General features: G+C 43.3%; 8 protein-coding genes across 28 annotated transcripts in view; 5 read left to right on the forward strand and 3 right to left on the reverse strand.

The window, feature by feature from the left end:
* Nucleotides 1–5,747, reverse strand: part of pax3a (paired box 3a) — an 18,459-nt gene extending 12,712 nt beyond the window's left edge. For both annotated transcript variants that reach the window (XM_031854571.1, XM_031854570.1), the window contains exons 1-4: nt 5,391–5,747; nt 4,530–4,765; nt 3,995–4,124; nt 3,642–3,785 (exon numbers count right to left, since the gene is read on the reverse strand). In XM_031854571.1, the coding sequence (XP_031710431.1) occupies nt 3,642–3,785; nt 3,995–4,124; nt 4,530–4,765; nt 5,391–5,475 (595 nt within the window). In that variant the 5' untranslated portion in view covers nt 5,476–5,747. The remainder of the gene's footprint in view (nt 1–3,641; nt 3,786–3,994; nt 4,125–4,529; nt 4,766–5,390) is intronic.
* A 5,664-nt stretch (nt 5,748–11,411) lies between these two features.
* LOC116387458 (RING finger protein 224-like) lies at nt 11,412–14,088 on the forward strand. 2 transcript variants are annotated; one of them, XM_031854573.1, is made up of 2 exons: nt 11,412–11,933; nt 13,167–14,088. In XM_031854573.1, the coding sequence occupies exons 1-2, from the start codon at nt 11,679–11,681 to the stop codon at nt 13,176–13,178; spliced, it is 267 nt and encodes an 88-aa protein (XP_031710433.1). In that variant the 5' UTR covers nt 11,412–11,678; the 3' UTR covers nt 13,179–14,088. The 2 variants fall into 2 exon arrangements, with proteins under 2 accessions (XP_031710433.1, XP_031710432.1); XM_031854572.1 differs by lacking the exon at nt 13,167–14,088 and having other exon boundaries at nt 11,412–13,152.
* Nucleotides 14,089–17,078: 2,990 nt separating this feature from the next.
* On the forward strand, nt 17,079–28,326 carry acsl3b (acyl-CoA synthetase long chain family member 3b). 3 transcript variants are annotated; one of them, XM_031854567.1, is made up of 15 exons: nt 17,079–17,322; nt 19,902–20,356; nt 20,997–21,174; nt 21,267–21,376; nt 21,560–21,698; nt 22,532–22,682; nt 22,884–23,007; nt 23,452–23,523; nt 23,700–23,839; nt 24,199–24,371; nt 24,509–24,583; nt 24,663–24,854; nt 24,943–25,057; nt 25,231–25,388; nt 25,578–28,326. In XM_031854567.1, the coding sequence occupies exons 2-15, from the start codon at nt 20,006–20,008 to the stop codon at nt 25,733–25,735; spliced, it is 2,136 nt and encodes a 711-aa protein (XP_031710427.1). In that variant the 5' UTR covers nt 17,079–17,322; nt 19,902–20,005; the 3' UTR covers nt 25,736–28,326. The 3 variants fall into 3 exon arrangements, with proteins under 3 accessions (XP_031710427.1, XP_031710429.1, XP_031710428.1); XM_031854569.1 differs by having other exon boundaries at nt 22,535–22,682; XM_031854568.1 differs by lacking the exon at nt 17,079–17,322 and adding an exon at nt 17,339–17,874.
* An 8,183-nt stretch (nt 28,327–36,509) lies between these two features.
* Nucleotides 36,510–39,856, forward strand: scg2b (secretogranin II b). Its single transcript, XM_031854766.1, has 2 exons — nt 36,510–36,612; nt 37,129–39,856. Exon 2 carries the CDS (start codon nt 37,146–37,148, stop codon nt 38,955–38,957), a length of 1,812 nt encoding a protein of 603 aa, XP_031710626.1. The 5' UTR covers nt 36,510–36,612; nt 37,129–37,145; the 3' UTR covers nt 38,958–39,856.
* ap1s3b (adaptor related protein complex 1 subunit sigma 3b) lies at nt 38,896–43,762 on the reverse strand. 2 transcript variants are annotated; one of them, XM_031854768.1, is made up of 6 exons: nt 43,408–43,762; nt 42,059–42,237; nt 41,822–41,930; nt 41,461–41,598; nt 40,782–40,843; nt 38,896–40,605 (listed from the first exon to the last, which is right to left on the reverse strand). In XM_031854768.1, exons 1-5 carry the CDS (start codon nt 43,408–43,410, stop codon nt 40,802–40,804), a joined length of 471 nt encoding a protein of 156 aa, XP_031710628.1. In that variant the 5' UTR covers nt 43,411–43,762; the 3' UTR covers nt 38,896–40,605; nt 40,782–40,801. The 2 variants fall into 2 exon arrangements, with proteins under 2 accessions (XP_031710628.1, XP_031710630.1); XM_031854770.1 differs by lacking the exon at nt 40,782–40,843 and having other exon boundaries at nt 43,408–43,732.
* Nucleotides 43,655–47,390, forward strand: dhrs12lb (dehydrogenase/reductase (SDR family) member 12-like b). Its single transcript, XM_031854767.1, has 10 exons — nt 43,655–43,965; nt 44,343–44,476; nt 44,553–44,635; nt 44,731–44,826; nt 44,923–45,004; nt 45,091–45,152; nt 45,278–45,382; nt 45,603–45,693; nt 46,934–47,071; nt 47,151–47,390. Exons 1-10 carry the CDS (start codon nt 43,910–43,912, stop codon nt 47,270–47,272), a joined length of 969 nt encoding a protein of 322 aa, XP_031710627.1. The 5' UTR covers nt 43,655–43,909; the 3' UTR covers nt 47,273–47,390.
* A 617-nt stretch (nt 47,391–48,007) lies between these two features.
* Nucleotides 48,008–57,007, reverse strand: LOC116387550 (cullin-3-like). 2 transcript variants are annotated; one of them, XM_031854765.1, is made up of 16 exons: nt 56,708–57,007; nt 53,840–54,037; nt 53,574–53,687; nt 51,965–52,125; nt 51,720–51,834; nt 51,406–51,634; nt 51,116–51,261; nt 50,825–51,001; nt 50,511–50,681; nt 50,259–50,366; nt 49,906–50,030; nt 49,714–49,810; nt 49,443–49,577; nt 49,135–49,321; nt 48,707–48,852; nt 48,008–48,564 (listed from the first exon to the last, which is right to left on the reverse strand). In XM_031854765.1, the coding sequence occupies exons 1-16, from the start codon at nt 56,765–56,767 to the stop codon at nt 48,433–48,435; spliced, it is 2,301 nt and encodes a 766-aa protein (XP_031710625.1). In that variant the 5' UTR covers nt 56,768–57,007; the 3' UTR covers nt 48,008–48,432. The 2 variants fall into 2 exon arrangements, with proteins under 2 accessions (XP_031710625.1, XP_031710624.1); XM_031854764.1 differs by having other exon boundaries at nt 49,443–49,580.
* An 8,913-nt stretch (nt 57,008–65,920) lies between these two features.
* mbnl1 (muscleblind-like splicing regulator 1) overlaps nt 65,921–69,089 on the forward strand; it is a 36,263-nt gene continuing 33,094 nt past the window's right edge. For 5 of the 15 annotated variants that reach the window (XM_031854479.1, XM_031854478.1, XM_031854494.1 and 2 more), the window contains exon 1: nt 67,331–69,089. This exon is cut by the window's right edge. The gene's annotated coding sequence lies outside the window, so the exon portion shown is untranslated. Of the gene's footprint in view, nt 66,052–67,329 lie in introns of those variants that run through there. The other 10 variants (XM_031854488.1, XM_031854491.1, XM_031854489.1 and 7 more) reach the window with 7 other exon arrangements.

A 69,089-nucleotide genomic window follows, 5' to 3' on the forward strand; every position in this document is an offset into this window, starting at 1 on the left:
ATTGTCCTTTGAATTAATATTGGAGGATCACAATGCGGGTGCCAACAGAGAAAGAGGCTTTAATGAAGCATAGAGTCTGCATTCAGTTGCAGATCAGCCAGTGTGGATTTTGTCTCTTGCCTTTTGAGTCATGCCAACACCGAACGTAAAAGTGTTGAGTATTTATATTTGAGAAGGGTGACAGAGAAGGGGCTGTGAGTTATCTATCTGTCTATCTGCCCATCTATCAAGGGAAGAAATATATACAGAGTGAATTTTGGTTTGTTTTTCACTTAACAGTCCACGAGGCTAAACCGGCATTATATGCACTATTAACACAGGAAAACACAGAGTGAGGCCCACATATAAAATTCTCTATTATCCGGCCCTGAGAGCAAAATGGAGACGTGGCTGTATAGCGGACATTCCTCTGGTTACATTGAGGTCTTCTGTCTCCTCTAAACCTCCAATCTTCAACTCAAGTCACCGTGGAAATGCAAGGACCCCTGACAAAGACACAAGTCGTAGAGATTTAACATCTATCTCTCTGTTTACAGTTGTGGGTTATTGCCGTGCCGCTCGGTCGGTTTTGCTCGCTGCGTGTGAGAGAAACCATATCTGTTTGTATTCTTAGATGTCTGATGGGAATATAAGTTGTGAAACTTTAAAATTGGATTAGATGGCTTGCATGTGGCAGCTGCTCATGGACGTTTGCTGCCGTCATCATTTTTCCCCCCTCGGGAATATATTAGCAACAAGTTTGAACTGCTTTAGCATATGGTAAACTCTCGAACACAAATATGTATCTTTCTGCTCTCCTGTTACTTCCCTCACTCTAGATCCATGCCAAAGTCACGGGGAGCCAGTAACCCAGTTTATTTACACAAACAAAGTCCTACTCAGCTCCTTTGACAAAAGCAGCTAAATCTTTCATGTTTTGTCAGCACTTGATTCCTCCTGTCCCTCTGGCTATTTGCCTGCCTGCGGACAATAGAGGCAGGAGAATGGCAGCAGATTGTTGGAATGCACCTCAATGAAACCAATTATTACATGTTGACTGCGTTCACCATGGCAGATTTGAAAGAACTAGGCTCATTCAATTTGGCACCACAGGATTCCCTTTAAAGAAAAGTTATCCCTTTGACTGTTTGTATTTCTGAGCTTTCTTTTTCTTCTTCTTCTTTCTCCCTTTCACCCCCACTGCCATAAATGGATCCTGCGAGAGTAGCTACTCCTCTTTCATGACTTTGGCTACTTTAATTCGTTAAATGAGGCTAAAGTGCTAGCAATAATAAATAGAGGAAAGGATGCTATCTATTAATTCAGTACCACTCGTGGCAAAAAAAAAAAAAAAAGAAGAAATCTTGGCATCATTCAATCTTCAGATTAAAATGATGTACCAGAGATACACTGTGCACTGCTTTGTTATGGCCAAATGTGGTAAATGCCACGAATAATTCTTCTCAAGCTTGCAGCTCAACCATGCATGCTGTTTAAATTCTCTACACAGGAGTAAATTCCACCTCCATAACTCAACAGTTCAAGGAGTAGTAAACAACTTAGCATCAGATTCATCCCAGCAAGCATCCTTTTCCCACAATGCTCCGGCCTGCTAATGCCATGCAGACCCAGGGCTGCCCATATACTTTATCCCACAAACCTTAGCGGTCCTTTTCCCAGACAAATAAATCTAAATGAGTCAGCTTTGATCTTAGCACTTAAGGAAAGACAACAATAGTGGTCGTGGAGAAAGGGGCAGAGAGCAACAGGCCTCTCTCCACCACGACAATAGCCTCTGCAAACACCTACTTAATCAATATTTGGCCAGAAGACACTCTCTCAGTCCCCAAACCACCCTTTTCTCATTCTAATGAAGAGCTATAAAAGAGAAAAACAACAACTACTTCCACAAAGAGACACAAGAATGAAATAGTGCTGCTCTGTATATCAATGGGGGAAAGTGCCTCAGAGCTGTTTACATGTAGGATGTCACCTATTTGATGTAAAATAGCTAATGTTATTTGTTTTCTTTCAAAAAATTCATACCAACCAGAAAGTATTAATTATTTATATTTTTAAAAAAAAGTTTTTTTCTCATGTTTTCTAAGGTTTGTGTCAAACACACTTAGGGTTTAGTTTGTCAAACAAACAAAAAATTGTTGAAAGAGGACGATAAACAAAGGGTCAAAGCAGATTCATCTAAGAAGCATGCATCCTAATTATCGATTGCAGTAATCTGATTATTAATAAAAGTTGTTTTGTTTGTTTCGCAGTAATGAGTTTGAAAAGTCAGAGAAGTCCACCGCCTGATCCTGGAGATGTGTCTCCCCGAAAGAAGGAGAGGGAAGTGCCCACAGATACCGCATGAATGTGCGCGCCCTGGGCGGAAAGGAAAGGGGCGGACTTTGTCTGAGATGAAAGTGGGGAGAAATAAAAGGTTTGGATTTAATCTAGTGGAGAGAAGGGTTTCCCTGCGCTCACTGGCTGAAGGCGTCACGCTCACTGAGCAAAGACTGTGAGACAAAAGCTCCGTGCGCAAAAGTAACGGCACCGTTCAATTTGATAACGCGAGGGACGTGAATTCAACACACTGAAGGCAAACGACCGTTTTGCTGCCAAGTGCGTTATAGCTTCATGCGTATTTTTCTGTTATCATATCTTACAAAATGGAATAGTAAAACCAAATCTAAACAAAGCTACAACAATTGGCACCATGAATGAATCTGCGCGTCATTCCACGCTATCGCCAAAAGACTACCATTGTTTCTGGATGTCTAGTCATCAATAATTAACTACAGATTGCAGTATGTCTCCAACAGCAACCTCTCATTTTGCGGCAACACTCCTCAGACCCCAACAGGTCGTAAATCAACAGGTGTTTGCTTTAAGTCGGCGCGGTTTTTTCCTGTATTTTTTTTCTCAATGAAAAACTGACAGCAGTGGGGAAAAGCTCCCAAAAATTGGCACTTTTTTTGAGCAGTCTATAAACCAGGTCGCACCGGGCCTATTGGTGTCCCTGAATAATTCATCGCTCATTGCGGGTTCATAATGTCTTCTCCCGGCCTTTTGTCAGCGCAGTTTTTTCTCCCTTTCTTTCCCGTTTTGAAAGGCCCTGGCGTCTTTTTTGTACAACACTGAGCCGCTCACTGGAGTTTGGCTTTTGTGCTCGTCAAACTGAGGTGTGAGTCTCAATGGACTCTCCCTGCTTTGTCCCATGAAGTTCATCCTCAAGTGTCCGATTGTGTGTAAAAAAAAAAAAAAAAAAAAAAAAAAAAAAAGTTTCTCAGGCTTGGAAGTTAGACAAATGTTTGATTATCCACTTAGAAAAAACGACCCTGCACATTTGTTCAACCTCAGACGCCTAAATGCATGCGTAAACACCTGGGACTTTAATGGATTTAACGTTTTTGAGCAGGTTAACTAAAAACAGTCGACTACGATAAATTCCATATCTATAAATACCATTTCAATTAGCACGTTGCCAATTATTTGTTAGTGTTATTATTATCATTATTATTGTTATTAAAAGTGTTCTGTCTAAGCTGACAATTAAATCGCAACCATCCACATACGTCCTCGTTCCTTCAGTTCGCCGCATTTCTTTGGGATCGTAAAGCTTACAGCAAGACGTCCCTCTTATAACGTTATAATGCTGCACTTACATCTGTCTCCCAGGATGCCATCGATACTGTGTTTGGTCCGTGGTTCGTTCTCCTCCATCTCCCTCTTCACCACATCATCATCCTCCTCTTCATCATCACCGGCTCCGCCGAATTTAGACCTCATGATGCGACTGATGGCGCTCACTTCGAAAAAGAAAAAAAAGATGAAAAGAAAATGAGGTTCCACAAGAAAACAAAGGATGTCCTGCATGCAAACAATATTAACACGTGCGTCGATGGCTATGTTCACATGTATTCTAATTGATATGGTATTAAAAATGTTTGTTTTTTTAAATGTAAGTTAAGAGGAAAAATATTTGTTATTTCTTGAGGCTCCAGAAACGATCGCCTACCTGAGGGAACGTTGTTCCTGTCGCAGACCCCATCTTTCAGTAATTTGTCTCTGATTTCCCAGCTGAACATGCCCGGGTTTTCTCTCTTGTACTCTTCGATCTTCTTGTCCACCTCTGGAGAAGAGGTTTGCTTTGATGGGAGGAAGGAAAGAAGAAAAGTTTGTCATTTTTAATTATTGTTTTAGGTCCAAGGTTTCCATTACAGCCAAGACAGAAATGTTTAATTATTTTTCACACATTTAAGAATTTGGATAGAGTTGTGACACATTCAGAGAGATTGTTTCACTTAGTAGAGGATCTTAAAGTCAAACTTGTTCAAGTTGCAATATATCGACAAAAAAAAAAATTTCAACAAAGGTCTCGTTAAACTCCATGACTTTCTTTAGATTTTTTTAATAGATTATTTATCCTCTGCGTTTCACATTGTACGCTTTTAAAATGTGATTTTCCTACCGAGTGAAAACCTGGAATTTAAACCACAAACATAACACAAACATTCTCCAAAACATCACCGGCCGGGCCGTATATCTCTCACCTTGGGCTTGCTGCCTCCGATGGCCCCCGGCCTGATGGAGCCTGTCTCCTGGTACCGGCACAGGATTTTGGAGACGCAGCCGTGGGACACGCGCAGCTGACGGGAGATGACACACGGACGGACACCGTGATGTGCCATCTCAACAATTTTATGTCGGATGTGGTTGGGGAGAGGTCTGCCGTTTATGAAGACACCACCGAGCTGGTTGACCCGACCCTGTCCTAACGGAGTGGAGACTGCACGGACGTGCATGGGCTTCAGTTAGTTGAGTGCTCATAACATGTACTACACACAATGTGTGTTGTCTTCAGAAACTGGTTCAGTTTTAGTGGTGAGAAACAACTCTCAACCTGATCACATACCTGTTGGATATCATCCACGAGAAGTAACACTTTTAAAGCGCAATCAAATCATCTTAGAGGCTATCTATACATTACATTTTCCTAAAATAAATATATTTTTATTGCAAGTGGCATGAGAAAACAAAATCATTTGCTTTCAAACAATTGTCAGTTATGTCTCTCCCAATTAATGTGATACCTTCAGACATGATACCACTTTAAAAACAACAAAAAATAATAGCATATAAATAAATACAATATGATTTTTTTTTAAAGGCACATCGTGTTGAAACTGGAAATATCGACTTATCCCGGGATCGTTTTTATTTGGTTTTCAAACAGATATTTATGCTAAAACTTTTTAAAACAATAATAATAAACAACACGTTAATAATAACATGTTTTTTACAGGGAAACGTTATTTTTTTTTTTCAGAACTCGAGTTTGTCAACTTTGCTGAAGTTTTCGAAAAGTTGGATTTTCTTCAGACAGCGAGCAGCAACTGGTGGTGGTCTCTTACCTTCCAGAGAGTATCCTCCCCGCGGATAGTTCTGGTGAGGAGTCGGTCTCATCATTCTCGGTAAACCTCCTGCAAGCGCTGTCATGATCCCTGACTCTCTGTCAGGTAACAGTTTAAACGAAGCTGCCTTTGTTTGTCCTTTTTAATCCCACAAAATCACCCTTTTTGTTTGTTGTAATACCTCGTCTTCTCTGCAGCCCGCCTTTTCCTTGAGTAACAAGTTGAATCGGGAAGAGCAACACCCCTCAGAAATGAGAAATGTTGTTGACTGGTATCCGGTGGCAGATGTGGGCTGAGGTGAGAGTTTTAAATCAAAGAGCAGGTCGCTAACGGTCCTGCGAGGATTGAGAGGATGGATGCAAGTCAAACATTTTATCTGTACTCGCAGTCCCCTCTGGCTCCTGCGCTGCGCCTCCCGATTGGTCAAAGACCCGGACGTTCGGAGGCTGGGAGAGCGTTGCGATTGGACAGCGGGAGCTCCCCTTCTGTCTGGGTTGACCTCACGAGGTCAGTTTGTGGTGTCACACGCTTCTGCTGCTGCGCACGATACTTTTCACGAAGTGAAACTTTGAATAAAACCAATGAAATAACTATTATGTTATTATATACGATGATGTGTCCCTGCCTGTGCTGAAATATGAATTATGCTCCTCATAGTCTATGGTAGTATCGGGACACTGTTGGGCGTATATGTGGAAGAAACTTTAAGCTGGACCAGTAAAGACAACAATGCATGTTGATTGTTATTTGTATAAAACAAATCAAAAAACTATACCACCATATGTTAGAAAATACGCAAAATACATTGTATACAAATGTTCTTATAGCCTTCTGCATTTATACTTGGACCAGACTTCCCAGATGCACACACACAATCTTTCATATTATTTCCCTGACTCAAACATATTAAGAACAAGTATTGTTACTAGCATTATCATGATAAATATTAGTAGTAGTAGCTTGTTGTTAATGTTGTAGTTTTTATTAGCCTATGCTTTTTAAAATTGTTATTATATTATTTCCGTTATAAATGACAAATTAAATGAAATAGGCTAATTGACAAATGTGGATTTCTTTTCTTGGCATGGAGTCAGACTTCATGGACAGGACGTTTACGTGAGGATATTTCATTAGAGAGAAGATATGCACATACTGAGCAGCACCTATTAGTGATACAGTTACTTGCTATGCGCACTCATTTCTTTGCGCAGAAACTGCAGCAGCATATAGGAAATTGTTCATCATCGACTTAAATATTTGATCACTCTGCAAAAGAGAATATTATAACCGTGGCACTTGACAATTATTTTAATGTGGACAAAAGTTATTTTCGTATGACATTTTTTTATTTTTTTTGTATAATCCTTATTATTATATAGCTATTACTAATCAACTTTAGCCCACACACTGATCATCACGTCTAGAGTCAGTTTGTATTGAGACATTAGTCTGTAGCCTACTGTAAAAATCTTTGTATTTGGTCACTTTAGTAAATGCCACCGCGAATGGCATGACATATGTGATGCTAACTAATTATTGGTTTGCATGAGTTGTTATGTATTTGTACTGAAACATACATTTGGCAGCAAACCCGTTAGAGAGAGGCGGTGTGTAATTTATTTTTCTTTAATCAACTATAGATGCAAAAGAGTTTCCGTCTCGCAGACAGCGCACACACACACACACAGTACACGTTAGGAGAGAGATATATGCATGGATGCGGCGGAGAGGAGGATCTATGTTTTCTTCGAGTTCCACCACACCCCACGCAAAAGCTCTGCACGGTCATCTAGCAGTTGTATGAATTTAACAATAGGTGCCGCGCGGACCCGTGGCTCAGCCACACGGCAGTGTAACACATCCGTGCAAATGGTCGATTATAGACACAGAGAACCACATGAGGGATCATTTGACTTTTCTGAAGCTTGTGGAGTTGTGATAATTATGATAATTAGGCGTGTTTAATAGACCGATACATTTTTTCTTCTTCTTTCCCCCCAGGAATAAGATCATATATATATATATAGGCGACTGGCTGATTCGGTTCAGAGGCCTCCTCAAGCTGCACACCATGAGTGACTGGTTGGTCACGACCTCTCTAAGACAAACTGATGCATCATCAGTGCTGACGTTCTAGCAGGCAATTCATTGATCACCATCAGATTAGTCACTACTTGCTGCCTTATTGTCTAAACCCAACAATGATGAATTAACGATGTTGTCACAACCTCATGTAGAGGATGAATTGAACCTCATACACATATAATATAATATAATTGAATAAGCAAAGCCAGCTGTTTGGTGCAACTGTTGTGACAGATTTTTGTTTGCTAAAAAGTGAATAAACACCAAATATTTATGGGACGCAAGGGTTGTAAGATGACATTTGTTTATCCATGTTTTACTAGAATTTGACCCAACATTATAGCAGCAGAGAGTCGTCTTCCTGTCCCTTTAATTGCACTATGTGGCCCAATATTTTTTTTTTATTCCTCCTGTAAGACTTCATGTAAAAAAAAAAAAAAATGGTCCAGTTGACACAGAAATGTGGAAACATTATACGTCCATAAAAGAAGGAATGGGGAGCAGGGAAGAAAGTTATCATACTAAAGTTTGACTATCATGAAAAGGATATTGGATCTACCATGTCAAATCAATTAGTGGAGTAAGCTGAGTCAGAAATGCACTGTGGTGGACAAAATGCATCAAAAATAAAGAACAAAATGGCCCCCGAAACGAAATACTCTGTTGAATTTGCTCCGCAGACGCATAGAATAAGCCAGGGGCTTTCGATGCTGTATTTCTGAAACCGCACTTTAAAAAAACCTGAATAATTAGCTCTGCGTCCAGTAAAGATAAAGTTAGTCTAACAGCCTAACAACCCATAGGCCGTATTGATCTTGGCTGTGGCCCTAAAGCGATAATGTCCTGCCCTGCATCAGACTACACGGCCTATTTAGAGCACTGGAAAAAAATCTCCATTCTCTCCAGAGCTATACTTACAATACTGCTCAGTATTCACGATAAACGCCACACCACCAGATCAAAAACAGATAGACGTTTGTAGTCAATCAGATCATCACAGTGATAATCTGACCATAAACTAGAGGGAGCAGACATCTGACTGAAGGAACTTCCATTCATTCTCAACATTAAAACAGTCAGTCATGCATTCCTAAGTGTAAAAGGCACACTGTCACTGTAGCAGGAACATTACAGCTCTAGCTCACTGTGACAAGCCGAATGACAGATACCTTAAGATGCTAACCCTAATTTGCATTATTCATTGGCTTTTTATAGAGGTTTTACAATGTTAGAATGAGAGTCAGTTGTAAAACAATGTGTGCTTAACCTGTGTTGGTCTTTAGAGAATCATGCCACATGCTGTGAGGGAATTTTGATTAATGTGCCATAATGTCTGTTTCCATACTGCAGTCGCCCACAGAGATCTAACTAGTTGAGGCTTTGACTCAAGAGCATTACTTCTGCCAATTCTCTCTTTGCTATAATAAACACAGGTGTGGAAATAGTGTATTATACTATTTCTTGGCCACATGTTACGCAGACATAAAGCTGCAGTCTCTCACTGTATACTCGTTGGAATACATTTCATGAAATAAGTTTTGCATTTGTAAATGTTTGTGTAAACGTAAAGGATCGTTTCTGCATTTCTTTACGTATTAAATCTTAATGCGACACACTGTGTTTTATGTTAACACTGGAAAGAGGGGAACAGAAAGTGTGGTTAGTATGCCCTTCAAAAAGAATTGGTGTGCATCTGATTTTAGTTTGACTGATTGTGATATACTAATTTATGTTTGGTGTTTTGTCTTTATCCCCCTGTAGCAGTTCAATGACTATTGAAAAGAGCTTTGCATCACAAAGACTACAGAGCAGACATTGTGTGAAATAGGAGAAACAGATTAGAAGAATGGCCAGGCCGACATTTAGATAAGCGTCTCAGAAAAAAACATTGCATCTTCAGAATAAGGAAGTCCACTCTGTGATTAGTAGCCTTGGGGTGTTACTGTTACCAGGTACTTCCAAAAGACGCACTGTTTTTCTCATGTGTTTGATCTTATCAAATACATATGACCCACAACACTCTATAGTGGAAACTCAAACTGAGGGCAGTTATCATAACAAAGAGCCATAAGGTGCACCCAGGTGAGAGAGAGAAAAGAAAAAGATAAGCGGAGCATTGGTTAACCAGGCAGCCTCTGGGCATGCAGGGTTACGTTAATAGTTCGGTGAAGTAAATAAATAGTGAGCTAATAGTTTACGGTCCCATGATGAACATGCAGCGGTACCTCCTGGAAGATTCTTATCTGTCCTTCAAATACACTAGGCCTTTACTCTAGTGTGCGTGTGTGTGAAGGAGAAGACATATCCAGCACAATATTATGTAAAGAGTGAGTTTGCAAGTGTGAAAGATACTGTATCTTTCCCACTGATGGGTTGAAAATGTGTGCAACTTGCCATTAGTCAAGTACATATTTTCAAGGATCACACATTTTATGTCCTTGTGTTTTGTTTATTAAATACACATCAGAAAATATAGCATTAAAAAAAACATAACAAAAGATGTCTATCTCCCGACAACTGTTTTCATAGCATTAAACATCTGCAACATAAACAGTTTGAAAAATATTTCTATTCAATCAAACATTCTCATTCTACACGGCATCCTGGATTTCCAATTACATCTGGTTGATTGTGAATTATTTAATTCATGAAATGTACAGGTTTAACATTGATTCCACGATTAACATATGATGAACATTACTATGTTGTCTTTCTCACCGACTCTCTTCCTAATGTAACAGCATCTTCAACATGATTATTGTTTTTGTTAATAACTGTAACTCATTACAGTTGCTACACTGTTAAAACGAGCTGCATGTAATTGTATGTGACTGTAATCCGGTTAGACACAATATGCTACTATACCCAGGCATAATCACTGTACAAACATGCATGCATCAATTCAGCCACAAGAGGGCACACGACAGCTCAATTGACTGGGACGCCATGAAACCCACCAACCTCGTTTTAAAAGGGATATTTATCTAATCTGACAAAGTGAAATTCTTTAAAAACGCAATACTTCACTTAGAAGATCGCTCATGTGTGATGAAATGATGCTATTACAGCTATTTTTTAATCAAATATAAATCCACAATTTCTCTGTACACAACCTATTATCAAGGTTTTAATTCTCAGTCAATCAAGAGCAGAGGAAAAGTTCCACACTTCTTGACCACGACTTGATCTCCCAAGAGGAATACATTTTAAGATTAGTTCGGCTCTCGCAAGAATATTTCAGAGTGCATTTTTATGGCCCACAAAGCCATATCCAGATGTGATAGTGATAGTGAAATGTGATAGTGGTTTATTTATGGTTTGGATGCTGCAGATGTTGTAAAAAACCTTTCTGGATATTAAGAGTTGTGTCCAACCGTGTCATAACAGGGGTGGCTTGCCTTGGAAAAATGGGGTAAACACTGTGCTGTGCGTATAGGGTTTCCAAACCCTTGAAAAATGCAGTTATGAATTTAACATAAATAAATCTGTGTGTGCTGGTCAGATAGTCTTTGTAGATGTAGAATCACGTTTTAACTTGAGTGTTGAGCTAAGGGACTTTGAAAGTGTGTGGAAGACGAGGCCTCATAGCATGAAAGGCTGAGACAAATGCCTTTCCTGCCGATCTTAAAGTTAAGCACGAATCACAGAAGGACAGCACATCCAACAGAGACTGACATCTAGCATGGTATTTAGATGCAGCTGAGGGTGTCGCCGCTGATCGCACTGCTCGGCGCTGTCCACTGCTTGTGGTGCTGAAAAGCAAAGGGACAAAAAAACTAAAACACGATGCTCTTTATTGTCGCTGCGGGCGCTAAATTGTAATTATACGGTTAAATAGGGCCAATAAATCCACTTTATACACGTGACCCACACTTGTGACAAATCGACCAGGTGACACAGACCAGATTAGATAATCAATTTGAACAAGTATATCGCCTGGATGGTTTAGTTATGGTATTCAGCCTATAGTCTGCCCCTGTCCACGGGTTGTGCCCCGGGCCGGTGACGCAACAAGTCTCGGTGATCGGACAACCGGAATAATCCACGACAGCTGACTGGACTGACTCAAACCGGGAAATCCAGGGAGTTTTTTTCACTTTACAACGTTATATTGCCATCCGGAAAATAGTCCACAGTATGCTCATTCGTGTAAAAACAACAGCGTAGTGAAATACAGTTTCTGTATACCCAATTAGACCCAACATGGCGGAGGCGGTCGCTACGGGAGGCGAGCGTGGCTCGGCTCCGCCTGACGGGACCGACTCGTCCCCCGGCGAGGACTACGAGTGCAAAATTTGCTTCAACTACTTCGACCTGGACCGCCACGTTCCCAAACTGCTGAGCTGCTCCCACACCTTCTGCCTCGAGTGCCTCGACGCTCTGCACTTCCGGGAGGGTCGAGGATGGAGAATCGGCTGCCCCGTGTGTCGCCGCAGAACTCCGGTGCCGGAATATCGGGTTCGTAACCTACCCGACGACAGCGCGTTGACCGAATCGCTCCCGCTCGAAACGCGTGAGGCTGTGGTCTCATCAAACACGGCTGTGCAGACAGGCTCGGCCGGCGTCTCTTCAGCCACTTCCGCAGAGAGCGACGGCGGCTGTCAGACGTGCAAACAAGTTGCGTTCATGACCGGCTGCGTGTGCGCCATCTTTTCTTTCCTGTCCATGGTGGTGCTCTTATTTCTGGGCCTCATCTTTGTGCATAACTTCGATAACACCGCGTGGCCCGTGGGCCCCATCTGTTTGTTTGTTGCCAGCGTCCTCGCCCTGGTCTCGCTCATTCTCACGTGGTTGGTGTGCACGTTGAGGTACCGGTCTGAAACTGACGCAAGCAACTTCGGTTCCTTCACTTCTAATGCAATGTGATTCTCCGGCTGCAGAGCTGGGATACACAAGCTTAGCCTTGTCAGGATAATTCAACTGAAATCTGTTCATTTATTTCAGTGTGCACAGGCATCCTCGTGCCTTCAGTGTTCGTGGACGAATGTCTTGAATTTGGAAAAGCACAGGTGTAAATAATAAAATCATTGATGACTGAATTCCGTTTAGCTGCTGCCAGACTTACTGGGACACTTGAATGGAACAGAGCCATCGTTGATGTTATTATCTGGCTTTTTATGACTTCAAATATCTGCTGTGAAAAAGGGCCTTTTGACCTAAATGGGTGGTCGTATAGGAGCATCATGGCTTGTGCAAAACTTGGCTACATTCTATGTCATCCATAAAACATTTAAACTATATCTGCACCATATAAGTGTACAACACAACACCTTTGGATACAGTGTGTGTGAATCTTCAACACCCTCCCATATTGTTTGCTCTTCTTACCGAATGCACCTCTTGTATGCAACTCTATATTCGTGATATTTACTCCCTTTAAATGGTATGCAACTGTAATGTGCACATGCAGGCATGTCATGACAAATGCTTACGCTGAGACGGCTTAGAATCATTGAAAGAGCTCATTGACTTGTCTTGCTAATGGAAACGTTAGCAGACACTGACTTGAATAATTGTTTCTTTACAGCAGTATCCCACCCTTCTCTCCTCCCACACTTGTTTCCATGCGCTGCAATTACACGACAGGCTTCATAAGGTGCTAAGAAACTGTGCACGCAGGTGTCTGTGTCAAGCTGGGTATGTGACTGATTCATTATATTCTTCTTCTGCCACCGACATTACTAATAACAGGACCCATTCTGACGAAGACAGGAACTGATTACACCATAACCACCTTTGTGTGATTACACCGACTCCCCGTGGTCGACCAGGTCAGCAGGGGATCCCGGGCCAATGACCCTGAGGGGACATGAGCCTTCACAAGGTGAGAGAAATAACTTTGGGGTAGAGGGCCAAAATAAGCAGTGTTGTAAAGTAGTGAGACAATGGAGGTGCGGAAGACCTCCTATGGGGTCTTTAAATCATATGATGGGCTTAATGTTTGCTTTCCCAGTCATACAAACTGCAAGAACATATAAACTCCACTAACGACTTGGTCCATGCCCAGATCACTCTAAAAAACAAAAAAAAGCCTCCTCCCGGTCATCATTTTCTATGTTTGAGAAAATTATGATGAGACTAACCCTGCTGTCAATTCTCTATAGCTTTGGGTTATTGGATCAGTTATGATACAAGAAGATGTCTCCATTATTTAGCTGAATCACAATAACACAGTGGGTATTTATCTCCACTTAGTGTTGTTTTAAGAGGCGACACTGGTCTGAGGAGATAAAATCCATCTCTTTCAGGTCTCTCAAAGGGGCTCCTTCACTTGGCCATCCAGTCGGTGAGTAATGCCACTTAAATGCCCCCCCCCCCCGTGACAAAAGCTTGAGAAAAAAAGAGGGGTGGCAGGCTTCCACTGGGAGCCACAGGCAACACTGTGTCTGGGGCAGGGGGCTTCATTTCACAGGCACTGCAGGGCTTAAAGTTAAAGATTACTTTGAAATCTGCATCCACTGCCATCAGACTCTCCCGCTCTACAGCCCACCCTCCTTCCTCCCTCCAGCAGTCACTCCCTCTCCCGGAAAAAAATGAAAAGCTGTCGCCACAGAGCAGGGGATGAGTTGTGAGCAGATCCTCTTTGATGACAGAGAAGGATCCTTTTGTTCACTAATCCCCAAACAATCCCCCCTCCCCTCCCCCTTTTCCCTATAAATCCAACTGGACGTCAAGGGGCTTCATAATCAGCCAAGGGCTCAAAAGTTATTAGTGTAGTTGTTTTACTTTCAAAGATTGGAATGTAGTGACGTGTTGTCGAGTCACCTCTGTCAAAAGATCTTCTAATTTTGGTCTTTTCAGAGTTTGGAAGAGTCTTTGAGAGCAGTAAGAATTCTTAAAAGAAGCATATCATCAAGTAAACACCCTAACAAGTCACATGACACTGGTCAGTGGTTGTCATAGGTGGATCCTAAGGGAACAGCCATTAGACCCTGTGCATGCTGTCAAGAAAGACGGGGTCCCCCCAGAGACAGACGGTTCCAGGATATTCCCTTTCTTCCCGTGTCTTGCCTTTAAGTGTGTGCAAAGTGTGTCCTTGTGTAATTATCAGATTGGACACAGGAATTTCACAGAGCAGATGAAAGTGTTCCTTTTGCTCATAACATCTGCCCTCTGACGGGTTTCTGTCCTATCAAGATGACCTCAGACATAGCCTGAGGAGAGCGATTATCACCGCTCTGTATAAGCGCTCATGGCTTCGGTCATGTGATCACATGATGGCGTGCGTTCATGAGGAGGAAAAGGCACGACCTTGTGTGTTTGCATGCATGTATTTGGCGCACTATGTATGCACAGACATATGGCCTAACAAGCATGAAAAACACTCAACAGACCAGTGAGAAGGGATCAATGTGCAGGGTCAAAGTGTCAAACATGGCTTACCTAGCCGTTTCACTTCTGCTGCGTAGCTCTTCAGATGTCAAAGAAGACTTTCCTGTCTGGAAGTGTGGGATCTTCTCTCTGTCAAGTTGAAACAAATAGCATTAAGATAGAGTGCAGTGCAAAAGCCCTCATGAAAGAATGACTCCAATGACTCCCTCTGGAGTATAAAAGAGGAATTGCATAAAATGAAAATACGAACCCTGTTTACATTTTTAAATGATGAATTCTATATAAAAATCTATTTTGTTTGCTTGTTGTTTTTAAACCACAGCCTCCTGCTGTCTCTCTATTCAGTACGATTAACTAGTTCAGTTATAAAGTAGAGGTATGGGCACAAAACAACAAAAACAAGGAATAAAGCAAATGTAATGTATTTTTAAATGTCCGTTTATCAGACGTGGCCAAAACACAACAAAGTGCATTCAACCAAGAGATATTTTGACGGCCAGTAACTGTTAGGGGACCAGACTATATTGACTTTTCTACCGTAACAGTATGACTGCAGATGGCTCTATCACCGATTGCAGGGAGAGAAACTGTTATTCCATCAATCTGTGTATTCGATTTGTTTTGTTGGATAAATTAAATCGTTATAGTTTTATGGGTTATTGAGTTGGTACGAGGATCGTCCTCCCCCAGCGTCTTCACTGGCAGCCCCTCTTCCTCCATCTCTCTCCACAGCCCTCTTCCTCATCTGGTGCGCTGTCTTCTCCCTCGTCATCCTATATTTCATCCATTGTCTATGCGCCAAGGCCAAAAATAATATTTGACAGACAGCTGGGAAGAAGGGAAACTTTCACCACATTGTAACTTCACCAGCAAATTGAGTGACAGCAGTGCAGATCTTACATCCCTGGAATCAGTTACTCTTGTTTTCATAATGTTTGATTATGGTAAATCACCACAAAGCATCTCTATGTCTCTTCAGTACAGTATATAAAAGTTATTGCAAGCACTAAAAGCTATATGGTGTGAGATACAGTTGGGTATTACTTAATAAAAATGAGGAAAACATACATTATCACCACCGAAGGTTATTTTGCATTGGCAACGTATGAGCCATACATATTACTGCAGTTTTGGACCTATAGGTGAGAAACTGAACTTCATGACAACACAGTGAAGTTTTTCAAATCTGGCACTCCTTTTTAAGACTATACATTGTTTTAAGTGGTCTTCAAAATAACTTTGAATACCATCTCAATGAGTAGTATTTAAGTACTATCTGACAAAAATTCAAATCTTGATAAAAATTGGGATTATATTGAATCATGTCTGGTGGTTGCAGTAAAAACTAACTGGAGCTGAATTGTTTTGTAAATAATATTTTCTTTTGTCAGTTGTAGGCCTACTAGTAATTTAGGTATTCAAATACAATAAACTTATATTTAGAAATGTTGGTATGACGATGTCTTTTCATTTCTGATAAAAGTTTTTTGTAACAAAAAGAACCACATTCATTAAAACAAAATAAGTAGGCAGTATTATATATGAACCTATCTGGCCTTTTCCTATTTCTTTCCCTTTATCTGACGTTTGTTTATTCTATTTTGAAAGCAAGCCAACTACTGGGCTGCACCTTTCCGCAGTTTCTCACGGTCGGTTATATTTATAAATAGTATGCCATTCATAAATATAATGTAATTCAAGGAGCATTGCATCGGTGAGGTACTTCAGGTCTACAGGCTGCGACTTTGGCCACTATGGCTATAGACTAGTTTATAAGCATCTAGTATATGAATAGAGAGAAGTCAGAGTGGAGGTGTTTTTGCTCTTAAAACACTATCACACCATGTTTCAACAAGGAGACCCGCTGGTGACTGTTCGCGGTCTGCAGTCCCACACAGACAGATGAATTAGACGTAGCCTTAACTATTTTACATATTTACCTCGGCTATAATTTTCAATTTTAGTTTGTCTCTCCCCTTGTCTCGTGAACACACGTGTGCGCTCTGTCTCGCTCGTCTGTTGAACAAATGTAGTTGATACTCAACAACTTGGAATAAACACGGAAGCGAATCCGAATAAACCGCGTTCAACCCTGGTCGCGCTGCCAGGTCGAATAACGGTTGACGCATATGGTGCTGAGGTGACACACTCAAACGAACCGTCAACCCGCGTGTCTCTCCCACACTGACTGCCCCGACAGTTGTGAACGCTAGTAACCTCACTGACGTCCCCGCGCACCCAAGCACGCGCCACCTCCAGCGCTCCAATCGCTGACCGAGAAGTGTCCTGACGTCACTCCAAAGCTTCCGGACTGTTTGCACTGGCCAGGTGATGGTCAAATTTCGAATTACACTTAATTTTTATATACGTTTAACAACAGACCAGCAGTTGTGGTTTATAACCAAGCACACCCTGATAACAGACTACCTCAACACAATGTCAAATCACCGGTTACAAGGATAAAGAGCCCCGATCCGATCCCGCAAAGACGCAGGCGTAGCGGCTGAGAGAAGAGGTAAGAATGTGTTGCTGCGTGAGCGCTCTGCAGATGTTCAGAGAGGGACTGGTTGTTATCGGTATGCTGACCACCGCGACACGTCGCCTTTAATGTTCCGTACGTTAGCTGCGAGTTCCACCTCTTGGTTCTGAACTGAATTTGGACAAAGTGGCTGATTTGTAGCTCACTAGCAGCGGGCCAGCAGCAGCTGCAGTGGTTAGCCGTAGCCCTGAATGCTGGCTACCCGGTATGCTAGCTGCTAGCGCGTCTTTGAGCTGTCCGCTAGATGCTAATGTTGATGCTGCTTCGCCGCTAGCCTCGTATAGCCTCAGAAACGTATACTGCGGAGTGAAACAAATTCTGGCTATTAGCTGGTGTCTTCTTGCCTGGTTTGGGTTTGATAGCATCACACACAATGTCGAAAATGATGTACAAGTCATCACAACAGTACTGTGTTATGATTGTCTCGACCGCAAATCAAAGATAACGATACACAAATCAAAACAGTGTCGGCACCACACACGTCTCCAGCGCTTCTCAAAGGACCGACACGGATAACATATTATAAAGGTAAATAACATTGCAAGTAAAAGTACAACATGAAGCCTGTTTTAATAAAAGGCGACGCTTTATCCGATACAACGATGTAAATGATGAGATGGAGAAAATGCGTGAAATCATCACAAGATTCACGTCCTGTTGTCCTGATTCTCATTCAGATACTGGCAATGTGGAATAAAATGTGTTTAGTATCAAATTACAGCTAGATAAAATCATTATGGACTGTTATTGAGCTGAAAGCTGTATTCATCTGTGGTGTTTATCTCCAAATGTATTAACAGAAAGCTCAGTTTTCTCCACTATTGAACACGGAGTACTTTAACAAATCTTCATGTGTGTGTGTGTTTAATACCACTTTTATCACAATATGCATGTGGGCTTAAAGTCAGCTTTGTGGCAAACATGTGACAGATGCGCATAGATGGGTTGTGATATTTCAGTGACTCTAAATCCGAATATGTGGTCGGTTTATTGTAACTATGTGTCACAGGAATGTTAGTTTCTTATCTAATCAGCTTTTTGTGGTTCTCATCATGTGGCACGTTGCTGTTGGGAGCAGGTGTGTCTACTTCATTCAAAGTAAAGTAGACCATCGCTGAACCTGTGTGACAAGTGTTCGTTCTTACCCTGCTAATGTGGCTGTTATTCTTTGTGTGTTTTCTCTGCGTTTTCAAGTACAATAGAATTGTGACAGTTGGTTGTGGTATTTGAGTTGCTGCAGACAGGTGAAACATGTTCAACCTGCGAGACTGGGACGGTTCATGCTACATGTATTGAAGCACTTAATAGTAAAGGCAGTTGCTGTCTGCATTCTTATAAAACACCTAACGAAATCAAATTGCTTCTCTTACCTATTAGCTCTATATACATACATACATACATACATACATACATACATACATACATACATACATTCATTTTGTTAATAGATATGGGCACACATACCTGTACTCTTTGATTGCATCAACATCCACGTGCACACACAAACGTGCTGCTTCGAACAGTGAGAGGCGATAATCGATTGCCTGCTGCGTCATATTGTCACGGCCATAGTGTCACACTCCTTACCGGAGCAGCACAAGAGCGTGGTGCAGTGCAGGTGATCAGTGCTGGGGTAGCCTAGTTTGACTCTCACTGAGGATTCACGCTCTAACTGAAGTCAAATATCTGCAAACACGTCTCTTTTTACTGTAGAAATGTAGCATGGTAAAAGGAAAAAAAAAAGATGAGTTTATCTCGATAAGAGCTACTCGATGACTAAGTAATGTTGTGTTTTGTAGCTTGTGTTTGCATAAGGCCAGGTGGGGCCCACCTCGTCGGTCAGTGTTAGATTCTTCTCAGTGCTGTTACATTAACCGAGCAGGTTACGCTAACATCCCACATGACCTCTGGCCCTCTCATTGGAAGCAGCAGACTGACAGTGACAGTCACTGTCGCTAATTCTGGCTCACTGCAAATCACACTGTGGCCATAAGTGCACTAAGAATAGCTGAGAGAGTCCATCCAAAGGTTTTGGTAGTATAGTCAAACAAATTAGGGCAGTAACTAGTTTAACATGTGCTGTAATACTTCATTTGCACACATTAGTACACCTCGGGGTGTGAGTTGCAAGCTACTGGCGAGGCATAGGGAGAAGGTGTATAATTCCTGAAAATTAGAGAGGCAAAGTTTTCTTGGTTGTGAAACAAAATGGAAAATAATAAGCAGCAAATCTTCACATATCGGAGGCAATTCATGTTTTGTCTATCAACTAATTAACTAATCATTCCAGCACTATTATTATATGTTGTTGATAAGTGTCGCAGCGTCATGCTTTCTCCTTGGTGATGGGATCAACTAGGCCAGCGGAGTTGGTGAAATCGATAGTGCTGACTGACAGCCGACCTAAGAATAGACAGAGGTGTTGTTCAGGCAAGCTGGGATTCATTTACCAGGAGCGCACATTTGATGCTTGCGCAATATTGCCAAATGTGCTGATGCATCTTTTTATTCCAGACTATCCTTCTAAAATTTCACGTTGTGCCTCTCTGTTGCAGGTCTGTTTGACTTGCTGCGCAAAAGAACCACCTTCAGCCAGTCGCAGCGCATCATTGCGTGTCCGGTTTGATTCATCTCCACCACTGACTTCATCCTCCCGAAGATGAAGCTGAAGGAGGATATGAACCCCCTGCTGCTGCAGGTCTTCCGCTCCGTCGTCTGGGTGTACTCGGTCATCACCTTCATACCCTGGTACTTCTTCTCCGGAGCCGGCAACAACTTGGAACGGGCTCGCCGGATCAAGGCGTGCTCGGTCAGCGGACACCCGGCGGGGCCTTACAGGGCCGTCAACAGCCAGGAGAAGCTGGCGGCATGGCTGCACCCCAGTGTGGACACGCTGGACAAGATGTTTGAGTACGCTGCGAGTCGGTTTCCGAAGAGAGACTGTCTGGGCACGAGGGAGGTGCTCAGTGAGGAGGATGAGCTCCAGCCCAACGGCAAGGTCTTCAAGAAGGTTAGAGACCTGTTCCTATTCCTTTGGCAAACATGCAACAGATTGTGTATCACCATCATCCTCTTTCTTTTTTTTAATTGTTTGGTCTGTTGTCAGGATATAGCCAAGTCAGTGGGTGGTTCCGCTCATCACATGTAGGTGCAGAACTGTATATGAAAAGCTTTAGGTGAATCCGAGGGACTACAGGATGTTGGCTTGTGACGGAGACGTCTGCCACTGTGCACAGTGTGAGAGGAGTGTGGGTGGAAGAGCAGCAGCAGCAGCAGCGTTACCGGTGCTTTTGTCTCATGGCTGAAGAGTCTCCTCATTAACGCCTGTTGTGGCTTCAAAAGCCCTGTAGATGGCGGTAACTGACTGCATATGAAGAGCGATGTGTCGGTAACAACACTGGACCTCTTTCACAGTGCATATTGCACATTACCTTTTATTATATTGTGACACAGGTAAACGGTGCTCATATTCATTTCCAACGACGTAAATACCACAGGTTCCTAAAATCATTTAAGCACTCTCTTCATATTTGTCATATTGACACATACCAGGCCTTTAGAATGCATGTACATGCATCAGTGTCCATGTTGTTTGGTGTAGTATTTGGAAATAATCCTGAACATTGCATATCACCTTTTGTGTGTTTTAGGTAATACTAGGAAACTATAACTGGCTGTCGTACGAGGAAACCTACGAGGCGGCAAAGAATTTCGGCAGTGGCCTGGCAGCGCTCGGCCAGATGCCTCAGTGTAACATCGCCATCTTCTGTGAGACCAGAGCAGAGTGGATGGTAGCAGCACTAGCCTGCTTCATGTACAATTTCCCACGTGAGTGGCAGGAAAGACAAACACGTGTGTATTCATGCGGTCTCCGACCTACAGTGAAGGACTTGAGACTTAACCGGCTTTACATTTGACAGTGGTGACCCTGTATTCCACTCTCGGACCCACGGCCATCGCGCACGGCCTGAACGAGACGGAGATCACGCACATCATCACGAGCAAAGACCTGCTCCAGAGCCGTCTCAAGGTACCTGCTTTGCTGTCGCCATCGGTCTTCGTGATGTGCTTAAAATTCTCTGAATTACGGGTTGTTCATTGTGTGTAGCGTTAGGGCTTGATCATGAAGCTCGGTTCTATTTGCATGATTACTTTTTCCCCTCTCGCTCGCCTTTGTCCCTCCCCACCTCCCTCCTACACCCAACTCCACCAGGCCATAGTGTGTGATATGCCGAGACTGCAGTACATCATTGTAGTCGACAGTAAACCCACAAGCTGGCCGAACATTCCCAGAGGCATCATGGTCTACAGCATGGATGCTGTGAAGGAGATGGGATCCAAGCCTGACAACAGTGAGTGTCTGAGCGCTGTGATTAAAAATGTTTTTCTAATTTTGTCGGGGAAATGGGAAGTGAAGGCTTAATACAAAGCCAACACCCTGATGTGTAATTGGAGTGATGCGCTGTGCATAACAGAGTCAGGAAGAGGTCAAATAAAACACTTTCCAAACACCCAACGTCACAATGACATCGGTCGACTTTTTAGGAAAATCAGTGGAAACTGAAATTCTGTTTACATGACGACTATCTCTTGAGCCACGTTGATGATTTTCCTCTTACCGTATTTAAAAAAGAAAACACTGGAATATTATAAAAGATTGGATACTGCAAATAAAACACGCAATATAGCGTCCATATGAAATATTTTCTAAATTCATTTTAGCCAAGTTTCCTTTCACAATCACGTAGAAAACAAGAATTACATGGAAGATATCAATAATTTGCGTTGTGATTAATTGAAAGAGGGGATCAGGCTTAAAAAGAATCCTAAATCATCTTATGCTTAACAGGTTATAGAATCTGTAGAAAATTAAGATTTTTTTAAATATGAGGATTTGCTTCTTTTAGTTTATTTCACTAAAAATAAAATATCCTTGGCTTCAGGACAGTTTGTTTGAGCAAAACGAGCATCTTGGTCTTCATTCCTCTCATAAATTGAGAAAATAATCAATACATATATTGACAATTATTCAGACCCTGTCACAGCATACAGCTGTTTGAAAAGCATCTTTTTTTACATCTCTGTACTTTAGTGAGCAGAGACTTCTTCACACGAACGTATTATTACGGTTAATAACGGTGTTATTACCGTGGGATCCATTCCCTCTGTTCTCCTGCCTCTGCAGTAGCTGTAGACCGCAGACAGTCGGAGTCCTCTGACATCGCGGTCATCATGTACACCAGCGGCTCCACGGGCATCCCCAAGGGTGTCATGATCTCCCATGGCAACATCATTGCTGGCATCACTGGCATGGCTGAGCGACTCCCTAACCTCAAGTATGCCAATACCAGATTCACTTCCTCTCCTTTCCCCTGTGTTCTGCAACTCTCCAAATATCTACAAAATATCTCCTCCTGCTTCTGAAATACATACAATATCACGTCTTTCCTCACACACGTAATTACCACCACCTACCTCGCTGTGTTCTCTTCTGCGTCTATTGCGGAAACTAACCTGTGATGTTTCTGTGCCGGCAGTGAGACGGACACGTATATTGGCTACCTGCCGTTAGCGCACGTTTTGGAGCTCAGCGCTGAACTCGTGTGCATCTCGCACGGCTGTTGCATCGGCTACTCCTCCCCTCAGACTCTAGCTGACCAGGTCAGTGTATAAAAGCACACGCACACATACATACACACACAAACACACACACCTACCTCATGGCCAGCATGTGTTGTATGCGGTGCCTGATTCGAACGTTGTTGCGCAGTTGCTCTGGGGAGGGGTGCGTACCCAGAGTCACCAGGAGGTGTCGGTGCGCAATAAGAAGTAAGGGTACTCGAGGACAAGTGCCGGTACCGAACCCATGTCGGGCACAGTGTGTCACATTTATTGCTGAGACTTCGGTGCTCTGTATATCCAGCTGAGATGAAAATGATCAATCATGTATTTTGGCTTTTTATAGTGCCCTCTAAAAAATGTCTAACTTGACTGATACCCTGTTTTTTTTATTTTTTTACAGATTCTATTGACGATGCTTATGGTCACTTTGTCAGTTGGTAACTGAGAGTTGACATATGTTTTTATTTATTTTTATTTTCGCAGTCTACCAAGATAAAGAAGGGCAGTAAAGGGGACACCAGTGTGCTGAAACCTACTCTCATGGCTGCTGTACCAGTAAGTCCTTTTTATTTCAAAAACCCATCAGTCCAAATGTATTAGTAACATGGCCTCCAACTAACATTTCTAACATTATTATTATTATTATTATTATTAAACTACAGTAAACTCTAAAGAGCCACAGAGTATGGACTTAAAGTGTCACTGAGAGTTTTCCCACCTGATGCGTTTAGGAGATCATGGATCGAATCTACAAGAATGTGATGACCAAAGTCGAGGAGATGAGCAAACTCCAGAAGACGCTCTTTGTGCTGGCGTACAACTACAAGATGGAGCAGATCTCCAAGGGCTACAGCACGCCTCTCTGTGACAGGTAAAACACCTGTTATATTCCTGATGACACCAGCGGAGACGTTGGCGAATATTAACCTCTGTTACTACTCGGCTAAACATAACCTAGTGTGAACTTCCTGTCAACGCTGAGTCTCGACAAAAGGGTGTAGGAAACTCTTCTCTATGTGAATCACTGTATAATATTGTGTTTGCACGGGGATTCTTCAAGTAGAAGTCAACATCTGGATGCTATGTAGATTTATCAACTTTATAAAAGTCTGAATGGCTTTTTTTTCTTTTCTCCAGTCTTGTTGTGTGTTGTTGTTGGAGTCTCCGCCACCCCTTACTCATCATCTCCTGGCTGTGTGTTTCTGTTTCCGTCCACCTCCTCCCCCACAGTCTGGTGTTTAAACGGGTGCGTGCGCTCCTGGGAGGGAACACGCGGGTTCTGCTTTCTGGCGGAGCTCCGCTCTCCGCTGCCACACAGCACTTCATGAACATCTGCCTGTGCTGCCCTGTGGGGCAGGGCTACGGCCTGACGGAGACCTGTGGAGCCGGCACCATCAGCGAGAGTAAGAGACTGCTGGATATCCAATGTCACCCTTTGGGGAAAATGAACAGACTAGCAAAATAAGTTGATTTGTAGTCATTACCTTAATTTATCAGGAGTCGCTGCTGTGTTTTGTTTTTTTTTGTTTGTTTTTTACAGTTTGGGACTACAGCACAGGGCGGGTTGGTGCTCCACTGGTTTGCTCAGAGATCACGCTGAAGGACTGGGAGGAGGGTGAGTCAACTGGCAACCACCCAACTTCAGAGAAGTCAACAAGTGCATTGATATCCTAATCGGGTCTGTGCTCCCCTAGGTGGTTACTACAGCACAGACAAGCCCAACCCCCGGGGGGAAATTTTGATCGGCGGTCCGAATGTAACGATGGGCTACTACAAAAACGAAACCAAGAACCGGGAGGATTTTTTTGTCGACGAGCGCGGCCAGAGATGGTTCTGCACGGGAGACATCGGAGAGTTCTACCCTGACGGATGCCTTAAGATCATCGGTACGAGATAATTCAAACGAGTGCAAGTGTGTGTGTTGCACAAGCCTGACATGTATCAGGATTGTGACGCGTGTTCTCCCCCCTACAGACCGTAAGAAGGACCTGGTGAAATTGCAGGCAGGCGAGTACGTCTCTCTAGGAAAAGTGGAGGCTGTTTTGAAGAACTGCTCACTCATAGACAACATCTGTGCCTATGCCAACAGGTAGAATCCTCTCTCAATCAATTTCTTCCAGACTTCCAGTTCCTATTTTTAAATGCAGGCTCACCAAGCACACCAACATTCCAGCCAGTGTTTTTCTTCAGATTTTCTGTTTTCTCTCTTGTTAATATTGAAAAAAACTAAACTTGTGGACTCTTTTTCTGCTCATTCTTCAGTGACCAGTCGTACGTGATAAGCTTCGTGGTGCCCAACCACAAGCAGCTAATGGTGCTGGCGGAGCAGCTGCAGGTGAGGGGCACATGGGAGGAGATGTGCAACAACTCCCAGATGGAGAAAGAGGTCCTACGCATCATTACCGAGGCCGCTCTCTCAGGTAGGGGGAAACAAAGCCCGTCCGTGCTCTTTGTCTGATTTAAAGGCTTCTCAATGAAACCAAAGCGGTTGTTTCCTCTCTGTCATAACTTGACAGTTCAGATCGGGTGCGACGGCGTCTGCCTTGCACCAGTGTTAACACTGTAAATGTCACTCTAACTTGTGATTCTGCTCTCTTTCCCGCAACCAGCACAAATGGAGCGATTTGAGATCCCCAAGAAGATCCGTCTGAGTGCTGAGCCCTGGACGCCGGAGACCGGGTTGGTCACCGACGCATTCAAACTGAAACGCAAGGAGCTGAAAACACACTACCAAGACGACATTGAGAGGATGTACGGTGGAAAATAACACACACAAACGCACTCCAAACAACGTGTGTGTGTGTATATATGTGTGGGTGTATATATATATACATATACACTTACTTGCACACATACACAAGGAGCTCAGAAGCCACTATACTTGGAATATTTGTAGAGGAGTTATACTTTAGATACAAGGTAACAATCACCCATCATTACAGTAAAGAGCGTCTCATGCAAAGCCTCCTCAGCTTCCATACGACCAGCTTCGATCAAAATCCAGCTTCATGCTCTCTGTCGAGACCAGAAGGCAGAAGGTCCCTCACAGACGACTGAACCAGCCGGACATGGACACACTCTCTGTCTCCGGTCCCCTTTGATGGATTTAGACCTTTTGAGTTGTTACGACAACCGTGAATGGCGCACAAAGTCGGACGTCCGCGTGACTCGAAGCGAAACAAATGTCAGGCTCGACGTATATCTGGATCAATGTCAGCGCGCCCTCTTTGTTGCTTCTCTTCTTCCCACCCCCCCATCGCCGCCCCCCCCCCCTCTGCTGTTTGGAGCCTTCCAGCAGCTCTGCATGGTCGTGGACTTGTGGTGCAGATACCTGGCAGCATGAGCCTGACGGAGGGATCCCTCCTGTGCTTTAAGTAAACGGTCAGGTTGGAATCAATGCAGGGATCTCTATTATATATATTTTTTAATGTTGTCACTATGTTTTCTTCATGTTTGGTTTGTCAGCTTTGAAACCCATTGACGAGTATTTTTGTGTGTTGAGGAACCGTTGTTGCAAAGCCACGAGAGATTGAGCATGAAGATGTTTTTTAATGTTATTTTATGTTTGTAACATTCTGAGGGTTTTTACTTTTTTCATCGTCCTGGTTTTTTTTTTATTGCCAATTTGTTTATGCTAATGTACTTTTATGAGCTTTGTTTACAAGCTTCCTTTTGTTGTTATCTTTTCCTCCCTTTTTTTCTGTCCGTGTCCCACAGTTTGCACGTTTTATTGTGTGTTTACTGACTGGACTCGTAGAAGCGAGTCTCCTCTGCTCTCGGCCTTTGCTGCAGTCGTAAAAGGCATCCATTGGGACTGTTTCCATCCCTGCTCTTCTTTATTTCTCCCACCTTCGCAGCCCCTGGATGCATCCTAACCGGTGTCTTATTGGTTATTTTGTTGGTTCATTGACATACCGTAGCCCTGCCACGTATTCCTCCAGTCATGACCAATGCACTGTATGGATGTCTCCAAGGAAACTTTGCTCAGCTTAGAAAAACAGTTACATCAGTTCACCCAGTTACATTTTGGCACAACTGTACAAGTTATCTTTTCTTGTTGCCATAGGGCTAGTTACTTTTGTCTTTTTTTTACTTATGAATATGAACTACAAAATTAATGTGCAATATTTATAAACAAATTTTAAACTCAACTATATAGGAAGGGGAAAAAAAAAACCCTGCTTACAGCCGCCCCTCCATAGTGTATGAATGTTTAGGCCTTTTGCTCGTATGGGACGACCTGTAGGAAAACAAGCATAGGAATAAAGAAGGTGGTAGAGAGACACTGTGCTTAACAATGTAAAGTCCTCGAATGATGTAATGCTTTTTAATAAGACTGTAAAGTGGGAGAAAAAAAAACATACTTGGCATTGTACAAATTGCATGCTGAAAAGTGTGCAAAAGCACCAAAACACTTGAATATGTATTAGAGAGAGAAATGAGTGGATCGCACTCCAGTCGAACTGAAGAAATTCCTTCATAAATACACTTCCTGTTGAATTGTAAGTACATAGCATAAAAGTCACCGGACCTCATAGAGAGCAGATTACATTTCTGTATCTTTAATTTGGTTTTGCTGTATGATGCTGTATGTGCAATGTATATAAAAGGGTCAACTGCCATTCGTTTGATCTCCTGTGTGACGCATACATTAGTTACTGTATGTTTTACTTGCTGAACTGTTAGGTTAATGGGCAGAAGATTATAAAGTGTTTTGTAAGGGGCGACGTCTCTCCCACAGCTCTTAGAATGCAAGTCTTGCGTTGCTTGTTCTGAAGGCATTTAGCGTTAATAATGATACAGTCAGGTACTCTTAACTACGTCTCCTATCAGATGTCTACTAGCTCAATGTACAAGGGTTCATTTAGCATTTAAGGAAAAAAAATGGACGGTACTATCATAATGCCTTTCTTTCTCCTGACATTTCAGTGGAAAGTCGGCAGCTGTACTGTGCTGTTTGCTGCTTCTCCTCTGCCTGGCTTGAGGTGGCTAGTTGCCTTCTAACACACGTGAGCCGTCTTCAGGGGTCTTAAGAATGTGAAGCACTCCCCATGTTTGGTTGATGGCACACAAGGCCGCGTCCTATAGCGGCAAGGCCAAGAGAGTGGGCGGTGCAAAGACCACTCCTGTTGTAAATAGGTTGAGAGGGGAGGGGATCGATGGTTCAAATTCATTCATACTACCAATAATTAGGTGCGAAGTCTCCTGTCGAGATATTTAATAATCTCTGTTACCGACCATGTTTTTTGTAGTTAAGTGGCCCTGCAAGCAGGACTATTGCAAGTGTCTCCTTCCTTATTTATTTGTGATTTGGCCTCGACGATAATGTAATGAAATAAAAATGAGTTTGTGTTGTAATTGCTGCTGGTATTTGTGTGTTCAACACCTGAATGCAGTCTGCGAGGCACAACGTGTGACTGATATGATCAGCAGCTTGATTAGAATCATCCTGGAACCAGAGTTTCTATGGCAACGACAGGCCTGTGTGTGTGTTTGAGTGACTGTGGTTTGTGAAAGACTTGTGCGGTTCGCGGATGCATACGGAACATACAGTCCTTGGAGTCAACCTTCAATCACAGCTAGTAAACAAAGGATTATTTTTTTTTATATCCTTTCAGAGTCACAGAGTATCGTTCACAACATGTTGACCGTCAGACGTGTGAAATCATTCAATTTATTAGAGGAAGAAGCCTTCCATGCACACCTGCTGCCGTACAGGATGAATCTGAGTGAGCCGGAGTCGAGCATCTTGGCAATGTGTGTGAATTTAACTAGGATGAATATGATCAATTAAACTTGGCTGTTGTGCCGTGCATCTTACATCAAGAGTATGCCTGCAACTAACTATTCTCATTATTTCCTCCATCAAATGTTTGGTCCATTAAATGTCAGAAAATAGGGGAAATTACCCAGAGCCCCTTTTGACATATTTACATTGCTTGTTTTTTTCTGTCCAAGGTCCGAAACAGAAAGATATTCAGTTTACTATCATAGAAGACTAAGTAAACCAGCAAATATCCACATTGGAGAAGCTTGAATGAGAGAATTCTTGGTATTTCTAACCTTCAAAAATTACAAAAGTGTAAGATAATTAATTGTTTATCAAAATTGAGCAGAACTATAGTTTTCTTTCAATCGACTAGTTGATTAATGGACGAGTTATCAGCAATTTGACTTCAGTTTGATGCTAGAAAGGGTTTGATTAAGCAGTGGACACAAATGAATATGAATACAGTATATATACAGTATATACAAGTTGTATAAGTTACATCGTGAATATATAAAGCTTACAATGCCGCATAAATTCTGCACTTGGGCTTGTAATACAGATTACCATGTATATATTAAGCTGCAATACATATTAAAAAGAAATCAAAACTGAACTGAACCTTTACAGTATTTGAGAAGGAAAACATTATCGAGAACAACCAACCTCTCACATAAAAGCAAAATGAAAAGACATGGTTGTTTAAAGTCCTGCATGACGGTTCCGTTTGATTTTAAATGAAATGCAAAAAGCGGTGCAAACAGTAAGACCACAGAGAGATGAGCGATTCTTCCAGCCCCTCCCTCTCCTCTCCGGTCCATCCATCCAACCCTATGGGACCGGAGAGTGCGTCAGAGGCATAATGCTCCCTTCATTAGCCCAATGATTCTGACGCAGACACATACACACTGAGTGCCTCTGCCACAAAGACAACAACAGCAGCAGCACCGAGCAGCCAGAAACTGTGAAGGACATCTTCAATATTTTTTGAATGTGGTTGTGTGTGTGTGTGTCTGTGTGTGTGTGTGTCTCTCTCTCTCTCTCTGTGATATCTTTTCTTTGCTCTCTGACACTTTATTCCAACTTTTTCTGTCTCCTACTCTTTCTCCCTCTCTCTCTCTCTCTCTCTCTCTCGCTCCCTCTCGCACCTCCCTTTTGCCTCTTCCTGTCTACTTATGACTCAGAAGTGCGCAAAAAAACTTTTATCTGTGCTTGTGCTTTATGCGCACACTCCGGTGTGAGCCAATAAACCATATTGGAGTTTACAAGGATGAGAGGAGCTGAAGCGGAGCCGCCTCATCACTCTGGAGAGGTGGGCGGTAGCTGGAGAAAACTGATAACAATTACATCTGAGGCTGAGAGATGGTGGCACAGTGATGACTGGGACTGAGATATCACACTGGACTGTTTGCACTATTTGTAAGACCCTCAAAAGGTACAGTAGGGATAGGCTTGATTGGAGATATGAAGCGGGGTCCATCCCTACAATCTCATATTCTGTGGTGAAGCACTGTTCAAACACGCAGAACCAAAAGGCATCCGAAGATCCCAAATATGTTGTGTCGAAATACAGAAAAGGGTAAAACATGAAACTTTTTTTACTCATTTCACATCTTAGTGTGACATAGATGCAATCAAGCACTGCCACAAGCAGATACAGAAAAATGTTCCATCTGACTCTGGAGCTACTTGGTGTTTAAGGATAGCCCCATCGCCTCATTGGAAAATGAATGAATGCAGCACTCTAATTTTTGGTTGACTGTCTTCCCCATATCGTGCCCCCCCCCCCCTCCTGCTGATTTTGTTTTTGACAAGCTGAACTTTGGCTGTGCTCAGTAACACTGGCTGGCACACGCCCCAGCTTAGCTGAGCTGGGTCATCATGGATATGAGGGCCAACGTGGAGGGGGGAAAGTGTGTGACGTCTGGCAATGAGCTTTGAGCAGAGAGGGAGGGGAGGGGGGTAAAGATGGAGAGGCAGAGGGAGAGGCAACCGATATGTCTGGGCGATGACTCACCGATGCCGGGTATTTATAGCATCAGGAGGGAGGGAGGGAGCGGAGGTGGAGGAACAAGGGGGCAAGCGGTTTGGGGAGGCAGCCAGGACAGCATCATCGCACCGCTGACAGGGAGTGGTGGAGGGAGAGACGGAAACCGCAGGGATGAAGCACCAGAGAAGAAAAGGAGGGAGACGAGAAAAAAGGGGGGAAGACAGGGATGGTGGGAGGTGACAAAGCAGAGAAGGAGGTTTGGAAAACAGGCAAAGTGGAGGAGAGGAAGGGAGGGGTGGAAGGGCGGATGTATGAGACTGAGCATAATAGAAAAGATGAAGAAGTTGAACTGTCAAGTAAAGGAGGGGAGACAAAAATAGAACGGCATCCACATGAGAAAGAGCATATATAAAAAAGACTCAGTTGAAAAAAACAATCTTGCTGGGCGTGCCACACTGCAGAGACACAATCAGAACATGTGGACAAGCATAAGAATTGAACAAATTGGGTTTTGAATAAAGCAACAAATATGCAATATCTCTACCTGAGCTATTATGAATATATACTTACACGTTTGCAAAAACACACACTTCCCTGCAGCCTCGCATCCAGACAATGGCTAGATGGAGTCATGCAGAGGAGGACAGGAGAGGTGGCGGTCTTCAGTGAACATAAAAATCACCACGGTTGCCTAGACACTGTACATTTTCAAGTAACACATAAGGCTGTTACACGCACAGCCAATTAGGGAGACAAAAAGACCACAATCCAATTAGAGAGGCACCGTTTGGAGCTTCACCACGCATGAATGTGATTATGATGAATTTGTATAAATTTCATGCTGCAAATATGTACATTATTACAAGCACATTCCGTTTCTCATTCCGCTCTCTTCATTGACAAGATTCCTTCATTAAAAAAATTTAAAAAACACATCCCGCCTCTGCCTCTGAAGTGCGTCACGCTGCATCCCTTACCATAGACACTAACATAATCTCTGCATGTGTGCTCGTATACACATGGGGGGGGGGAGCACACAAGCGCACAAGCACACTGTCGGTTTGTTAAAAAAGGGATGAGTCAGAGCACCAAGGTGAACACTCGCAGCCGTTAATATGTACAGGGGCGTGGAGGATAATAATAATGAGAGGAATGGAGGTTGACAGGTCGGTGGGAGGCAGAGGGGGGAAAGAAAAGAAGCTGAAACTGAAGATAAGTTCAGGAGAGAGAGAGAGAGAGAGAGAAACAATCTAGTTTGTGTGAGGCACAGATTGAAATAGCAACTGTATTACAGTGTAGCTGACATGCTATTTTTCAGAATTATTTGCTACTTTCATTTTTGAAAATGGAGAAAATGTTTAAATTTTTTAATTTAGATGAAAATCTTCAAGATTGCCACTTTAAGAATGGAAGTTCGGGGGGGGGGATTAGACCTCCAAACACCAACACAGGTATTTCCAGTTATTCTGGCTGATAAGCCCTCTGTTCAGGTTGAAGGTAGGCGGCGCTTTCATGGGTATTTATGAGGTCACAAATCTCCATCTACCAATAACAAGGATACAGGTGTAATTTGTATCGCCCTAACAGGTACAACATGCTAACTAACAGCAGACTCAGGAAGATGTCAATCAATCACAGTCGATACAGGCCCACACAGTCCTGGAGTGGTCTAATCACTAAGTCACTCCCAGTCTTTCCTGTCATTGACTGATCTAATAAATTGACGAAATATATATGCATAAAAAAATGAGAAGCATGTGTAAATAAGAGATTAAGGAGTTTCTCTTTCTTGCCAAGTTAAATGATAAGACGGATGCTGTGGTGTAAGACTGTTATCAATCTCACTCATTGAACTCTCAGCGAGAGAAGGCCGCACGTGTCCCAAATGTCAAACTCTTCCAGATGAAATCAAAAGATGCCCATTAGTGGAAGACATGGGCTCAGTCGGTGAGCTCAGTCTCAGTTATACAGAGATCTGAAACACACTCCCACAGGTTTTCGTGGACATGTGCCCTTTTCAAATAAGGCCATGCATGTTTCAAATCTGCACCTTCATTCCTTTCATATACGTACACTCCTTCAGTTTTCTTGTTGCTCAAGACAGCACACTTCTATATGTCTGCTCCACATTGCAACCCCTAATCAGCCCATCTCTGTTTCCTGGCTGAAACCTCCTGCAGACAAGGGCCAATGCTTTGACCACAGTAATTGGTGCAAAGGAGTGAGATGAGCTGGATGGGTACAACAGAGGGGAGACGTAATGAATGCGAGCCACTAACGAAAATGTCCATCAGTTTAAAAGAGAGGAAGCGACTAATGGAGGAGAGGTGGTGGATGCCAACCTGTGGGAAGACATGATGGAAGCAGAGGAGAGGCTGAGAGGCAGCGTCACCATGGAGACGGCGGTTGAGGAGAAGGTGAGCCATGACAACGGGCGTCCCGCCTCATGACTGGTTGATGGGCGGAGGTGAAGAGGTGAGGAGTAAGAGGAGGAGGAAAACAAACAAAGGAGCGGGAGAAGAACGACCACATGCGGCCTTGGCGCCTCTCTCTCTCTTTCATGGTGATCATCGTATCTTTTCTTTCTTTTGTTCGCAAGTTGATCATGTTTGAAATCAAGAATCTGAACACAACCCGAGGTTCAGCTTTTTAAGACTGTGCGTGTGTTTATATGTTAGCAGCTGTGAGTGCATGTGAACATATGGGCGTGTGCTTGTGTGCCATTGTGACGCACACAAGCCAAGCTGATATCATTCTCGCCCCGCAGCTTTGATTGACATGTGGATAAACAGCAGCTGGGTCCCCAATCGTCTGCTGTGGGTTTAGAGACCGGAGAGAAGGAGGGAGGTAGATAGTGATGATTTCTACAATGATCAAAGAGACAAAATTATACAAATGGTTTTTTTTTGGGGGGAGAGGGAGAAAGAGATTATAAAATGCTAATATGGATCTGGCTGAATGTGTTCAAACCGTTCACTGAAACAATTGCGCTCTGTGGCAGCGAGCTCGATATAAAATACCACTGTGTAACCAACAGAAGCAGAGAGGACAGCCCATGCCATCAATACTGCCAATTAATAATGCAATAAATATAGTCTGCTTTGATAGAGGAAGAGAGAGAGAGTTAAATAAAGTAATGTATACCAGGAAACCAATGAGAGAGTAAGAGTGGCACTAAGGACTCTTCATCTAATTACTCTGATTTTCCCTCCTCCCTGCTGCGATTCTCATCAATCAATAGAGAGAAAGAGAGAGAGAGAGAGAGAGAGAGAGAGAGAGAGAGAGAGAGAGAGAGAGAAGGGGATGTAGCAGTACCAATAACTAGAAATGTTTCTCCTGTTAGAGATATATATATATATATATATATATATATACATATATCTGAAATAACTGCGTGGGTCTGTATGGAACGATGCACAGAGACAGCACGTCACAAGCCCCGTAGAGGAATCAGCCAGTGAATCATCCACCGCCAAGAACCTGCTGGGATTTGAGTTTAAAAACTCATGATCCATTAATCCTCATAGTGCCCAGGGGGCTGATGTAACTTACACAATAATAGATTTAAAAAAATTAACAGACAGAACAGACATCTGGAAACTTAGATATGCTGAGACTCCACACAAAGATGGATCCATCAAATGCCTTCATGGCATTTTAATTCTACTTTATTCAGTGAAATGTGAACAATTTTTAGCAATGAAAAAAAAAAAAAATTCTGACTGAGACACAATAAAAAAAACAGTGTTCCTACACTCGAGTGTGCTCCTGACTGTAAATGGACACAACTCACAGATTAAAGGGCTCTTGAGCTGGACAAATATTATCTTAATCTTTCCAAGAAGTGTGATGTTTTCATCAGTTACCTGGATATAAAATGAGCTGAACAATTAAATGCATCTTTAAATGGCCCTTGTGCGCTTGTTCATTTTCAGTAAAGATTGATTGCAGACGATGAGCACATTCTATTATCCATCTGTTAATAATGGGCACGCAAGAGAACGTAACCTTTGCACGATTGATACTACAGTGTGCCGGCTGCCGTGACCTCTGGAGTTGATGCCGGGCCTCAGGGTGGCGGTTCTGTTCTGAATGGAGAGATGTGATGTCAGAGCGGTGATGCTGTGCGATTATACAACACATCTTACAAACAACACCACGCCTCTCTTTCTGACAGTCTCTCAATCTGTGATTCATATTTTTTCTTTTTTTACCTCCCTCTCTTTTGTGCACACACTGAAGAGCTTAAACAAGCCGGCACACACACACACACACACACACACACAAGCAGCCAGTCAGATGGATGTGTCTCTTAACGTCAGGAGGCTCTCTGCAGCTCTTCAGCCCTGGCAGATGACGGCGCTTTCAACTAAAAAGCACCTCCGACGTCGTCGTCTCTATTAGATGACACAGTGTGTGCTCGGCACCGAGGTTGAAGGGAAAAGATTAAGTGGCCAATTCTTTTTTCTTCTTTTCTTTCACTAGTTTAATGGACATGATATGGTTACAACATGGAATAAATAAGAAGCACACTGGATTCAATTAGATGTAGAATGAAAATGGGGGAAGGGGGGACTAAAGTGGAAGAGCACTTATGTGTAGGCTGCGGGTACAGGGTGTCATAGGGCATTGTGCCCCATTCAGACTCACTTTAGAGGGTGCAGAGGAGACTTGAGACGATGCTGCATTCCTAATGGAATTGATTGGCCATGTGTTTGGCTTGTAGGGAGATACCAACAGAGGCTTAAGCATGAAACAAGAGCACTGGAATGTGAATATCGAATTAAAGTTCTAATACATTTATTACCTTTTAAGTAATAATGGCAGTCTAAGTAGTCACCGCTTATTGCCATATAGGTGAAGAAGAGCCATACTGAATCTTTATTATATATATTTTAAAAGCTATTTGACTATTTTCCTCAAGTCCAAAGACACAAGTCGTTTTAGCATTTTCACCTTTGTGTCCCCCCCTCCCTACAGAGAATATCTAGTGATATGGTGACGAAATGTGTGAGTCATTGCCTTTATTTTGGTGGAATGTATTTTGTTTTCAACAACTTTTAATATTAATACTATAATTCTAAAAATGAAATATATACAGTATATAGAGCCTACCTGTGTTATCATCCGTGACCTTTTACCGGCAGGGCCCGTGCTGTGGCCCCTTCATCTCGTTGACCTGCGGAGCTTTGGCCCCACGCCGACAAGGAGGGTGTTTATCAACGTCTCTGTCAGAGGAGGGAGGGAGGGGGGGGGGGGGGGGGGGGGGGGGGAGGAAGCAACTGCGACAGCAACTCCGCGGTGGTTTTAGCCTGTGAGTCATCGCTAGAGGGGTTAACTCTTCATGTGCCAAAATGAGGGTAGCAGTGATGGTAAAACTGAATGTTTTTACACCAAAAGGACCAAAAAAAGCTTTTTCTGCGTCAGTGTGAAAGGTTATTTCTGGTACACGTGGAATGTATTTTTGAATTTTTATTTTTGAATGTTTATGTTTACACAGGAACATTTGCATGTTGTTCAACACATTTTATATCTATATTTAATAAAACGTGTTAATGCAACGAATGAGAATCCACATAAACATATCGGCAGCATTCCAGACTTTTAAAGATCTTTCCAGTCAATAGCTTCTAGAGTGGTGCTATGAAACAGCACAGAGAACTATTTTTAAATGCAGCGAGCTCTTTAGCATGCCATATCATAAACCTGAATCATTTATATGGATTTTTTAGGACCGGGTAATACGTGTGTTGTGCGATGACGCGGTGGTCAGGTGTTGCCTCATATAACGAGGGGAGCTGTCCAAGTGCTGAAAACAGAAGAGAACAGCACCGCTCCCGAGGAGATGCCATACACCTTCACTGCTGTCTGAGCTTTATTACCAAAGGTAAGATACATATATTTTTATGATTTCACTGTATTTTAGTTCAAATGAATATCCAAATGCCTTGGATTGGAAGACAATTGTCTGTCACGTTCGCTTTTTGCAGATGTCGACACTTTGTAGAATGGGTGTTATCCATGTGATAAAATGCGCATTGACAACAATCGATGAATAAAATGCGTGGTTGCTGTTGTGAAATATCGAGAAATGGAAGGTATTTTTTCAAATTGGTTTGCTGTTAATGGGGGAATCGGATGTTGAGGTTGCCCATAACAATGCGGGGAATGACTCATCCAGTGATGTGAATGCATCTCCTCACGCACAGCATCGTATCATTCAATTTGCCGAGCGTAACTCATAGGACTACAATTCTCGGATAAAAACACACTCTCGCACGTTTATGCGCGTTGCTTTTTGAGTAAGTTTGTTGGACCAACATAGAGACACAGAAATCCTCGTTTGGCTTATTTTGTTTTTCCCCCATCCTTCCATAACATTTGACGCTTTCTTGTTTTGCAGGTAATACATTGCCTATAATGCTGCATTTCCACCACAAGTTGCCCGCGGGGGGAGCCGTGGTCCTGCTCGCCTTCCTCCTCCAAGGATGCGCCGTGCGGGCTGCGTCTCTCCCCCGCCACTACAGGCTCCGAGGTGGGGAGGGCGAGGGGCAGCCGGCTGCCTATCCACCCAGCTCCGACATGGTCAAAGCACTGGAGTACATCGAGAACCTAAAGCAGCGGAACGGGGGCCGACCCGAACCCGCGGATTACGATGAGGTGGACAAGTTCAGGGTCCTGCTTCAGCTCGCCTCGCAGCAGCAGGACGAGAGTCCCGCGGACCGTCAGCCCGCCCCCGGCGTGCCAAGGCAGGACATTACCGCTGAGCAGCTGATGAAAGCCCTGCTCCAGTCTCTCCAGGATCGGGCCGGGATAGACGCGAAGCCCATCAGCCCCGTGTCGGCGCCCAGGAACGACCGCCGCACGCACAGGCACCGCACCAAAGACACCGAAGTCCCCGCGGGCGCACCGGTAGAATACGGTAATTTCCCCAGACCCCACAAGAAATACCCGCTGATGTTCGAGGACGAGGAGAACACGGACGCTTCCAAGCGGGCCACGGAGGACCTGGACGAGCAGTACACTCCCCAGAGCCTCGCCAATTTACGGTCCATCTTCGAAGAGCTCGGGAGGATGCCCACATTCGACGGCCAGAAAAGAGACGTGTTCGGGGACGACGACGACAATGAGGAAGAGGACGGGTTCAGCCTGAGGAGTCCGGCTTACGAGGACGTGGCCGGGGGAGAGCAGTGGGTCCCCATCGAGGAGAGGGAGGAGACGGAGGAGTTGGTCAACGGGAGCCACGAAGAAATGGACCGGGCGCTCGGCGAGCAGGAGGAAGCGGAGAGGGAGGAGATGCAGCGCCGGGCGAGCCCGAACCAAGAGGACGCCAACGACGACACGAAACTGGTAGATTACTACCTGTTGAAGGTCCTGGAGATGAGCGACCAGACGCAGGAGCGGGATAAGACCGGGGAGCAGAGAAAGAGACTGATCCGGCCCTCCATCCTCGACCCTCAGACCGTGAGGGACCTGCTGCAGCTCTCCCTGAAGCTCCACGTCCCCCCGCAGGACCTGATCGACATGTTGCTCACAGAGGAGCTCAGGAAGCTCCACCGCGAAACCCAGGGCTCGGCGGCTCGCTACCCGACCGGCCAGACCCCGAAGATCCGGTACTACAGCCGCAGACTGCCGCCGAAAAGCAAGCCCGTCCCCGAGGACATGGACAGGGAGGACTTTTTAGACATCATCGGCGTGGAGACGATCAGCCACGAGTACCCCGTGGTGCAGAGACCCGTGAAGACCTCTCCCTCCGCGGACAGAATCCCAGCGGCGTCCATCCCCGTCGAAAAACCCGGACCAGTTAAAATCCCGTCTTCCTCCGGGCGCAGGGAGAACCTCTTTTTGTCCGAGCTCAACAAAATGCCGCTGAGACGTCAGGCCAACGTCGCCGATGATGAAGATGAGGATGGCGACGTGGAGGACGAGGTGACGACCTACCTGGCGGCCAAGATCCTCACGGAGTACCCCAACACCATCACCAAGAGGGACACCCAGGCCCAGCTGAAGGGACAGTTCCCCTACGAGCTGTACGAGCGGGTCATGAAGAACTACCTGGGCCAAGCGGACACTGAGAAGCGGCCGCTGGCCAAGAGGGAAACCGAGGTGGCCACAGAGGAGGAAATAGAGCCCACGGAGATCCAGGGGGAGGAGGAGATGATGGCCAAGACCTCGGCTCCACAGACCGTAAATGAGGGGGAGCGCCGTGAAAAAAAGGTGGCCGGGATGTAGCCCGACGCCCTGCAAGACGCACGAAATAATGAATATTTATACTGTATCAAAATTAAAGTTTGGTGGGCGTGATCTAGTTTACAAATGTATATTATATGAACTATAGCTGGTATAACTAATATCACCCTAACGGAAATGAACTATAGCAATGTCACAAATCCAAAACATCTTTTTTCAAATATACTATAGTCCCTATACTTGCTGCAAGAACATTACAGATATATTATATATTGATATCATATGAGATTAAAAAGGTGCACTCCGTGCATAAACGAGAAAACGAGTATCCTCAAAACACTTTAATTCCAACGTGTTGCCACTCTCAAATTGCCAATTAGGCCTGATGGTGTACATCAACCGATATCAAATCACAATGAAATCCAAGTTATTAAAGTTTGGTGATGTTGTTAAAGGTTTGTTTGGGTTTGTGTTTGTAAACAGGCCTATATTTTAAATTATAATCAACTGAGTAATGTAAAAACGCTTATTTTTCATCCATGTCAAACTATTCAATTACATATGTGAATATACCTGTAAATGAAGCATAATGCTGACTGGGCCTCTAAAACACTAGTAGACAGCGTGCTGAGAGGGGTGCATAGGAGCATTATGGGGATTTTTCGTTCGGGCAGCGTGCTGGGCTGAGAGCGAGTGTTGTTGTGACTCGTGATATATTCAGGGTAAGTGGATTTAATGTTAGTATAATGGACAATTATTTCCAAGTCTAAATATCAGACCGTCACCTGCCTTCCAACCCTTTCATACTGAAGCTCTGTATTGTTGGCCTACCAGTGGTTTGTGCTATGTATGCTCATTTTTAAACCATTTTGTACATGTTCAATAATGTGTGATGACTCACAGGTGAAATAAAGCATCAGCTGTATTATTTTTCCTTCTTGCAGAGTTGTGTTGCCTTATTTAAAAAAAAAACACACACACACACACACACACACACACACACCGTACATGACACAGCTGATCTACTAAACACAAATGTGGTGAGGCAGACTCTTTATCAAAATACACATTTTAATCAGAACGTCATGAATTGCACATGATAAATAATCGTGATGTTCACACCCACAACAGCAACTTCTCCTTTTAAAGACGAATGGTCCCACACATGTTAAAGAAGCTATACAGCTTAAAAACAATAAGACGTCATCATAACCAGTCTCACTCCAATCTGTCCAAATATGAACTGGAGCTGCAGATTAGTGTTTTTGGAATAAAAATCATTCAGTTCCAATATATTAACACATGATTTAAATATAAACTCAACTAATTTATGAACCAAAAATACATCCCAGATCCTACTGCTACTTCATTTACATTGCGATGATAGCAATCACTGTGAACACAACAACCCCTCCCCTCCCCTCCCTCTTCCTTCAACTGACTGAACAAATATTAGACTTACTCTCAAATGGCAGTTACAATGCAGCAAAGCTTCAGGCAGAAGGCGAACAACACATTCCACATGCCTGTTTCATCTTTAGAAAATGTTCAAATAGAATAAAAGAAAATCACATATCCAGAAACTTCTTTGACTCGTATACAGCACATCTGGTTCCTGTATTCCCCTCTCCGCTGTTCCTTTGTGTCCCGCGGGTTAAAATGCAGGTTTGCTCATGTACTCTTCCATGGTCTAGAGAAAAGCACAAGAACTTTAGTGTTTAAAAGATCACGTTCTACGCCTTGTAAAAAAAAAAAAAAAAAAAAAAAAAAAGCATTGGAGCACAATGAATATTCACAGGCACACGTCTACACATCACTGGTTATCAAGTACCGAGCACACCAACTAACACAAGCAGAACATCTAACCTTTCTGTCCATATTCATGGTCATCCAAACAGCTCCACCTCAAACCACTCACTGCTGTCATCCTGCAGCGATAACGGTCAAAAATGAATGGGAGCCTACGCTGCACATCATCCAACTCTTGGTTAAAATAGTGTTAGTCAGCCCTGCTCAGCAGCACACAACACCACACCCAGTTCACTACAGTACCACGCAGAGCCATGAACCTACAGAGAGAGCGGGAAGCATCAGCCAAACACTAAACCTACACCCCTTGTTCCAGGCAAATCTGTCTCTCACTCGCAATAGCAGAGAGAGAGAGAGAGAGAGAGCGACACACACACACACACACACACACACACACACACGCACAAGGGAAGAATCAGCAGCACAAACTCAAATCTATCAAAAAAAAGAGCCAATATCCACAAGCTATGAGAAAGAAAAGGCACACCAGGGACTCAGCACCACTGTTAATTGAACTCGCTACACTACTTGCGACATTTGCTGTTCACACACACACGCACACAAATAAAATGAAACAAGCTCCCACACTGGAGATAAACAAAAGCATCAAGTTTTTTTTTTTTTTTTTTTAAATCTTGTCGAGCCATGCAACAGATGTTACATACTCACACCACAGATGCAAGCCACGCCTTGTGTTGTGTGTGTGTGTGTGTGCGCGCGTGCCGGCGTATCTCACCTCCTGTAACATGTCGGAGGCTTCAATGGCGCGATTCACTATTTGCGTGGAGGTTTCTTGTATTTCCCCTCCAATTAGAAACTCATCCAGGATAAAATAGGCCTTCTCAAAGTTAAAGATGATGTCCAGCTCACACACCTGAGAGGGGGGGGGGGGGGTTACCGTCATCATTACACAACAGTGCAGAATGTACTTGCGTTACTTACATTTTTTACATTAAAAACAGATGTTTTGATACGATATTTACTGACAAGTTCGGCAGTTGTAATGCTCTTGATTTAAGCTACCATCACATTTAAACGGTTACACTTCAGGCTACAGCTGCATATCGAATCAAAGAGGGTGAAACACAGTGAAATACATTGCCAAAGTATTTGTCCAGCAGCTCCACGTAGCGTTGGATAACCTCCAGGGCTATCAGCTCATTCTCCTGGTTGTCTATGGCCAAGCAGAAATACAAGCTGGCATACCTGAGGAAAAGGTGACACAGTGAAGAGTTATAAAATATACATGCAGCAGGTGTAACTAGACTGCTGCTGCTTCAGAAGCAGATAAGTCCTTTGAACTAGATGAACAAACAAGCAGGGGCAGCACCCACCTCTTGTAAATAACCTTCAGGTCTTTCCAGTGCAGGAAGTTGCAGGAGCGCGGCTGCCGTGCCAACACCATCGTGGTCATGTCCCGGATGATCTTCTTCTTCTCACGTTCCGATATGGGCGTGAACCACCTCTGCAGACGCAGCTTCCCCTGGCGACTGAAGAGGAGCAAGAAGCGGATCTAACGGCACAGATAGAGCACACGTGTGTGTCGGCACAAAGTCTTCAGAGGACATTCTTAACTACTCTCTAACACACAAAGCCAGGGTCAAACGAGTGGTTTCCTGTTGTCATGACTCATTACAGAGTAACTCCACTGAACAAACACATCACCAAAGGGGGGAAAGAAGGCTCCACAGGCAGAAATGTGAAGGTCAATAAACGACTAAAGAACAAGGTTTTCAAGAGAGCTAAGGAGTTGGGTTTAGGATGTTTACAGAATGTGCTTCCTGGCATTGGACATACATATGGCTACATATCTAAATGGACATTAATGTTACCCGATTTCTATTGGAAACACACCGATTCCTTTGAGTCTTCCTCTCATTGTTGACGTAAGAGGAATGAATAGTTGCACCTCTGAGTGAAATCTGTGAGAGATCATTTCAACCCACACAAAAAAATAAAATCCCCAAGAGAGATAAGTCCGAGCTGACTATAAGCAAGTGTGGACATTATAATGCACAAGATGTTTCCTATTTACTGTCACGACAAAAAAAAAATACATAAACTTTATGCATTTGTAGAAAAAAGTGTTCACACTGTGAACATATTTTTTTTTCTAGCTTTGTAGCCATTTTAGGAAAAATGTAAAAGTTCACTTGTTTGCAATTAAATAGAGAAGCTGTTTTGAAGTGAACAGAAACAGATCAATACAGCCAGAGAGATACTTCATGATAATAAAACCACATAATAGGCTACTAGAAAAACAGCAGGCCTACAACGAGTCAAATACTGGTATCTCCAGGGTAGTGTGCGTGCGTGTGGCCTCTCTGTCAACCCAAAGGACAATCAATATGGAAAGCATTAAACTGCCACCAGGGCAGGACTCGACGAAACCTGTTTGACTGAGGAGACCGGTTGAGGAAACGTACGCTTTACTTCCGCCGGTCGCTTCAAATGAAAAGAGATAAAACACAACTAAACCGACAAGTACACGACATGAAACCACACACAGCTGCTGCACGGCGCCCTGATAGGAACGAGCAGGCCTCGGTGGAGAAGGAAGTGGTGCGGAAGTGTAGTTCCTAGCTTTTAGCTACCTGACAGCGACAAACAGGTGCAACAGGTGCAACAGGTGAACAGCCTGACGCTAACAGTCATGCGTAGAAAACGACCACCAAACACTCACCATGTTGAGCCCGCGCCAAGAGCTATAAACGTTATCAAAGGATAAAAAAAAAAGAAAAAATAGAAGCACTTTAACCCTTACAAAGGGTCAGCTGGTTCGGCTGAACACATCTCTATCCGTCGCTCACTCCGGTCCGGCGTGAAAGTTGGTTATAACTCCGCCCGTCCTGCCGGACGCGTCACCGCCCCTCACACCCGTCCGGATTGGTTGTTGTCGATTTGTGTTGCAGAGGTGCAGCCCGTCACAACCTTTTAAATATGTCCCACGTGATCTGTGCAAAGCTCTTTTCGTGAATGAGCTGATACAACTTTAAATACGACTTAACTTTTATCAGGGTGAGCGTCTCAAGTGTTGTTCCCACGCGGAGTCGGCAGAGAGCAGCAAGCGCTCCCTCCTCCCTCCTCCCTCCGCCTGCTTCATGTGACGCTGATCCGTCACAGCGGTTGACAAGGACCGCCAAGGCTGGAACACTTCTTGGATTTTTTATTATTCACTTGATAACATGTCTCTGTACCGGAATGCCGTCTGGTTTCTGAATGGAATCCACCAATATACAAGGTCAGTCATCACACTGAGTCCTTATGGAGGTTATCTAGAGATGGAAGGAAATAGCTGGCAGAGGATGCTTTTCAGTCTGTGTGGGCTATATGATTTAAATAAATTGTCAGTCCTGCTTGTTGGTTGTCTAAATTTACAAAATGCATTGTCTGTAAAAATGTATTTAGTGTCATTCTTTTAAGCCTAAAGACTGGTGAACAGAGGAATACCAACGGTCTGATCACTGTATGGCACACATCAATGCACAGACTGGCCTTTATGCACAATTACAATAGTTCCATTGACAGCTGGGGTGTATTGAGGATCACCTGACTCTACTGGAGCTAAGATGTGGAGAGAGAAAAACTGCTCATATGTATTTCCCATGTGCCTTCAAGGAAAGGATATGAGGCAGCATTAAAAGACTTCGAGCCCCAAGACCTGGATGTGTCCCTGGTGGGACGGTCCTTCATGATCACCGGAGCCAACAGTGGGATTGGCCGGGCAACAGCCATGGCTATAGCCCAGAAAGGTAAACTGCTGCCGAGGTATGGTCTCTGCCTTCTTCTATAATGATATAAATCAAACTTTGCTTTTTTTGTTTCCAGGTGGGACCGTCCACATGGTGTGCAGGAACAAAGATAAAGCAGAAGAGGCCAGGGCGGACATTGTCAGTGAGTCTGGCAACACGGTGAGTGTTGTTGGCCTCAAACTGACACTAAACGTGACGAAGACGTGACGAATCCCATGATTTGTGAGAGACTGATGCTCATCTGGTTATTCTAGGAGGTACACGTCCACATTGTGGACATGTCAGAGACACACAAAGTCTGGGAGTTCGCAGAGGCCTTCAAGAGGCAGTATCCAGCCTTGAACGTGTTGGTATGTGTCACCAGTCTCCTTTAATATTCATCCTCAATCCATCTTCACAAACTGATCCTGTTTGATCTGACTTCTCTGTCATTTCCTTCACGACAGATAAATAGCGCAGGGTGCATGGTGCACAAGAGAGAGGTGAACGCTGAGGGCCTGGAGAAGAACTTTGCCACCAACACTATGGGTGAGCCCCTCATTGTGATGGTCACAGAAGGCCATGCTGTCGTACACATGCACAGTCTGAAGTTTGCCTCTTCTCCATCTCTCTAGGGGTGTTCATCCTCACGCAGACTCTCATACCACTTCTACAGAAGAGCCGGGATCCAAGGGTGGTATGAAAACACACACACACACAAAGTGCTCCTCTGCATCATGTGCACAGCATAATGCCCCTTTTGTCTGCGCTGCAGTGGCTGTTGTCTCAGCACACTGGGCCTCTTTTCCCCCTGCCTGTTAGATCACTGTGTCCTCAGGAGGCATGCTGGTCCACAAACTCAGAGTCGACGACTTGCAGTCAGAGAAGGACTACTTTGATGGCGTCATGGTCTATGCCCAGAACAAGGTTGGGGGAGGGGGGAGGGGGGGATGTGATCCAGGTTACAAAACACGAGTTGGAGTTATATTTATTAACGTCATCTGTCTCACTGCGTTGGGATTTATCCATGTAATGTGGATGAAGAGAGGAAAACAGATGGAGTAGTAGTGCAACATGCATTGACAGTAGTAGTGGATACTGTTGGCATATTTCTGAGCTGATGCAACCATGTGGTGTTTCTCCTCAGAGACAGCAGGTGGTGCTGACACAACAGTGGGCCCAAGCTAACCCAGACATTCACTTTTCTGCGATGCACCCAGGCTGGGTAGATACTGCAGGTACTGATAGGCAGCTGGTCCAAATGGCCTAAATACTGTTGTATCTGCAGGTCATTTTTCTTAAGCCAAAAAATCCTATACATACTGTACTTGCACAGCTGTCTTGTCCCTCAAATATAGTGCCAATGGTCCTGATGGTGGTGCTACAGCAAATGTCTACATAGAAACAACAATCTGATCTAAGGCATGGCTACACAGTAAATAAAGCCACACAAAACAATGAGTCAAATAAAAAATCAGTTGGACTCCGCTACAATATTAAAATGAAACTTGCATGTCAATGTGTAAATAATAATAATAATAATACAGCTATTATAACATGTATGAATGTAATAATGACGGAGCCCATTTTGGCTGTTTTACTATTATACTTATGTAAGTACATTTTACTGGTAATGCTTTTCCTTTTGTAAGGTTTTGAATGCAGGACTTTAATTATACAATTGTGGTATTTTAACTTCTACATAAGTAAAATATCTGACTACTTCTTCCACTGGTTGTTTTAAACGTTCAGCAAAAAATTGAACCCATAACACACTATAGTACAAGACTTCCTCTCACTGTCCTCTTCACTTGGACTCAGAGATGTTTGTTAACGTTTCGGTCCATACATCTCCATCAGGGTACTTTTTAAAAGATATGTTTATGAACAATGTTCTGAATGCAAGTGAAGTGGGCAGTGTGCAGGTGTCTGGTTGTCCTACGACCTAAAGGTGTGCAAAGGTTTGCTCTCTTCTAGCCGATAACACACAAATATGTGACCATAAACTCAAATATAAACATGTCTTCATAGCTAAATTAATATATATATAATAGCTGTGATTTAGAGCTATCAAACGGAGGACATGAGGTAGATCAAATATTTATCAGTTTTTAATTTTGCCAAGTTTTCACATTTTGTAATCATTTAATTGGGATGACTAAGTAATTGAGTGTTTTAGTGATTTACAAGGAAAAAAAGTTTGAATTTAAAAGACATACTTTTATTTCTATTGTATTTTTTTGTCACTCTCACCTCATGAAAAAAGTACCAAACTATAGTGAGCCCTCGAGGACCTACTTACTTCAGTCTATCTTCCACTGCACCTGTAGATCCTTCATTCTTGACATCAGTCTGTAGTGAAACCTTGCTTGTTTCATTTGCTTGAGTAGGAAAACCATTCAGTCACAGTTAGTAAGACAGTATTAACCCAAGATACACGTACACACCACCAACCCTTTCTCTTTCTCTCGTTTCCAGCCGTTTCTACATCAATGCCTCAGTTCCACCAGATGATGGGGGAGCGGCTGCGCAGTGTGGAGCAAGGAGCCGACACCGTTGTGTGGTTGGCCTCGTCTCGAGCTGCTGCCAGAACACGTAGCGGGCAGTTCTTCCAAGGTCAAGAGCACCAAGTGTGACCGGTTCCTCCACGACAGAGATGTGTCTCTTTGATACTGACGAACTGTTTGTGTTGCAGATCGTACGCCCGTTCCGGCCCACCTGCCTCTGGCCTGGACTCACAGCTCTGCTGAAGATATTCAGGTGTTCATGACTCAGATGGAGAATTTGGGCCGATCCTTCACTGAAAACCTGATGTAGAGCTTCACCTTCCAGACCTTAACTCGTCTGAATATTCTGATACAAATGTTACACATGTAACTGAGCCATTAAAGCATTAGTTGCAATAATAAAAAAAATCTCATGTTTGTCTATTGAAGTCTGCTTCTTTATTCCACATGTTTAGCACAGTGCATCGCTTTAGTTACCTGTGATATCAACAGGAACTTTCATCGAGTGTCAAACTATTGACTTAAACACTAAAGTCATTGATTTGGATTGAATGTCTCATTAGTTACTGAGCACCCGTTTATTAACTAGACGAAGCAAGATCTATCGGTTTATCTGCTGAATGCGATTTAGATTCTATAACTTGTGGCTAACATCGAAAAGTTTATCGCTGTCTGCACAGAGCTCGCATCTGAAATGTGCAGTAGAGACTGCTTCCCTGTGACACCTTTTAAACGGTTGGATATTTGCTATAATTGAATTAAAATAGAGTCCAATGGATGTAATTTGACAGTCATCTGCTCCCATTCAAATTTCTCAATCCTCAAAGAACCAATTTAAAAATACTAATTTAAAAAATGTTCTTCAAGTACCGCAGCAGATAACAGTGCTGTGAGCCCTCTCAAAAACACTGTAGTTTTTTTTGTTTTCATACTGACTGAAATGCTCAATGAGGATCAGAGAGCAATGTAGCAGATCAGACGATCGCTGTGAAAAACTACAGAGCAACAATACTCACTTTTTTATTTTGTAACAATCCACATTTGCTGTTTTTAATAATTTTATTATTTTTATACAGTATTGAAACAAAAAAATAATGTGGTGCATTCACATTTTTCCCAAGGGATTCTTTGCAAGTTTGATCTCTACAAGGGTAAAACAGTGAAAAGCTTGAAGCTGGATCCATCCATGTTAAAACTCAGGGAATAGGAAGACTGGGCCCGATTTAAAAATCATCTACAAGTTTTGATGGATTGAATTTCTGCGCCAACATTTTTATTCCCATTTATGTTCGTTTACTGTGTTTTTGTAAGGGAGGATGAATCAGGTTCCCAGCATTTGTCTTTAAAAGAAACTTCCAGTCCATGCGTAACAACAGTCCAAAGAAAACAAACAAATCCCCCCCCCCCCCCTCTCGCCACCCAACCCCACCCCCGTCCAGTCTCTTCCTCCTCTCATCCACAGTTCCTCTTCTATGCAACGTAGGTGTATACTTTGCGATCTTCTGGCGTCCTTGCCAAGTATTCTCTTTCTATTAGTCCTTCTATACGCTTTTTAATTACGACAGGGCTCGGAAGAAAACGTGACCGTAGCTGCTGAGTTACCTGAGGACACAAAGTCACAGCGGGTAAGAAAATGGCAGAACACAGCCACAATAACAAACATTTTGAAGATGGGAAACCAAATTGTTGTCCATTGTTAAAGAGAAACGGACCAAATTGTGCATTCTCACAAGGAGCTCCTTACCTCAGCCACCAGGATGTTGTGCTGCATCTTCTTCCTTGACTTCATGATCCGGACGATGGCCGCCTCGATCTCATGCTTCCTGTCGTCATCCACTTTCTGCCGCGTCTCTTTCCTTTCGGGGTCGGATTCCCCTTGTTTAGCAGCAACTGGGAGAGTAGGATACAGGGACAAGATGAGGTGCAAGGACCAAATGTAGAAAATCTCTCACGGTACTATATTTAATGTTACAGAAAGGAAGAGTCCCCGTCCCCCCCAGCTTTATGTCACAATGTACTTTTGAAGAGAGGATGTAGGAAAGGCCCATTTATCCTATAAAAAGGACGAATATTGTATCGTCTGATCAAAAACACAGTACACCATGTTGGACAGAAGGGAGGTGAGACTTGTTGCTGTAGTGACAGTACGTGTTGTACACAAACTTTGCCCACCTGTCTGTATTTTGACTCTGTGCAGTTTGGAAGTAAACTGATCATTAACTGTAAACACGTGGCCGCTCTCGATCTCCTTAGACTTGGGCTCCTTGGTGAGAACTCTCTGTGTTGGCTTCCCGCAGGCCAGAGACTGCAGCGCTCGCACCAACTCCCGCTCAGGGATATCCGTCTCCTGCTGGATCTCCTTTAGATGGCCGACAGAAGAATATTGTAAAGTCCTCGCATAGAAGAATGCATGAAAGTCACACAGTAAGCCAAAAATAACCTTGACAAAGACGAGATTATGACAGCCAACATGTCCCCACCTCGAATGTGCACTTTTCTCTGTTGTTGAAGAGCATGAGGATGGTCATCTGGAAAGTGGAGACCTGTAGTATGTGCTTCCGGGTGTTAGAGCCAGTCACCTGAGCTCCTCCCACACCCACCTCTGAGCCGTCCTCCTGCAGAGGAAGAGGAAGTAGAAGGGGAAGGTAAATGTAAACTACAAACTTAGGAAATATACTCAACACCACCACTGATTCTTGATCGAAGCGGTTTAGAATAATAAAAAAAAGGCAAATGGCGTTTTTCATCTACCTTTTTAATAGTTCCGTAGAAAGTTGCGTTTAGGTCGGCCCCGCCCATATGGTGCTGCAGTGTTAGCTGCCTACCACTGTGCTTAGCGAGGTAAAACCTGCAAAATAACAGCAAGACCTTTAGAAACCACACGGAACGACACTGAGCCTCCCTCTGTTCAGTGAAACATTCAGGTGAATTAAAGAGCATTACCTTCTAAAGACTTCAAAGGCGTGTCTGGGGGAGGGGGGGATGGTGCATTTAGGTGTTGCCGACTGTGTGGGCCAGTAGCCAGTAGTTAGCACTCTTACTGTGAGGTCCACGCCACTTAGAGACGCCTGAATGAGACGCATGGACATTTTCTTTCAGAATTTCTCTCCAAACACATGTTGATATAGCATGACTGAACAGTTATTACATCTTAATAACAGAATAACTGGTACACACCATTCTGATTAAAGACTCGCTTCAAATCCTGTGATTTAAATGTTCTTCCATTACGATATGGATCGATATAAAGACACATTTCTGCTTTGTTTCTCTGTAAAGAGGTCTGACTGTCTTACCGACGTAGTCTGTATGTGTTGCCTGAACTCATCCATGGTCGTGTTGGATATGCTCATGTCTCTGAACATCCCTTCCAGTTTCGAGGTGAACTGACAGCCGCATTCTGTCTGCAAAGGAGAAAGACCGAACAGGGAGTTCAAACTGCTGACGGAGGACTTAAGATGGGGCGAAGGGCAACAGCAGAGAGGAAGAAAGAGAGCGGTACGAGGGATGTGCGCACACAGTGCATCCGTTACCAGAACGTCTTTTACCTTGAGCTTGGAGATCATGTTCTTCTCCGAGTCGTCTGACACACTCTTGTTGCTGAGGAGCCTGCGGCCCAGATGCTGCTTGTAGTACCTTTCAAACACATCCTTCTCTTGCATAAACCGGAACAACACCATGGCCTTGTCAAGGATGGACTCCACCTCCTGTTCTGTCAACTGGTCAAACACGACAGGGTGGAAAAAGAATGAGGAAATGTACAAGACACGGAGAAAAAAAAAAAAAAGAAGCAGATTTCTTGCAGGGCACACAAATGTAGAAATATAAGCCGTGCGTTATAGGAAAAAAAGAAGATTCATACCCCTTTGACACCCTTCTTGAGCTTGTCATCAATAAAGAGTGATAGGTACTCTGGTGAGCGGGAGTTGAGGTTGAGGAAATACTCAAAGTCTCCTGCTATGGTTTGTTTGAAAAGTCTGTCGTTGTTGAAGGACTCGAGGAGGAATCGATCAAATCGTATCTTCAGGTCTAGCAGGCCCTGTTGAGGAGGCAGTTACAAAGAAGTGGTGTAATAACACGTTTCCCTCTCAATCACAATAGCAGGTTGGGCTCGCTGATATCTTGAGACATGAAATTGTGTTTTTGGACATACCTGGATATAGTCGACAGGGTTCTTGCCCTCTCCCTCTTCGGACACTAGCGCTTTGCCTTGCTCCCTCAGGTAAGAGCTCATGCACTCGCACATAGTTTTCAGGCCGTTTGGCACACGACTGAACAGCTTGTACATGCACGCCAGGTCTGAGAGGGAGACACGGTGGGAGAAAACATATGACAAACAAGTAGAAACTGTTGAGGAAAGGCTGAAAAAAAGAGACAACTTTGCTGTTCTTCATTTTGAAATATAAATGCAATGCTTTGACATCAAATCTGCAACGATGTTACCTTCTGTCTTGCCGTTCTTGAGCATATGGACGAGGCCAGAGTTCTCCATCTCCACGATGGTCTTCATGTGCTTAGAAATGAGCTCCCTCTCCACCACCTTGACGATGGGCTCCTCTGTAGACTTGTCTAGGCAGTGCATTACTCGCTCGATCTCTTCATTGATTCTGGCCTCTACCTTCTTGATGTAGACACTGGCACTGTTTTCTGCTAGGAACTTTTGGCTCTCCATCTGAACGAACAGATGTTATGGGATTATCCATTACAAAGATTTTCAGTGGTTAAATAAAGACACCAACAACCTACCACAGACGTACCTGGAAGAATTCCGCTGACATATCTAAGAAGGGACCTTCAAAGTCCTCCTCATACACAGACCTGCCGTCCAGGCCAAGAATCATCAGCATCTGGCAGGCGTTTCTGATGGCGCCCCTGCAGAGGATGATAAAAAAAAGAAGTGGTCTGAAACATATGATATAAGATCAAGACATGAAACTTTCTAATTTCAACCAAAACACAGGGCACCCTGGAGTAATCCTTGTGAAGTAGGACTCCTGCATACCTGTCGACAACCTCTCCCTTCCTCTCGCGAGCGATCATGTCCAGTAGCGTCTGACGTAGGTGGTCTCGGATGCAGCCGTACCGCACCACCTGGTCTCTGAATATGATGAGACCGAGGTTGTACACATTCTCCACGTTGTTTTGTTGAACGTAGACCCGGTCCTGGGAGACGAGAGAGCACGGAGGTGAAAAAGAGCCTGAATACAGCATGTATGGAAAGCAGTACTGTGGCCCAAACTGACTCAACAACCTTCATACAAACATATGCATGTTGACAGATTCTTAAGAAACGAGATTTAAACCACTGTTTATACTTAAAAGTATAAAGTTTGTATGAATGGTATTAATCCCACCACCACCACTTCACAAGTATGTATTTCAAGTGTTTTGTATGCTGACCGGTGTAAAAATAAATAATAGAGTTTCCATAGACTTCCAGAAAGCGTAAATATTTAAGGGGGATGTGGGTGACAAGACTTTACATTACAAATGTCTAGAATGACAAATATCAACCAGTGTAAAATTAGAGGTGGTTTCTACTTCCATGACATTACATGGTGTAATAATGTGATATGCATGGCATCTTTTTGTTTGTATTTTGGGGTAAAGGAGAGCTTACTTGTAATCCTCCCATATTCCAAATGCCTGTTTTATGAGCTTATGGGGTTTGGCTTTCTGATGCCCGTCTTTTTTCTTTTTTCTTTATTTGAGTCATGAATGAGTTAGCATTTCTAAGATTAGATTAGTATGTTAAATGTATATACCAGGAGCTAAATTTACAGAATAAATAAATAAAGAGCATGGTCAGCATTAACATGAATGAACTATGCGTGACGAAGTACAACCGCCCTACCTCTCCTAGAAAAACAAATAATAATCCAGGGCCTAAAGAGAGGCGCAGTGGCTTCCAAAATAAAAACAAAAAAGGTAAATACACCGGGGGAGAAGAGTGAAGTCACACTTGCTGTATCTGTCTGGCTCTCCTCTAGAGGTCAGCAGGCAGGTAAAAACAGGAAGCTGCTCTCATTGCACAGTCTGCCGTAGTTAAACACCGGGAAGCCAACTGTCCGGGGTAAAGCCAGGACAGGAAAAAGGAGAATACAAAACAAAAGAACCCCAGGAGAGCTGTGTCGTCTCTGTACTGCTTGTGCCATTGTTTAGCCTGCATGTGTGCCTACCTTGAGGGCTCACTCACTCACTCAAACACTCACATTTTGGACTTGCTTCTAAAGTAAATCAAGTAGTCCTGCCAGTTTTCCAAAATAAATAAATAAATACAGCAACAGAGGCTCATTGTTTTTAGGACCACAAAGAAAACAGCACCTTACAAAGTCCAGAATAGGATGTAGGTGAAGGGTAGATACAGTTGGAAACAAAAGGCCATTTCTTCAAAAGCACATTTTTCACAATTATTACAAGCACCAAATCTACTTGCAGAGGCAACAAAACTCATAGCACAAACACAGAAATGCTGGTAACATTGACATGAATAAAAACCAAAACAACAGTCACCGCTGCATTGTGAAATGTTAAAGATCTTTGTACAGTAATGCATCTACAACTACAGAATGATTCAAACAAAAAGGAGTATGACAAGAAAGCCTATTTACCATGTACATGAGGATGTCTCTGATCATAACCATGGCAGTCTGATGGTCATTCCACGCCTGATTCAGTGTTTGCAGAAAGTTATTATTTAGAGAGTTTAAGACATCTTCCCGTACCTGAAAACACAAACAGATTGACAGAATTGACGTCACATCAAGTTATTTCTGGTGCGATAAACATCAGGTCATACTCATAAGGAGACTCGTGAAATGATTTGAGGGGGTTAGGCGTGTTAACAGCAGCTTTGGAGAGGAAAAGGTTTCTTTACTTTGTTGATGAGGTGCTCTGTGACGACCTCCCTCAGGCCTGTGTAGAGCTTCTCCCCGTGCTTGTGGAGCACCATGGTGTAGGCGTTCCTGTACAGCTCCTCAAAGCTTAACCCGCTGTTGTTCTTCCTCTGGATCTCTTGGATGGCATTCTTTAGGAGGTCCCAGATGTTGTTCACATACTTCTCATCCATCGTCATCTAGCAGGGAGAGGAGGAAAGGGGGTTTAATAGGGGGTTTTAATATCTATTCTTCATTATCTCCAGTAATGTCAAGGACTATTCATTGCAATACAACTAAATACAAAATAGTAGATCATTTGTTAAAAAGAAAAGACCCATATGCATAATCAAGGTTCAATATATGCTCTACGTTGATAATTACTAATGCAGCTTTCTAAAGCTGTCTACAGAAACTGTCTGATTTTAAAACATATACATAACCATATACACACACTTACACTAAGCAATACATTTCTACCTTGCAGTGTGGACAGGGAAGATATAACTTTTTGGAAGCCCAGTTGTTTGATTGATGACTTTCACAGTAAAGATTGGGTACTTAAGTGTAGCAGAAATGTACACAAGCGTCATTTATGATACTTGCACTTCCCTCTGTGATACAATGCAGGTGATACCTTGATGATTCTGCCTGCTGTCAGATAACAAGCATATAACAGCAATTTGATCAAGGATATCAATGCAGCAGCACAGGAGCAATAGCTTTGATCAACAGAAAGTCATGATTAAATCACCGTTTCTTACTTGTGCAGTCATATCAACAGCAACAAAGAGATTTATCGTGGATGTAATTTCTGTCAGAAATGGATTAATTTAGGAAGAAGCTAGGAGAAAGCTAGATAAAGCCACAAAAAAATGCTTTATTGGCAGTGTTGCGATATTAATTATTCAACAGAAAATAAACCATATGCATTACATATTGTGTTGAAGACTTGAGCCCATTGCCTTCGACCACACTGCATGAAAAGCTTTACAATCCTAAAGATTGACTCAAACAGCAAACGACTGTCCATGACGAAGGACTGAATAAGGTAAATAAAGTCAGTAAAACGAGACATAAAGACCCTTGGTGTAAACATTTCCCTCAAACTGTACCAACAAAGCTGTACATAGAACATAGAGATGGTAGAGAAGCAGCCGTCAAGTCTGTCTCCCGCCTTTGCTGTGTTCAACTTTCTGAATGAAAACAAGATGCTTCAAACCACAATTAACCCTCTAGTATCTTCATGTAAGCATGAATTATTATTTTTTATCATGAAATATTGTGTTTTCTGCCAAAGTGCCAAGACCTAGGAGTCACTTTCTGTGTATCTCACCATAAACACAATAACAATGAAGGTGTGTGGATGTCAGTTTCCTGAGAGAAGCACAGTGTATTATTTCACTTCTTCACTCCTTAAACTCAATCATGAACCTGATCAGAGCCTCACCTGAAGGGAAGACGATCAGGTGTCAACCAGATGTGACTAATCCACATTAAATACAGTTTCCTTGTCAATGTCATTATGAAATTCAGTGTTTCAGTTTACATCACTTACTCTCATTCAGTAACAAAGGCCGCCAATTCAGTTTTTAGCCTCATGTTACTCAACATAAAAATGATTCTGATTGGTTTCATGCATGAGGTATAGCTACAGGTTTTAAATCAGGGAGAACGTGAGCACTGGTTATTGATTAGTAATCAATAGAGTCAGTATCGGTATATTAAAAGTAGTGTATGTATATCTAGTGAAGGGTAACTCTAGACAGACAGTTGACCTACCCAAATTCCAATTCAAAATAATATCATTAATCAAAGTTTTCAGATCACAAGATAAGCAAGTCTGAATAGCAACTAGAAATACAAGAGCTGTAATGGGATACATTAATATAACCCCTGAATTCAAGTTTGTTATTATATCGACCAAGACCACTTGGTAGTTGCTACACTTTAACGGGCTGGTCTTGCATTTCCATGTAAGCTCAACATTTGAGAAAGGATTAACTGTGTTCACTCACTCATCTGCTCACTGACTCATTCTGCCAGACACCCACTCACAACCCTGGATATCCAAACGGAGGAAAAAGCATTGGTCTGTGTTTCACACAAGTAATCTCGACAAGGAATGGAAGGATGTTCCAAAAGGGCTAGGCAACTCAGACAAGGCTGCACATCCCACAATATGACAACTGCGCTCATAACAGATAATTGTTGAGTGAATATGTTATTCAGAACAGTGATCATCAGATGTTGGTGTCATCGTTGTGTGACAGTAGTACGTTACTATCAGTAGGCTGCTGGGTTGACGTCAACAACACTAACGACGATATAGCCATGTTTACTGTAGTCTCACGTTAAACTGAAGCTGTGTTAGCTCTCGAGATGAAGCACTACATAACAATGTGGTAGTTGCCATCTATAACAGCCTACGCCAAATGCGTGGTGCAACGAAACACCAACAGCCAAAAGAGCTGGCCGTTACCATAGCGTAACGATACTTGCTGACTGACCGCAACTTAGCTAGCGTCAAGTTAGCCAACATTATCAGGCCTGCTACGCTACTTAGCTAGCTACCGTTTGCTAGCAAGGCACTAGGGAAGTTTCCTTAACGTTATGCTAACATTAGCTCATGTCAAACGACGATAACGTTGTCAGGCCAAGGAGCAAACATTAAATAAATCGAACTGCTAAAATGGCTGATGTTCTTCGGGTAATTTGTTTCGCTGATAGCAGCTTTCAGTTGACAATGACATGTCTTTCCAGTTTGAGTGGCTAGCTAGCAGGTAGTTGCTAGCACAGAGACCCGTCATCCCCGGTACTCGAGTCTCATAGTTAGCGTCTCAGCGCTCACAGAGCCGGACAATACTTACAGGAAAGGCTCGTATTCTCATCTTGGTGTCCTTCTTGGGGCCGCCTTTGAGGTTGGACATGATTAGTTAGAACGACTTTCGTTTCTAAGTTGACTTAAAGACTACATGAAAGGCAGTTGCTAGTTTGCTTTCTACGCCAGGAAAGCGGCAGGGAAACTCAGTGACCTCCCCTTCAGGAAATAAGTCGTTCTGTATGTCTGTTATGTTGTTGTCACTCGCTCTCCTCTCAGTGGTTTTTAGCTAATGTTAGCTTGTATGCAGTGATGGCGGACGGCTGTACTCCACTGCGCAACGCCGAAATCTCGCGAGAGAAAAGTCTACTGACAGGTGCATTCCACAGGTTGATAACATACTTTCGCCGTTAAATTTGCATCTGCCAACTGTAACATGTTATATTAATATTTAGATGAAAAGCTGTAAGTATTTAATAACTTTTTTTTAACGACAAAAAAACTGAAAAAGGATTGAAAAAAATCACCAAGGGCGGAGAAAAACTTTATTTCAAACGTCAAAATAGAGTTAACGCTATGGCTAACGTTATCCCTTAAAGGCCAGGCCACCATCCCAACAGCGGGTACGTTTTAAACAGAAAGCATAACGACCATTTTGTGTCAGTGTCAGATAGGGCCAAGAGTTTAACACCATGCTAACTGTCATCTTTGCTGTTTTCCAGTCCACCGCATGTCCAAATGTACATTCCGATGGTTGACCAACAGCTGGAAGATGGAATATCTTCTCACTGTCATGACGACGCTCTCTAAATAAGAGAAAGAAAAACAATGTATACAACCGCAAATAGGTAAGTCCATTGGAAGTATGAGACTATCACAGTATTAAACCCAGAACCTACCTTTAGTAGCTTACCCCACACAAACTAAACATGAATTACTACATATTTACAGTAGCCTACATAGTCCCAATACTAGTTGGTCTACCTCTGCATTCTGGTGTTATGATGGGAACTGTTGCATTCTTCCTGAGATGAGCTCCAGCGGTCCTCCTCAGGCCCATGTTCTCCAGCTCCAGCTTTCTGATTTCCGTCCGCATGGCGCTGATCACCCGTAGAAGCCTCTGTTCACTGTCCATGGTGCTACCTGCACACATTTCCACCCTGCCTGCATCTCCCTTAGAGGCATACAACCCACCAAACGACCCCATCTGACCAGTAAACACACAGTTCACACATATAGCCTAAGTTAGGTGGAGAAGCCCCAACATTCATATAACTTACGTGGAGACAACTACATCACAGTCTACAAGGCTTCCTATGACCTTCTTCTTTTAAAGTTGACATTAAAGCTCAATATCGGGCCAACAAAGAAAGAAGCAGCCAATCAAAAGCAGCAATCTAGTCCGTCATCAGACCACTGGAAGTCTGGTCACATGATGGGGACAGTGTTATTTTCTTCTTAGTGATCGGATGCCTACCACTTTCCCTCCTCCTGTTAAATATTCATCTACTCTGTCAACGTAAAGCAACAAAAGGTACTTGGGGGAGAGGCGTAACCTTTGTCAAGGGTGATCTGCTTCTCCTTTAAACTCAGACTAATTCTCAAAATGGCTAAAATGGCCATAGGAGCACCAGATGTTGTTTAGTATGTGAGTTACATCAAAACAGACCTCTCAGTTTCCGCACCAATGTCCTCATTTTAGGGCTCACGCAGACGGCCTTACTGCATTTACACAAATCTAAAAAGTGCACACATATACAGTTAAGTGCAATGAATAACCAGATAACTGCTGTAATGTGTGTTTGTGTTTATGTGGGTTGACTTATACATATGTTATGTGTGAGCGGTTGTGTAGTATGAGCACCCATGCATCCTATGTGCAGTGTTTAGAGGAGAGGGTAGGAGTCGGTCTGTTTAGCACTGCTCTGCTGCTCTCTGGTGTAGAGTAGTGCCATCATCATGCTTAAAATGAAGAACCAAGAAGGAAAGCAGTGTTTTACTGACCTCTTCTGGTTAAAATGTAAGTCTGTAAGACCTCTGGCTATAACTGACAATGATGTCACAACCTAACTGAACACACTCTGAATACACTTCTATATCACACCTTCCATAAAGGTTCACTTTAGATGTCCTTATGTGTGTCATAGACACATTGACACTTTCAGAGCAAGAGTAGTCGATTCACTGAGGGTATGTGCTCATGAAGGTATTTAGATGCACAGTGTCTTTACTGACAAAAACAATTATAATATTGCATGCTGTAGCTGGCCACGCTTTGCCGTTCTGTTGGTTTTGTCACTCGCAGTGTAAACATAGGTAAGAGTGCAGATACCACCAGTGTGTGTGTTCAGAGGTCATGTTAGTGTTATTGTGGAGGTGAGCGAACTTTATATCATGGGTTGATTCCACGTTACTTCATCCTACAGAGGTAGGATAACACGCATACAGTATATCTAATATTTAGTGATAAATCGTCTTATAACTTGACTCGGTGACATTGTAAACAGACCTCTGGGACACATATTCGAGCAGCCGCGTGTAGCATAATATCAAGTTGTCTGCTTGATTGTGTCTTTTTGTTTTGACAGCACATTAGATACTCTGCGTTCCTCCCATTCCGCTCCGTGGTGTGTAAGCTGTTTGTCTGCTGATAACCACCCCCGCTTCAACGAAGAGATAAACTCTTAACAGCTAACACAAGATGCTGAAACCTACATGACACAAATGTATTGTGGCAGTGGAAATGAAGACTGGGCTGAGTGAAAGACGTCCATGTAAAGTGATGTTAAATGATACTGTTGTGGTTGGGCACACACAAAGTCATCTATTGCGACTGCAATAACAACAGCATTTAACAGAAAGGCCTTTAACATTTACTTTTGTTGCCACGTATCGTACTCAAGACGCCCAGCAGGTGGCGCGTGCTTAAACAAATGTAGCCTAATGTAGTGTAGCTTCACTCACATGAAGTCCCCCAGCAGCAGGGTAAACCCAAAGGACAACAGTGTAAAGTGGTGCATTTGAAAGCAGAGGTAATTGATTTTTTTTTGTGATTACAAAAGCAGAATTTAATACACTGCGTTTTGATTTCAGCTCTTCTCATCGCCGCGTCTTGCTTTTGCAAACATGACACCATGAGGCTCGGGGACAAATGCGGCTCCCTTCAGAATTCCGCACTCATCATTTTAGCCAAGTTCCCCCGTTGACCCGGCGCCAACACCACAAAACAGGACAAGTAATTTAATTTGCCACTGCCGCCCGACCTTGAAGCATTGAATGTAGGCTACCAGAATCCCAATAGGGAGGCTTGAAGAAAAACATCCTGGGAGCTGAAATAGGGGTCAGGCTGCTCTGCCTGAAGCGTCACACACAGTCTCTTCTCCTCCACAGGAACACGTCTGTCCTTCAGCTCCTCATAAAGGATATTCATTTAACGCTATTCAGGCACCAGCACAGATAATGAGATAATGTTACCAATTGATTGCTGAACCATGTGTAATTATAGTCATATAATAATAACAATATGATGATACAAATGTAAACATCTGGCCCTTTTCATGGCATAACATCTGAAAAATTAGTATTCAGTACTTTTCTCTCCTAGCTAACATTATTGATTTGACCGGCCGAAACACTTGTAAAATTCCAGTATGACTTAATCCTCTCCTAGGCCTTCCCCTACGGAAGCCTTTGTCACAAACAAGGGTACCATTATGACTCACCGGTTATGTCACACTGAAGTCTAGAAAGTATCACCTCCCCGCATGAGAGGTGCGAGATAAAACAAATTGCAAAGGAGGGCAGGAGAAAAGTAGAAGACTTCTTGCTTTTATGATGCGATACATGCCGAGGATGTCTTATTGTGCTTCTGGCGTGTCGTGTTTATAAATCTCAGGAGCTATGTGACGAGACCTGATGTTTAGACGTGTCAGCATCTCCGCTGATAAGATCACATTCCTTAAAAACTGAGCGTGTTTTGAAAAAATAAAAAATAAAAGCCTTGCAGCAAGCTAGGAAAAATAAGACTGACTGATCTCTCAGAAATTGCTTTGTCATGCCACCATTGTCACCACAATGACAATGGTGACATGACATTAAGAGGTTGGAGGACCTTTTTAACGTGTGTTACGTGCAGACACATTCCCATCGCTCATCACCCGGAGGGAACACGTGCACCAATGTCCTCCTCCAGCCACGTGACGCGACGCGATCCGAATGTAATTGCGACCATAACTTGTTGCCCACGTTAGAGGTGACATCTTAAATCACTCGCCGGTGAAAACATCTTAGGTCAGAATTCAATATTGGTCGTAAAATCTAAATATAAGGCCCCCGAAGGGACTAAGTTGTTTCACAGAGCGCTGCGGTAGAGCTGTCTGGCAGAAACACACACAGGGTAATAAGGCCTGAAAGTGGAGCCCTCACCACTCGCAGAAGAGCTTCTGCTATTGAGATTATTTGTGAAATGTTGCAATAACTTTTCAAGAATCTCTTTTTAAGGACTTTTGAATCCGCTGCTATGCGTCCTTGTCTTCCAGCATGCCAGCGTTTCAAATAGAGACCCGTAGGCCCGTCTTTAATGACATAGCTCATGGCCACAGTCCCATCCAACAGCCTTCATTATGACTCAGTAATCACAGGCTACATCTTGTTTTTCTTCTCCTCTCTCTTGCTCTTTCTTTTTGTAAACCCATGGGCCACTCGCTCTCTCTCTCTCTCTCTCTCTCTCTCTCTCTCTCTCTCTCTCTCTCTCTCTCTCTGTTTGTGCTCCTCTGAGTCCAGTAGTGAGCAGAGAGCTTCTGGAGAAAGTCTTTGTTGACTTTACGGCACAGACTGGTGCTCTGTAGGGGAGCAGTCTGTTATTTATGGCTCAGGCTTCTGTGATTGGTTGAGGAGAGATATAATTATGTCTGGCACTCAGCTTAGCTAGTTTTAGAATTACAATAGGTGCCATGTTGAGTTCACTGGTTGCCATGATACTAAGTGGAGGGTCTGGTATAGCGTATACAGTTTTTTGACGTGTACCTATGTCTGGTGGGTGAACCCTCTTTCCGTATTAACCCCTCAGCCCGATGAGGTTACTTGACACTGGGAAATGTGATAATTCATATCTCATTTATATGACATGCGATACCGCCTGGGGTTTTGTGTGTGTTGAATTTTCACAATATTTGCACAGAACGAGGAAGGACTGTTCTGAGGAGGAGATCTCTCAAAGACCAGCAGTTAAACACTGTTTCAATGTTCACATTGGCACCAGACTGTTATTGTATCCTTTAATCTCTTCATGTAGCATACATGTTGTACTTTTAGCCCAGAGGGTGCGTCACACACCAGAGTTACGGGTGAATTAAACGACATGCAGTGTACAGAAGCTGTATTTTTTCATTTTATCTCTAAATTTGTGTATAAATATCTTTTAAAGCGCCAACATTCCTCCTCTGAATACGTCACATTGTCAGTATATGTTGTGAGTGATGTGTGATCAAGAGTGTGCATTTCATATTTGACTACTTCATTAATCAATTAGAATAATATACGCCATATTGTTTCTCGCATAAAGAAAAGAGTTCAACTCGGCGTTATATAAAATTAATTGATCAAATTGATAAAAGTAAACATTTGAAGCAGAATAGTTCAACTCATGTTTTCATCTGAAGTTATCTTAAAAGAAAACCATAACTATTAAAAGAGATATTTACCAGAGCAGGTGACTAATACAATACTTAACATGGTTTAAAACAACACACTACTGATGAGTTTTATATGTATTAGTATTTATTTACTTCTGTACCACTGGCTGTTATCTTAATGTGCTTCAGGTTTAGGGGATGACGCTTATACTGACCTCATCATTCTCACAAATGGAGCTGCTCTCTCCATGGAGGTGAGAGGGCTGGAGGAGGCAGGATAACAAGCATCTTAGATTAAGGGGCTGACTTCCAGCCAACGACTTACTCCAACACTACAGTTTCTCTAAAAGCTTTAATATGCAATTCCTGCAAGGGGGGGTCATTGAATTAATAGTCGTCCGTGACACAAGAGACATGAATAATTCTCTTTATAAAAACAGTTACTAATGGCTATTGCCCCAGTAGCTTTTATCTCCTCGTTATGCGGGCTGGTCAGGCAGGGGCCTTGAGTAGACTAATGGGATAGCGTCAGTTTGAATCGCTTTTTTTTTTTTTTTTTCTCTTTTGCCGGGGTTATTCCACACACTTTGGCAGCCATGTATTTATGCGCTCCCCACAGACGGTGGGAGGCGAAGATGAGACTGTCTCTCCAGCATAGATAATCCTATTGTGTATTGTATACCATGGCTTATGTGATCACTGTCTTCTATATGTAGTCTATGTAGTCATATCACAAGTAGAAAAAAAAAAAAGGATGGGCAGGGAGTGGAGGCTCTATGAGTAATCCTCTTCTAATCCATTTATTTTAAATACATGGACTGCCACGGTAAATATATAGCAATGTGTCCATCATTTTCATGAGTACTGCTGCCTCCACTTGCCTGTTTTTACCTCTTAGTCTTTTAAGAAAACACAATAACATGTTGAATTTTAATTTTATTTTCTAAGAAAGGTAATTCAAGTCATGTTCTTTTAGTTGCAGGTTTACCAACAAATTGCTAGGAAATCAATTCATTTCTTAAACCTACTAAAATAGAATATTATAGTGTATACTCTATCTCTATCTCTATCTCTATCTCTATCTATCTCTAGCTATCACATGAAAATCAGCCAGATCAGGATGGAGAAAAAACAACCACTTCCTGGCTGGCAGCATCTCGTTTCAGTGCAGACCGGGGTTATTAAAGACTACACGGTGTCACGCCCTGGCTGAGTGGACAGTGTTAGTTAGTCACCCACCAAAGTTATTCACACACCTAATCACACTGTTGTGACGGTGAGCAATGTGTGTCAGTCATTTACAGGAGCAAGCTGCACATGCATCTACTGAAAGTGGTGTAAAGATAAGACGATTGTAAAAGTGTCCAAACTGACTGATGTGAATAACATCAATAACAATCAAATGATGACATTGGAATAGTTCCCACAGTGCATGTTTTGACTTTTAGACCAGAGGTAATAATTCAAATGGAGCGTCCATACAACAAAGGTTTGACTGTCACCTCTCTCTGTCTCTCCAGGTCCTGAGTGTAGCTATAATGCTGTAGTGACACTCGCAGACTGCAGAGTCCAGGGAGCCCTAAAAAGGGAAGGAGTCTCACTCTGATTCCAGCGGAGGCTAAATTAGGCCTGGTTTCATTGACTTCCAATCCCCAGCGTCTCAGCAGCTCCGCAGCCCAGAGGAGGAGAGACTGTGATGCCTCCTCAGAGCTTCTCTAGACACTGCCTGGGTAGGTCAACGTGCCAGATGGAGAGACGATGTGGCTCGGCTCGAGATGACAGAGGTTGCATCTCCGGGTAAAAATCTGAGTAAATGGGAAAAAAAACACGGGTAACATTAAAGGTTAAGCATTTTAATACCAATAAATCATCACCAGATAAACTTTAGTTATAATTACCGTCAACAAACAACACAATATGCTCTGTTGTATAATAATATTTGCTATATTGCTGTATGGCAGGAGTCCCAACCTTTTTGTTTTTTGACCCCTTAAAATGAGGCTATGTCCTCAGTGTGGACTCACATTATTGGCCGATCAACTGAGGATAAATGATTTCCTTGTAGAGATTTTTAGAAGCCTGAAGGGGTATAAAGCGTGATTTATGCCGGCCAAAGTGACGTTACCCCATCGGACACGGCCCGTCCCGGGGGTGCCTGTCCGTGCACATCCACGCCGATAAGTGGAGAAAATACTAAACTTTGAGGAGCTTTGAGAAGGTCAGTTTTCTGAGAGGAGAAACCCGCATGGAGTCCTTGTGGAAAGTAACAGAGGCTTTGTTATCCATTATAACAGAAATGTCTTTTTTTTTTTCAAGATCTTTTAATCATCTTGTGACCCTTCAGATATGTATTAGGACCACATAGGGGGTCCAAACCCCTGGGTTGGGAATCACTGCTTGATGGTATCAAACTTAATGGTGACATGTTGCTAAATAGTGCAGATGCCCTTTTTGAACCACATTTTAATTCTTTTTTTTGAATGCATAAAAAGTCACCGAAATGCCTCTGAAATTGTCTAATTAATCTTCGAAGATGACGTCATCTTATATCCAGTGTATTGGTATTTGAAGCTTCAAGTCTGTAGTACGATTATGTTTGCGACATGCAACACGCAGAATCGTTGAAATATGTGATCTCATATTTGAAAAAGAGACGGAGGCTGCAACTTGTCTTGACCTTATTTGTTTATGGTAAACATGCTACGGTTTCATAATTGATTTAATAATGATGTATTAATTTCAGCAAATTCAGCGCGTTAGCCATCATGTGGCGTGTTGCACATTACATGCAGCCTGCTCAGTATGTTGTGTTTTTTTCTGCTGATGAAATGCTGGTTAGCCTCCCACTCTCCTCTCTGGTCTCTCCTCTCTGCTGTGCTGTCCAGCGTGATAGAGCTCGTCTCTTTCTCTGTGCTGGCAGTCGGGAGACAGGTGCTGAGTGCTGCTGAGTGTTGCTGTATGTGTGGGCTTCAGGGGCCTGGTTCAACATTCCAGTGATGGTTTGATAGACACTGTCCTTTTGGGGGGGAGGAGGAGGAGGAGGCCAAATGCCCGCACCGACTTCACAGAAGACGTACCGGGTGGGTGGGGGGGAAGTGAAGTCCACGGGAGGATTGTGATAGTGTGCTGCAAGTCTCATTTCTGTTGAAAGCAGCCTTTGCAGCACCCCCCACTTCCTGATTCTAAAAGCTGTTTCACTGCTTATCTCTCAGGCTGCAAACTTAATGGCACTTCCTCTTTACACACACTCACAGGCTGCGTCCGTGTGTGTGTGTGTGTGTGTGTGTGTGTGTGTGTGTGTGTGTGTGTGTGTGTGTGTGTGTGTGTGTGCGTGTGTGTGTGCGCGCGACTATACGTTAGAAGCAAAGTGCACACAGTTGTGTAAATGGGGCAGGGGGGGGGGTGAAGAGGAAGTTATAAAAAGGGGATGCAGAGAGACGCGGGGAATAACAAGGTGACCATATTTGGCATCAGTAGATAATGCATGCCAAATTTGCAAGCAGAAGATGCAAATGAGATAAGAGTGGTTGTCATGGAGACTTGATGTTGCGCAGTGATGGTTCGTTGTAAACCTGACCACACTTGTGGTATGGCCGTTGCCAAGCAGAAGGTGCTATTACGAGAGGGAGAGAGTGGTATGAGTGAGAGGAGCAGAGACATGAAGATGTTAGTGCATCCCATGGTGCATTGCGTTAGTGTGACCTGTTTTGAAGTGACTCAGTCTGTCCCAGTGCCGTGTCAGCGATAGACAGACAAACAGGTAAGCATCAATTTCTGTTGACAACTTTAAATTACTTTATTGTTTTCATATAGATTTGTTGTATAAGACTTTTCGTTACGAGTCCCTTTTTTTCAACAAACTACATTTACTCTGATATTCTGCAAAGACGTAAGTGTGTCAGTTTTAGGAAAGCCAACATTTACAGTATTTTTCTTTTTTATAGAAATTCGCAAAGAGATATCCATTTTGTAAGAAGTTTGGGATGTACGGAGAGTTTATTGGATATTCGCAGCAGTATATCTGCAGGCTACATTTAGACAGAAAAATAGCTTGAAGCTGAATTGGAAAGCCTCTTTGCAAAAGGGTGTTTCCATTCGTTTTCATTTTATCTCCAAGATAAGCTTCAAGCTTGAACACACACACACTCATACTCACAATGGTGTCAGATGGGGACAAGACTGTGCTATTTCCTCTCTCTGTTTCAAACCCGACAGCTTGAACTGCACCTGCTTCCCCTCACTGCGTCAAAGTGGAGGGAAGTTAAGAGTAAACCACAAGTACGCAGCATGGTGCTCACTAGAAAATTAGTTATTGTGAGCATACACACATGTACCATTCTCATGTACAGGTTTCTAACATTTGACTGTGTGGGATACTGCCCGCACATTCTAAAGCAACACATGAGCAGAAGTTGCTTTAAGTGTAGAAATTACCTCGAACATGACCTATGGGGGGAAATGGCAGACGTTGAACGCAGCTCCTTAGCTGTGGGCCTTTTTTCCGCCAAGACCGCGTGCTGCTGCACTTGTTGCTGTGATGGTCTGTAATGGGAGTGTAATGTGTATTTGCGGCCTTAGTGACAGATGAGCCGTCAAGAGTTTGGCGCACGGAAAGCTCTGGGACATTTCCTCGGCGGAGTGAGAGTTCGCGTCAGCCAGCCAGTCACATTTGCAGAGGGCCGGGAAATAGCAGAGCGCTGAGACGATGGCTTAAAGGTGGAAAGTCGCATTCATCAGGGAGGAGGGAGAGAGAAAATAAGGGTCGGAGAAGGTGAGGAGTTAGGATCTGGTCACCCATGCCAGACTGTGTTGGTTCAGGGTTCATGTGATCCATGCAGAATAAGAGTGTGAGGGAGTTTGTGGAATATCATAACATTGCTCTTCTAATCTACTCTTTAGCAATACAAAGCCTCACTTAAGTTTGTTGCAAAATTTGCACAAAAGACAGATGCAACCGAAAATCTATAAATGACCATAATGCAAATTGATAAGTTTATAAGGGTTTCTTTCTCAGAAGTCCCCCCCCCCCGCCCCCCCCATGACTAGTTCACTGATCTTGATATATGAATTCGGTGGAATTCCCCTTTAACTCCACCACGTACACACCTCTTCCTGTTTTCAGTTGGTTGTGTATGTGAGTTGACTCAACCCCAGGGTGTTGATTCCTGTTGTGCTTTGCTCATACCTCTACAGCCCTACAGCCTCATTAATCTCCTACAGAGAACAACGGTCACACCATCCTCTTATCTGTGAGACACACGCTCAAACGTATGACTTCACTTCAAAGAAAAGAAAATAACTCGAAAAGGAGAAACAGATGTTTGACTGTCCGTCAAACATCTGATCCGATTATATGCCAAATAAAAGTTGATGAGCAAACCATCTGGAAACTGCAACGCTGGCTTTGTGTTCATACCTCTGACTGGACCGGGGGAATATGGATCTGCTGGTTGTGACAAATAGACGAATGGCTGCGGTTGTTCAGGGGAAATTTAGTGGACTTCAGTGAGACAGGGTGATGAAAACACAGACTGATAGAGGACATAGTGTACGAAGGATGACAATGAATAGGAAATATGGACCATCGGGGCAGTAAAAGAGAGACGCAGAGACAGAAAGGAGCAGAAGCTCTGGCGTACACTCAGCTTGCAGAGGGGAAATTCCACGCCAGTGTCTGAGTTTCGCAGAAAGATCTTTTAGAGGCGTTGCTAACGTGTCTCCTATTGAGCCACAACGACATCAATCACCGTGTTTCTTCATTATGGGTCAAGGAGAACTCCAGGCGGAGTGACCCGCCGCTTCCATTGATCAGCAGTCAGACCGATTGGTCTGCTAATCTAAAAGACACACTGTACGTGTTCCAGTAGGGAAATAGATCTCCTCCCATCGCTAACGAGTGACAGTTGGAAATAGATGCCGGCATGCACTTTGCTGTTGTGGCTAACAATGGCAAAATAGTACTATGGCACCCTATGACTTCGTCACGCCTGGGGTATACGGTGTGTTTTTATGTTCACTCTGAGTACACGTTGCACCAGAATATTGGCTAAAGGGTTAGCGCTGCAGCTGATGGGGCTCCACCACAGATTGTCACCTGGGGTTTAAGGACCCGCTGTGTAAATTAGAGATAACTTATCACCAGCTTTATATTAAACAGCTGTGCAACACTGAGAGAGAAGGAAGGGGTGCAACAAGAAGACTGGCGTGACATTCGTACACAGGAGAAGCAATGGGATATAACTTTTAGTTTTTCTCAGTATTAAGCAAACAGGGTTCTGGTGTGAGCGTGAGGAATGTTCTCTCTTTGTCAATGAAAAGACATTTCAAAGCTTTTCTTTTCAGATTGAGGCAGCATTGTGCACAAAGCAGTTTCTCCTTCATCACAGTCAAATGAAGTGAGTCACGGACAACACACGGAATCAGACGGAGAACTTGGCGTCAGCGCGCAGCTCAAGATCTGTAAAGATTCCTGCAGACGCCAAGGCCGCTATCTCCATGGCTACCGGATATTGCAGCATCAGGTCCAGATCAAATTCTTGGAGGCTCCTTCAGCCTCTCTGGCTTTGCCATCGATGCAAAGGTCTCGGTGGCAGACGCCTCGAGTCAACTGCAATACAGGAAGGCTGGCAGCAGCAGTGGCCTCAATTTGGTCTCGTTTAGCCTTTTTTTTTTGCTTACCTGCAACCAAACTGCACCGGCTGCATGTTATTGAATAGCCATTTCCAGATTATCCTCACACTTTGTGTTATTCTGAATGTACAGCCACTTTACTACCGTAGTGTGTCCTGTTTTATTTTT

Source organism: Anarrhichthys ocellatus, unplaced genomic scaffold (genome assembly GCF_004355925.1).
Source record: "Anarrhichthys ocellatus isolate YVR2014 unplaced genomic scaffold, GSC_Weel_1.0 scaffold15, whole genome shotgun sequence".
NCBI classification, from domain to species: domain Eukaryota; kingdom Metazoa; phylum Chordata; class Actinopteri; order Perciformes; family Anarhichadidae; genus Anarrhichthys; species Anarrhichthys ocellatus.

Coding starts and splice junctions, on each gene's coding strand:
- LOC116387458 (XM_031854572.1), top strand. CDS start 11,679: ATGGCGGAGGCGGTCGCTACGGGAGGCGAGCGTGGCTCGGCTCCGCCT.
- acsl3b (XM_031854567.1), top strand. CDS start 20,006: ATGAAGCTGAAGGAGGATATGAACCCCCTGCTGCTGCAGGTCTTCCGC. Junction 24,584..24,662: donor GCTGAAGGACTGGGAGGAGG/GTGAGTCAACTG, acceptor GTGCTCCCCTAG/GTGGTTACTACAGCACAGAC. Junction 25,389..25,577: donor TACCGAGGCCGCTCTCTCAG/GTAGGGGGAAAC, acceptor TCCCGCAACCAG/CACAAATGGAGCGATTTGAG.
- scg2b (XM_031854766.1), top strand. CDS start 37,146: ATGCTGCATTTCCACCACAAGTTGCCCGCGGGGGGAGCCGTGGTCCTG.
- ap1s3b (XM_031854768.1), bottom strand. Junction 41,931..42,058: donor CTGAAGGTTATTTACAAGAG/GTGGGTGCTGCC, acceptor CCTTTTCCTCAG/GTATGCCAGCTTGTATTTCT. Junction 41,599..41,821: donor TGGACAAATACTTTGGCAAT/GTATTTCACTGT, acceptor CCCCCCTCTCAG/GTGTGTGAGCTGGACATCAT.
- dhrs12lb (XM_031854767.1), top strand. CDS start 43,910: ATGTCTCTGTACCGGAATGCCGTCTGGTTTCTGAATGGAATCCACCAA. Junction 43,966..44,342: donor GGAATCCACCAATATACAAG/GTCAGTCATCAC, acceptor TGTGCCTTCAAG/GAAAGGATATGAGGCAGCAT. Junction 44,827..44,922: donor ATCCAGCCTTGAACGTGTTG/GTATGTGTCACC, acceptor CCTTCACGACAG/ATAAATAGCGCAGGGTGCAT.
- LOC116387550 (XM_031854764.1), bottom strand. CDS start 56,767: ATGTCCAACCTCAAAGGCGGCCCCAAGAAGGACACCAAGATGAGAATA. Junction 50,031..50,258: donor AACACATACAGACTACGTCG/GTAAGACAGTCA, acceptor CGTCTCATTCAG/GCGTCTCTAAGTGGCGTGGA. Junction 49,811..49,905: donor GCCTTTGAAGTCTTTAGAAG/GTAATGCTCTTT, acceptor GTTATTTTGCAG/GTTTTACCTCGCTAAGCACA.